General features: G+C 35.8%; 1 non-coding gene and 1 pseudogene across 1 annotated transcript; both read left to right on the forward strand.

The window, feature by feature from the left end:
* The first annotated feature begins 6,161 nt into the window (after positions 1-6,161).
* On the forward strand, positions 6,162-6,352 carry LOC111756376 (U2 spliceosomal RNA). The gene has a single exon (XR_002790864.2). It is a non-coding gene; the product is annotated as a U2 spliceosomal RNA (small nuclear RNA).
* A 2,959-nt stretch (positions 6,353-9,311) lies between these two features.
* On the forward strand, positions 9,312-48,811 carry LOC134478586 (prolactin-like; annotated as a pseudogene).
* Positions 48,812-72,089: the final 23,278 nt, after the last annotated feature.

The following is a 72,089-nucleotide window of genomic DNA, read 5'->3' on the forward strand; positions in this document are numbered from 1 at the left end:
TCTATGATTTTCAGACATCACAGGTTTGGGACAATTTTTTCCCTGGCTATTGGGTGCCGACCAGGGCCATGGCTCAGCTCAAGCAGGTCCCACCAGTCTGCTTTCCCAGGGGAGGCAGACTGATGCCACAGCTGTGCTGGACTCACGCCTATCCTGCCCAACTCTAATGAGCCTTCCAGCCAGCCACAGCTACCAGGGACCAATTTCCAGAACTCAATGGGAATTAATGCAGTTCTCCAACTTAGCTCCATTCCATGCTGCACCATGCCCTCCCAGCAAGGGCTCAGGACTCACCATTTCTTGTTATTGATGGCAGCAGCTTCATTGTGACCATCCAACTCCACGGTGTGCCCAGAACCATGCAGGACTGGTCTCAATGAGCGGGTCTGGCTCCAGCACTCCACCCGTGTTTTTCCTTCTTCTTCCCATTTTTCTTTTTCCTCAGTTACCTCCTAGATCTTGAGAATCTCTCTTCCATTGTTTGACCCTCTCCATGTTGTCAAATTCCAGTGTCTGAGCTGTTTTTCAAGGAGAAGCTCCACCCTGTTACATATCAAGTCTCCATGCTCACTATATATATCTTTTATTTTTTCTGCAAAATAATTAAAAGATAGCATTATTCTTTCAAATTTTTCTGTCAGACCTATGAGAAATTCCATGAATGTTCTCTTTTGATAGTGTCAAATGACATTGGAAAAACAAAATCACAGGGATTCTTGTTAGGCAGTGGGCACACATGGACTAAGCACTCCGAGTATTAACAGGGGATCATACACTCTTGATTAGGGGTAGATTCTTTATAAGGTATGTTCCTTGCAAGGTGCTTGGCCTGTCTGCTCATGTTTCTCCCAGGCAAAAAAAGAATGTGAAGGCTCCTCTGCCACCTGTGTGTGTTGAGGAAATGATCTGAGGCACTGAAATGTCTTCAGCAAATGCTTGAAGACGGCCCTCTGCCCAGGTTTGTGAGACCATTAGGCTGCCACCTCATGTGGGAAGAGCTTTGTATTGTGCATTCCTCACTGCAGGAGCCACTCTGAGAAGAGCAGTTGGAAGACAAATTTGATTCTGCATAGAGATGGGAAGGACAATCATGAAGGTGGTTAAGCATAACAGAGATTGTTGTGGACAATGAAAAATTCCTGGAAAAAATAAAGGAGACTTTAGTCAAAATAGGAAACATCCTTCCTTTGTTTTTCTCATCATTCAGAATTTCTCCTAGATGCTGTATGTTTTAGCTCAGTGTACCTATAGATAGAAGATGAATGTGATAATCGTTACAATTCTCTAACAATAGTAAAATACACTCAAACACACATACACACACACACACACACATAAGACAAAAGAAAAATCAGGAGACAGTCTAATACTTTAAGGTATCAAATAAAACATCAATCTGTGGGTCTCATTTCCCTCTAGTTTATTTTAGGGTATGATAACAGCATCTATTAAGAATTTCCTGACTTTTCTATCAGCACACAGTAAGAGAGCATTCATGCTCCTCCTCCTCAATGAGGCCCTTTTAAGCCCATTGGGTAGCACTCTTGATCCCTTTTATGTTCATCAAAAAACTTTTTAATTTTTTTTCTGGATGTGCTTCCAACAGGCAGTGATAGAGTATTGGGAATTTAAAAATGAAAAGGATATATCCATAATCAAAATAATTCAGATTTTAGGGGAGGGGTAATTATGCATAAAATGTATAAAATGCTGAAGCTATTGCTTCTAACAAAAGACAGATGACCCAAAGAAAAGTATGCACATTTATTTAATAATGACTCCTACATGCCACAAGGGGCCATATCCATAGTGAAGAACCAAAGAATCGGGGAAACATGATTTTATGCAAGTTTTGATCAAAAAGGGAACCCTCACAAGGCGTATGCTTGAGGTAGAGGTAAGATAGAAGATGGTGAGCTGGGGCAGAAATATCAAGACCTGTGTGTCAGATTCCTGTCCTGTGTCCTCAGAGATAAGGATGCTCCTGTCTGTCAGGTGAAAGGAAGCCCACTTGGAAGACGTTTAATGATTGCCTTCTGGGGAGATGGAAATAGTGGTCACTGTCCCATGTACTCCAGAAATGGAATTTTTATGATGCTTCTCATGGAGAATGGAAAATGGAGTGACTTCTTAAAGGATTTCATGAATGAGATTCTTAGCATCTTCCCTGGGGGCAATAAGTAATGAGAATGACTTTCTTAATCACAGTTGAACTAAAATTCTTATAATCCTTCTCAGATAAGATGTATTTACTTACTTTTTCAAGCACATCAGGAATGAGAATTCTATGATCCTCCATAGAACAGTAAGTTAAACTGTTTTACTTCTTAGGTTCTGCTGTTTTCTCAAATGACAGGTTACTTATTATTCCAGAACAATGTGCAGATCATAGCAGCACTATAGAAGAGAAAAAGATGGCAGTAAATTAATAGGATAAGGAGGTCTCAAACATGAGGATGCTTCCTTAGTAGCTTATAGAAGAATCAAATATGTGTTAGACTGTTTAGTTTTCAATATGAGTCATCATTTAAAGGGGAAAAATCTTGTGTTAGCAAACAGAGAAAAAGGACAAATAAAATTGAATTACATGCATACATATATTCTTTAGCATGCAACAAAACTACATTTGAACTGTAAAGTGCAAACTATCCCAAGTCCACTCACTAAGCTCAACCTGTGGTTAATACTATGGAGTGTTTGCACCCCAGGTTTCTTGGTTCTGACATACTGCCCCTACTCAAGCTCTGAGTCCTCTCTTAGCCTTCCCTTCACTCAGTTGCATACCATGATCATTGTGGATGTGGTGGAGGTGGGCCCCCTGCCTATGGCTTCTCCTATCCAGTGTCCTGCTCAGAGCTGTCTGGTTAAGGAAGAGCTGAATGCTGATGCTCACATTCACCTATCTTGGGTACAGAAGAATCTATGGTTGGTTTTCTTCCTTTGTTTCTATGGATCCACTTTAACTGATGACTCATATTGAAATGCATAAGGAATAAATAAATGGAAAAAGTAGATAAAATGTGTATTCATTTGTAATGAAATACTGTAATCAAGTACTGTACTGTCTTCAAGAGTTTAACTTGTGCATGTATCAGCCAATTTGTTAAATCTCATTGAATGTTTATAGAGTTAAACTTTGTTTTAGTATATCATGAGAGATGTAGTCAAGACTCTTGTCTTTGTCTGTGTGTTATCTATATTCACATAGAAAGTGTTTTGAAAGGCTTCCTTTTTTCTCAGTGCTGCATGAGTACTCAGGTGACTTGATGTGCCTGGGTTGCTTGGGTATCCTATTTTGTGTTCCATATTCCACATGTCTGATTTTGACATTGCTATGCTGCTTATTATAATAGTTTTGTAATCTAACTTGAAAGCCAGAACTATGATGCCTCCTTATTTACCTTGATTAACTGCTTTTGCCTTTAATAAGCTGGGTCTTCTCTTTCCATATGAATTTTACTAATGTTTTCTACACCTCTGTAAAAATGGCTTTGATATTTTGTAGGAAATTATATAATCAATTTGTTAGTTGGGATATGGAGCAACTAGTTTGAAAATACAGTATGGGTTCTGTCAGGAATAGTGGTGTCATTCAATTTTTTGATCTACTGTTGAATCCCCTTTTTCAGAATGCTATACAGTAATTTTGCATATAGATTTCTTTGTTATCCTGATTGAGGTTAAATCCTACAAATAAGAGATTTCTTGTTGAGTTATGCATTTATAATACATAGCAGTTTTCTTTGTCTCTTTTCTTCCATCCTGGAATGAAGTGTACTTTGCCTGAAAGTGGAAAAGCTGTTTCATGTTTTCATAGTTTTTGCATAAAATGTGACTGCAAGTCTTTAATTATTTTGAGACTTGGTTTTGCCTCTTCTTTTCATCTTACAGTAGGAAACTTTATTTTTTGAAGCCACTCTATCTGTGTCTTTAGATAGAAGCATTGAATTCATATACTTTAAGTGACGTTTCTGAACAATATTGACACATTTTTGACATTGCATTATTTATTATAGTGATGATTTCTTTATGTTATCTTTTTTTTTTTTGGCTCATCCAGGTAAATTTATTCATCTCATCAGAGTTTCATTCCTTAATTTTCTTTAAGTATGTCTTTGTAGGATAACTATTTAGACCACTTGTGGTGCTGGTGTGGTGCTCATTATCTCTTATGTTTTTTTCATCCTGATATATCCTTATTTCTCCATCAGTTTTGAAGGTGTTTCTACAAGCTACCTTTTCAAAGACTGTTTTCATTAAAAACTTTAAATGCTTTTCTCCAAGCTTCCCTGGTCTTTAGGATTTGCATTAATAAGTGTACTTTAATTCAACTGGAATTACTTTTAAACAATAAATGGTGTGTTGTTTTTATCTGACATATCTGACAAAGTTTCTGCTTCTGTGTTGGCTTTCAGAGTCAACCAGGATGTGTTTCATATATTGTTCTCTTGTGTGTATTTCAGGATCTGTGTGCCTCACTTAACTGTATGGAAAACTCATTACTCCTACTGACAAATCCTTTCACTGTAATTATAAAAATAAGAAGCAAAATAAAAAGAGATAAAAGCAAGTAGTGACAATTAAAAGTGTCTCCCCAGATTACAAATTTTCTTGTTTTAAAAATATTGCACTATATGCAAACTAAGTGGTTCCCTATATGTTAGTATAACTTATTTGTTGAAAAAGATTTATGTTAATTTTATTTCTTTTTATATAAATGATATTTGGATAAAAGACCTTGATTTTATATATGTGCTGTATAACACTTTAATTAAATAAAACCTGTCTTATTTTCACTTGGACAAATGTTGATTTCCTGTATAGTAACTATAAGCTCAAAAAGTACAAATTCTATGAAAAATGAAATTTTGGATTTCTACAAAAATTAAAGAAAGAAAAAATACACTGTGGAAACAATATGGAATTTTCACATGTGAGTTTGATTTATTTCATTTATGAGTGTGGTCTCAAAAGTTCCATCCATTTACTTATAAATGCCTCAAAGTGTTACTTCTTTATAGCTGAGTGAGAAACCAAAAGAGTAAATAAGATACAAAATCTTCAATAAATATTGTAAAAGAGTGTGAAACTTCTCAATGGTAAAAAATCTCAGATTGAAAAATGAAGAAAAGAACAAAGGGAAAAGAAAAAAAACTATAAATATGTATAGATACACTTAAGATAGCTAAGATGATGGTACTACTAGTTCTATTAGTTCTTGGAGCAAAACAGCTAACATTTATAGGACTATGTCAATTTTGCATTTTTATATCTGGTGATCTGATTATTTATTTTGAATATAAGTATGCAAAATAATAGTGTTAGATATGTTCCTGTCACCTTGTTTTGAAAGCCTATATTGTTCTTGTTTGAGGCTCTTTGTCATTGTTATTTATTTGTCTCTTTTGTTTCTTGTTTTTCTTGTATTGTTCCCTCTAATGTAATGATAGGTGTACATGTATAGGCTTATACATACCAAGAAGTTCTAAAGAGTTTATAAGAATTGCTTTTTATATGTGTGATGGTATGAACTGCTACAAGACATTATGATAGCTGTTGCTGATTTTCTATTCAATAATGCTTTTCTCCTTTGCTTTGATAGGTTTTAGCATCTTTTTTCTTATTTGATGTCAATGTGTAAAGATATGTTAGCTATTTTGAAGAGAACAAGAAACATTATAGTAGCCATTGTTGATTTTCCTATTGTCTGGTTTTGAATTCCTGTAGTGCTTTCATTCCTTTGTTTCAATCAGGTTTGTGCTACTTTGTTATGTTTGAATTCATATGGACAACTAATTTGAAGAAAGCAAGAGACATTATGATAGCTGCTCTTGATTTCCTGGTGTCTTGTTTTGGAACCCTGTGTTGCTTGCATTGTCTTCTTCTAATTGGCTTTTATCTGTTATATTTTATTCTCTTTAAAATAAAAAAAGAATCAAAGAAAGAAGAAATAATGGCAATGAGAGCAAGTAAGTACAGGACAGCACTAATAATTCACATTGAAACAAAAAATTGATTTTTCCTATATTTTCCTTGCTTTTCTGGTTATCTAGGGATTCAGATTCCTAATAGTTTTATAAGTTAAACTAATAGACAGTTTGTAGGAAAAGAATATTGAATAATGCTTCAGTAATTATTTTCAATTGAAATAATAATTACATATTGTTTCTCAGCCTTTTGGCAAAGATCAAGTGTAGTATATGTTCTTATCAGTTTAGTATCTGATATATCCTCTATTTGATGATAATATACTAAATGGATTTTTGGAGCTAGGTAATGGACTAGGAGCTTTCTCTTTCCACTCCAGAGATCAATCTAGTATTGATGTTATACTAGAAATAATGCAACAACAGCAGCAACAAAAGTAAAGAAATGTTTTGATCATCAAAATGTTTAAATACTAAGAATATTAATGATTTTGGAAATTATTTGAAAAGATGAAAAAATAACTTCATTCATGACACTTGATGTTAAAATTCTGATCAGATTATCTTAATAAATTGTCACAGTTAAACTTCATTTATATACAGAAAATTTTTCATTGTAATGGCTTCACATGCTACACTCATATTCTTAAATGATGTAATATAGTTTCCAACATTCTTGATGTGTCCTTAATAAGTATATTTTCTGTAAATCAAATGAAAAATATTTATATACCCTTTAGACCTTCTTTACATATGTAATTTAATGACTTTAATTATCTTTGTGCACAATTTCTCTGCTTTCAGCTGAAATTAAGATAAAGGTAAATTCTTATTCTGCTGCTATTACTCTAGCTAGTAATTGTAACTCATAATTCCATTATGCATTTCTGAAAAAAATGCTTTTTCTCCTACTTTCATGTGAAATTAAGATAAAGGTAAATTCTTAATCTGCTGCTAGTATACATTTCTCAAAAAATGCTCGTATCAGGAAGAAAATTTCTATTTTTTACCTATCAAATGAATTTATAAAATATTGAGTAAAATCGACTTACAGAAGGTAGAAAAAGCAGTGTTACATCATATATTATGGTAATAATATATACTCAAGTAGTTTAACGATAACAGGTTGCCATTTTTATTACTTGTAGTATTCTATAACTGGCCTATGACTCCTTCTCTGGGCTCAGAGGATCTGAGAATCATCTGTTCTGCCCCTGACTGAAGCTGAAGCCTGTCTGAGACCTATCCCAGTGCCTGCAGAATTGGAAAACTGAGTACTCTACCTATAGTCTCAGAGATGTTCATAACACATAGAAATAGACTCTACAACAGACTGACTTGACTAAAAATCAGAACAAAATCCAGGATATGACTCTTGCTTGTTTCCAGACTGAAATGATACCCACTCACAGATACTGGATGACAGTGCACCTTGGAAGATAAGCTTGGAGGAAGGTGATCTAAGTAGGGATATAATTGGAACTTCTTGGAATCCTGGACTTGTTTAGTAAAGTTCACACAGCCTGTATTATGTTGTGGAGGCCAAGATTCGTGGGGGTAATCACTAGAAGGAGCAAACCTAAAGAGAAGGCATTTAACCTAGTGATATGATTGAATATTGGCACTGCTGGCAATATCCAACAGAAATCAATGCTTTGGATTGTTACACAACCTTATGAGCAACTAATTGTTTTCACAGAATCAAAGTCCTTTTTATTTTAACAAAATATTGTCCATGCATGTTACCTAGGTTTTTGTCGATATTCATGTTCCTTTTAAGGTCAGTTTTGTCACTGAATTACTACTATAGACAATAGCATAGAACTGGAAGTTATTGTAATCTCATATACTGAGGACAGTTATCCAAGTACTGTAATCCATTTTTCAGCCATCTTCACAATACAAAAAGTTATATTTATAAACCCAGGGATGTTATTAGAATAACAGCAAGCAAATTCCAATTACCACCTCTTATGCAACCCATAGCAAGAGTAGACACCAAGACATATTCAAAGTTAAGGGCAGCCAAAGAGTCCTAAGTCCAATCTCCTTGAATATGTGCAGACAAAGGCCTTGATCCTAGACCTTTCTCAGAATTTATTATCTTGTGAAGAAGGGAGGGGTTCAAGAATGAGTGGCAGTGATGATGGCAGAAACTACATGAGTAACTTGAGCTGGCTGTTGAGGTAATGACAAAGTATGTCTGCAAAATACAGAGATAGCAATATGAAGAAGGATCAATTTGCATAATTTAATTAAGGTAGCAAATGAATTGTTGGAGTATATTGATTGCTTCGGTTTTGGAATTTTAAACATTTGTACCCTAGGAAGTCATAGTCTCTTTTCCTTGAGGTTCATACCCAGTTTACCTTCCTTGAACTGACTGGTTCTACTACTCTGATGTACCCATATCTTTTACAGAGAGCCTATGTGAAGAAACAGGAGACTGCCTGAATGCTTTAGAGATTACATACCACTATCTTGGCTAGCATTATATGAAATGCTTTGAACCAACTGAAGAAAGAAGATAATACCATAGTCCACTGTGTACACATTCAGTATAAGGAATTAAGTCTCAGTATAATCAAAGTGGCATCAATTGTTCTGCATTAAAAGGGAGGCACTCAAATAGTCTTCCCCAGGAAGGGAATTGATTTTTTTCTCTATGTCAGTACTTGCATTTTCTGGCAATTCAAAAATAGTACATGGCTTACTTTCAGTGGAAAGTTCAAATGGCAAAAGAATTTGTAAACACTGGTTTTCTGGGAAGATGGTAATACAGTAAGCAGCAGAGTAAAAAGCCTGTCTGAGAGATACAACCAAGATTCTGGAACATAGCATTGTAGGAAATACAATGAGAAAAAAGTTGAGTCCTCTAGACACAGGAAGAATCTAAAGTGATACCTGAAGCCCACAGAAAGAGTAAAAATAAAAATAAATTAAAGGAAGAAGGTGGTGGTATTTTGTGGTTCCTTTGCACAGAACAAGACCCACTGTGTGACAGGATCTGTTGGAACTTGGGGATGTATGGCCATGGTGATGGTACTGGCTCTGGAAAAATATGTGATGGTGGAGGAGCACTGCAGATGCAGAGGACTGCCCTGGCTGGAAGTGAGTGCAGAGGACTCGTTATTCCAATGAGAGACAGTCACTGGCCAGCAGCCATTTTGGAGTTGCCTGAAAAGCCTGAACCCAAAACTGCTGCCAGCTTCTTCCAGCAGCTCCTAGCTCGCTATAATCAGTGGAAATTGCTCACACTGAGTCTAACTCCAGTGTCTATTGCAGAGATTTCCCACCAAGGAAGCTCAGTGTAGAGGCACTGGCTGACTGCCACCATACACAGTCCTATGATCACCATGGGGACTTCTTGCCAGTGACCCGTCCATGGATGGTGGCCTGCCCCACCCCCATGCACACTCCACCAGGGAACCAGTGAAGGCTGGGAAAAAACAAAAGACATCTCTGTACCAGTACATCCAGTGGACACCATTAGGTATCTGTATCCAGCACTGCCTAGAAGAACCAAATAGTCTGTCTTCAGAGATATTGCAGTCAATATGAGAAGTGCCTAAAATCTTTCTGTTCACTCATCCGGAAAACCTATAAATTCATCATACACAGAAGCAAAAGGTAGACTCCGGCCTCCAACACAAGCTGAGCAATTTAAAGAGTTGTACACATGGAAGAGGATAGGATTGTACACCTAAAATTTCTGAAGTGATGACAATTGAAGTAAAGAAACAACATCATGAGACTGTAAATAATTAGAACATAAATACTCTCAGGTAAAAGAAGAAATGAGAAACATTAGAAAAGAATTGCTACATGTGGGAGACACTGCAGTGTCTCCCTTTGAATCCAAAACAACTGCTGTGACTTTGATTACTTGGAGACTCTTTTCCTTATACAAATATGTAAAAAGCGGTGTAGTGTATTACCTTCTCCCTTCAATTGGCTCTGAAAATTGCACATAAGGCTAGCTGAGGTGCTAACATGCAAAGTCTATAGCCTCAGACCTTCCTGTTTCCATGTGTGATGCTTTCCACAATACAGGATTGAGCTCATGAGATGTTAGAGCAAATAGCTCTGGAAATGTCAACTGTGTACCAGCCTGAAGATCAGAGGCTATTACCCCCCAAGGCACAATAGTTTGCATATCAGAAACTGAAGCAATAGCCCCCCCAAAAGATTTCCACTGTTACCTTAATTGGGTTATGTAAATTGATTCTTCTGCATATCTTTATCTACAAATTACAGAGTTGCCATTCTTGCACCTGGCCATCCATCTCATTACTCAGTAATCCCACCGGCATCTATACTATTCACAAGATCTTAAATGCTGGGAGAGACCTGGGATTGAGGCTTTTGCCCACATGTCCTCACAGGAATTGGACTTAGGACCCCTTTGCTGCCCTTAACTTGGAACATGTCTTCGTGTCTTTACTCTTGTCATGGGTTGAATTTCCATGAGTGATTGTAATTAAATTTCTAGGATTCCAATGATGTCTCAATGAGATTAAAAATATAACCTTTTGGATTGTGAGGAAAACTAGAAAGAGGATTACAATATTTGGGTGACTGAACTCAGTATTTGGGTTTACAATACTAAGCACTTCTACAGAAGACAGATAAAAAATGGAAGGTCATAGACATGAAAGAAACCCTGAATAAACAATATAAAAAAGATTCAAAATACATGCAACAAATTCAAATAGATATTCCAGAATTTAAATATGCCATTGAAAGCTGGCAAAACCAGAAAATGAAGATAGACTCTGAAAACGGGTTTGAAGCTTGTGATTGCAAAAGGAAAGAGCTCTTAATAATAGCAAGGAACCAGCAAGTAAAAATTCAATCGCTGCAATATAACCCAAAGAAAAATAACTTAAGAATAATAGGTATGAGAGAAAAAACAGGAGGCAACACAAATGCCATTAAAAATGTATTTACAGAAATAATACCAAGAAACTTCCAAAGTATGAGAAAAAGAAGCGACATTCAGGTAAGTAAGGCAGCTAGCCATAAACAAAATCGATCTATATGCAAACATATAATAATCAATTTCCCAGAAATTCAGTATAGGGAAATAATATTAAAAGCTGTTAGAGAAAGACATAGATCATTTATAAAGAAAAACTCAAGAGCATCATGACAGATTTCTTAATGCAATGCATCAAGTCAAGAAGAGCTTGGAGTGAAATATTTGAAGTCCTGAAAGAAAACAACTTTCAACACAGATTGATGTACTCTGCAAAACTAACTTTCATACTTCATGGAGAAAAATACTTCCATGACAAAGAATAATTGCAATAATTCATGACCACCAAACCAACTCTACAAAGAATAATGAGGGAAATTCTAGGGAGAGATAAAAAAAAAAATACCATGGTTTCAGGAACAGCAGCAGAGGGAGATCACCAGGTTAGGCATACACATAAATGGAGGGGAAAAGTTGGCAGCCAATGGCAAGAAAATAGCATGGCAGGGATGAGGCAGTACATGTGAGCCATAATCATTAATGTAGATGACCTTGATTCACCAATAAAAGCAAACACAGTCAGAGTGGATAAAGATATAGAATCTATCAATATGCTTTATTAGAGGAACACATTTAACTCAAAAGGGAGTTCATAGATAAAAAGTCAAGGAGAGAGAACAATTCTATATGTGACAGCAACCAGAAAGAAGTAGTTGTAGCTTATCCATCAGCTATAGATTGGACAAGAAAGACATGACATTTTAATACAATAAGAAGCTACTTATCTATAACCTCAATGCTCTTGTAGGTAAATTGATAAAACATGAGATCATGCTCATGGATGAAGTGGTCAGAGTCACATGAATGAATACTGTGTTATCTCTTTCATATGAAAAACTGAAGGAGTTAGTAGGATCCAAAGTGCACAATACATACTGTGAAAGTGAAAAAGGAGTATGTGCCTAAAACTTGAAGGCAATCACCATTGTTGAACTATTATTGTGATTTTAATCCTGTACTGTTTTCAACACTCTGTTTAGTTTGGTTTTCTTCTCTTTAAGTGTGTCTAAATTTATAATACTTGGTGACATGGACAGCCATTTGAAAGACGAACAATATATTATAGTACCCATTATTGATTTTCCTATTTTTTTTGGAGCTCTACATTTCTTTCATTGTTTTGTTTTGATTGATTTTATTCTACCTTGCTTTGTTTGATTGTATTATGTCTGATGGTTTAGGCAACTACTTTGAAGATAACAAAAGGCAAGATAGCCACTGTTATTTTATTATTGTTTTGAAGTACTGTATTGCTTCCAATATTTTGTTTTTATTTGTTTTATACATTTTAATATGCTTGATGGTACTGGAATTTATTTTGAAGATAACAAGAGACATTACTGCAGCCATTATAGATTTCCTTTGACCTCATTTTGAAGTCATGTGCTATGTTAATTGTTTCACTTTGATTGACTATATTCTGCTTTATTTCATTTGGTTTTATTCACTTCAAAATAAAAAATAGAGTCCAGGAACCTTTGCTCCCCAAGCTGGTGGGATCGTGCTCACCATTCAAGCATCAGGAGTGTTTGAGATCCTTTTTCTCATTGGTTAGGGACACAGGCAGCTTGCAGCCACTCTGGACCAGGCTTGGCAGGTTTTGGGCCTTTTTGAGCCATACCCAGTAACTTTCTTTCATTTTGGGGCTCTTTGTTGCCAGAGGAGGGAGCTGCATTGTCAGAGGAAGTTTTGGGTCTTCCTGAGCCATACCCAGTAACCTTCTTTCATTTTGGGGCTCTTTGATGCCAGAGGAGGGAGCTGCATTGTCAGAGGAAGTCTTGGGCCTGGCTGGGCCACATCCAGTAACATTCTTTCAAGCTGAGGAGCTTTGATGCCCATGGAGGTGACTTCCTTCAGATCATCTGAGCCATGGGAGAGTTTGAGACCCTTGTTCCCAAAGGTCTGGGGCCCAGCCAGCTTTCAGCCACTCCACACCAGGCTCTGCATGTTTCTGGCCTGCCTGGGCTGTGGCCAGTGACCTTTTTTCAATCCGGGGAGCTGTGCTGCCAGAGGAGTCCCAGAAGCCCAGCATATAGGAGACAATTTCCTGCATGACCAGGGAAAGATTTGGAACAACACTTGAAATAGGGAAATATAGGAAAGTGATGAAATGAAAGAAAAAAATGCAATCTCAAATATCCAGCCCATCCCAAGAAAGCCTAGGAGCCATGTACATAGCAGGAAATATATGCCATACACCTGAAATACCTTAAATAATAGTAACTGAAATAAAGAGGCAATTCTGGGAGGCTTTAAAGAAATTCAAACTAGAAATAATCTGCCAGGTAAAAGAAGAAATAGTAAAAGTAATGAAAGAGATGTTGAACACATATAAAGAAGACACAGTTAAAAAGTAGAGGAATAAAAAAAAGATAGAATCCCTGGATGAGCAATATAAGAAACAAGCAGAATACATAAAGCAGATTCAAAGTGATATACAGGAAATCAAAAATTCTACTGAAAGTTGTCAAATCGCCTCAGTGAAAATGTAGATAGAATTTCAGACCTCCGAGACGATTGCAGCTAGTGAACAAGAAAGTAATGATCTCTTAAAGATACAAAAGAATCAGGAAATAACAATTCAACAGCTGCAATATGATGCAAAGTAAAACAACATAAGATTGATAGGATAAATAAAAAGAATACAACACAAATGATATCAAGAGACTGCAGAAGTAATAGCTGAAAATTTCCCAAACATGAGCATGGAAATTGACAATAGGATTTGTGAAACATATAAAACTTTACATAGGCATAACCAAAATAAAACTACACCCAGACAAATAATAATCACCATCCCAGAAATTCAAAATAAGAATAGAATATTGAAAGCTGTTAAAGAGAAGAGACAGATCATTTATAAAGGAAAACCTATCCGAATCACAGTAGGCTTCTCAACACAGGCAATGAAATCAAGAAAAGGATTGAGTGAAGTATTACAGATCATAAGGAAAATGATTTCCAAACTAGACTGATGTACCCTGCAAAACTGTCCTTTAAAATCGATGGAAAAATAAGATACTTCCATGACAAAGCATAGCTAAAGAACTTTATTACCACCAAGACAACCCTGTAAAGAATTGAGAAAGACAGTTTAGATACACATAGGGAAAATTCACTAAGCAAAGCAGACAATTAAAAAGAATGGAAAGATAAATGTGCAACAGCAGAAAGATAACATATCAACAATAAACCAATATATAACATTTATAACCATTAATGTAAATGGCCTCAATTCACCAATTATAAGAAACACACTGGCAAAATGGATCAAGAAACAACATCCAACTATATGCTGTCCAAAAGAACCCACCTAAGCAAAACGGAAATTCACAGATGAAAGTCAAATGATAGAAAGCAATACTACATGCAACAGGAACCCTAAAAAAGTGCGGTAGCTATTCTGTTTGCAGAAAATGTGTACTTCAAACCAAGAATGATCCTAAGAGATAAAGAAGGTCACTATATACAGGTTAGGGGAAAATTCAAAAGGAAGAGATAACAAGCTTAAATATACATGCACCAAACTCAAGGGCACCCAGTTATACAAAGCAAGTATTAATAGAAATGAAAAATCAAATTAGCATTAACACAATTTTAACAAGAGACCTTAACACACCATTGACAACAAGGGACAGATCAACCAGACAGAAAATCAGCAAAGAAATAACAGAACTGAATCACACCTGTGGATAAATGGACTTGAAAGACATATATGGAATGTTCCATCTAACAACATCAGAATATACATTATTCTCAGCAGTAAATGGGACATTTTCTAAAACAGACCATATACTTGCTCAAAAAACATGCTTAAATAAATGCAAAAAAAGTTGAGATTATCCCTTGCATGTTATCAGATCATAGTGGCATGAAACTAGAAATTAATGATAAAAGAAACTTCAAAAGACCACACACACATGGAACCTATATAATACACTCTTGAGCAATCAAGGGGTCACAGGGGAAATTAAAGAAGGAATTAAATAATACCTATAAGCAAACAAAAATACAAATACAACTTATCAGAATCTGTGGGATGCGATGAAAGCAGTCCTAGGAGGATATTTTATTGCACTAAGTTCTCACATTAGGAAAACAAACCAAATACAAATAAACAACCTGATGCTTCTCCTCAAACATCTAGAAAAAGAAGAATAAGTCAAACTCACAGCTAAAAGAAGAGAGGAAATTATAAAAATTGGAGCATAAATTAACGCAATAGAAACTAAGAAAACAATCCAAACAACCAATGAATCAAAGAGTTGGTTCTTTGAAAGAATAAATAAAATTGATAAGCCCCTAGACAAGCTACATAAGAAAAGGAAAGAAAAATCTCAAATTCATGCAATAAGGAATGAAAAAGTTGAAATCACTTCAGTAGAAATATAGAAAATCATCAGCACCTGTTTCAAAAACTTCTACTCTCATAGGATCAATAACTCAGAAGAAATGGAGAGATTCCTAGAAACATGAAGTACCAAAGCTTGGTCAAGAATATGTAAAACTTCTGAATAACACAATTTCTATGAATGAAATTGAAAATTGTAATTAAGTCCTTACCTACAAAGAAGAGCCCTAGCCCAGACGGATTCACTGCAGAATTCTACAAGAAATACAAAGGAGACTTAATTCTGACACTCCTCAAACTCTTCAGTGAAATGAAGAGGGAAGCAATTTTTCCTAAGTCATTCCTGGAAGCAAATATTACTCTAGTACCAAACTCTGAGAAAGATCCAACTAAAAAAGAGAACTACAGGCCAATCTCCCTAATGAACACAGATGCAAAAATTCTCAATAAAATATTGACAAACAGGACGCAGAAAATCATCAAGAAGATTATACACCATGAATAATTGGGATTCATCCCAGGCATGCAGGGATGGTTCCACATATGTAAATCAATAAATGTAATCCATCATATCAATAAAGCCAAAAGTAAGAATCACACGATCATTTCTATAGATGCAGAAAAAGCTTTTGATAAGGTACAACACTTATTTTGATGAGAACATGACAGAAAATTGGAATAGATGTTCTTTACTTAAAAATGATAAAGGCCATCTACAACAAACAGACAGCCAGCATCATATTAAATGGCACACATCTGAAGACCTTCAACTTAAAATCAGGCACAAGACAATGATGTCCCTTATCACCACTCTTATTCAATATAGTTCTGGAAATACTAGTCAAAGCAATTAGACAAGAGAGAGAAATTATGAAGAAAGAGATATTATGGTAGTTACTGTTAATTATGTGTTGTCTTCTGGTGAAATACTGTGTTGCTTACATTGTTGTTGTTAAGCTTTGTTATGTCCTGTGTTGCTTTAATCTCTTTAAAATTAAAAAATATAATTTGAAAACATTAGCATGAATGTGGACAGAGAAAGAGAAGAAACATGGAAATGTATGACAATAAAATACCTTCAAAATCAAAATTCCCTAGTATCATTAAAGGGGGAAAATAAGGAGGATGTAACTGTAGGTTTGAAAGGATAGAAATGTTGGCAAAATAGTTCTATAAAGTGCTTGGTAAATTTATTTATCTGTATGTTGTTTTGATACTAGGTATCACTATGCAGTTTAGGTTATCCTTGAACTCACTTTGTAGTCCAGAATGGCCTTGAACTCACAGTGACACTCTTTTTTTTTTTTTTTTTTTTTTTTTTTGCACATCGATCCTCTGACCTCAGTCTTCTGTGTGCTGGCATTATGGATGTGTACCATCACCTTGGCAAATGTAGAGAAGGTATAACAAATCACAAAAGGCTATTTTGAAACACATAATCAGAGTGGTATAATGATTACTAACAAATAATTAAATGACCTAAAGTAAGAGGTACAAAACATGAATGTATAAATAGAATGGAAATCATTCAGTGGTTAAAAAAAAAAAACAACAACACACAGAAAACTATGTAAGTATATGGAAATTAAACAATTCTCTCTTAAATAAACCATGGACTACAGAAGAAATTAAGGAACAAATAAAATAGTTAATAGTATGATGTGATAATGCCAATATCACATTCAAGAACTTCTGAGACATAGTAAAGGCAATACTCTGAGGAAAGTTTGTAGCTGTGCATTTCCATATCAGAAAACAAAATGAGTCCCAATAAATAATCTTAAAATGCATTTCAAGGTTCCAGAAAAACAAGAATAATCCAAATTTATAGCTTTAAGTCAGGGGAATTGTAGATCAGAACAGAAATTAAAGACCTGGAGACTAAAACACTTGTGCACACAAAGAGTAGATTAATAGAAGAGTTAGTTCTTTAAATGAACAAATAGAACAGAGAAACAATCTTATCTTAAAGAAAAAAAGACACAACAATGTAATTAGCAAAGAAAAAGGTGAAATCACCAACATATCCAAACATATCCAGAAGGTGAAATCACAAATATATCCATGTTCACTGTAGGTGAATTTCCCTAAATAATATAGGCTCAACAGTCTTTATCATGATTTTGGCAAACAGATATTGCAAATCATCAAAATAATCAAAAGTAGTTCAGCGCAAATCAAGAAATGTAATTCATCACATGAACAGAAGTGAAGTGAGTGCATAAACAACATAGACATAAAAGCAGACAGATTGATAAATTTTGAATTTTATTATCTGAACTTAGCAACCTCCTATAGACCCCTCTTACAGAGTCAAAAAAAGTGGCACTGAACTGGAAAGTTACAGAGTTTTTAGAATAGAACATTGCAAAACAAGACATTCTGTTGGAAACAATTTAGGTAGACTCTTAGGTTAATTTTGTGTTACATGTGTATCCTGCTTCTTTGTTTAGCAGATTAAGTTTTCTCTCATGGGTGTAGCTTATTCTGCTTTTCTCATGTCTGAGTTTTTGGGTCAAATCCAGGGCACTAGTCAAATATAGGGCACAACATGGCATTAGTTAAGCCAAGTTTTATCATCCCCCACTGTTTTTAGTACATGAATCAAATCCTTGATTCCTGCTCATCTTTTTATCTAAAAATCATCTTCTGTATCTAAATTTTGCGAATCCTCATATTGGGAACATATAACCATTAATGGAATAGATTGGACTCAGCTTTGGATATAATGCATTAACAATTTATCATGTGGGGGCCAATATTGATGGCCAATAGGAGCAAAATAAAGGGTCCTTCTAGAGGTGAGAGTAAGGTGGTCAGCCATCAGGTGGCAGAGAACAAAATTTCATACCAGATCTTTTGATGAAATCTCATTTTTAGTTTCAGCTATGTGCTTTCAGAGCTGACTAAGACTATCCTTGGTAACTCCTGAATAGTTGGTGTAAAAACAGGATTCATCAAGGGCTAGGCATAGACCTCCCTGTTTTAGGAACAGGAGGTCTAAAATTCATTGGTCCTTGGGATAGTCAGTGGTTTTGCAGAGAGCAATGAAAATCAGGACACAAAATTTATAATATTTCTTATGATGGTCAAACTAGAGTTTAACACAAGAAAGTGTAAAAAATCTGTCCACAACACTAAAGACCCAGAATATTCAGCTAAGGGGCTGGACCATGCAGCAATGTCTTGCATGAGTCTACATGAAAACCTAGAGCCCAGGGCAATGCTACCCATGAATTCAACTGGAGGTCTACAGCCCACAAAGGACTCACACTAGTATGTTTTACAGGTCCATGCTGGAAAGGCCCAAAAGTCAGTAGTGGAAGCTAGAATGTTTATTCCATCAGGTTGAAGGAAATTTGCTGGTACATTAAGGTTTCCACACTGGAGCCAAGAAATTATGCTCAAAATAATAGCCAGGGATGCCCTGAAAAGTGCCACAACTATCCTCAGCAACTAGGAGGTCACAAGATGCTCTGACAATAGGAACAGTAGAAGTACTTTACAGAAAACCAGCATGATGAGTTCGTCCTAGAGATTAAATGCCACACATTCTTCCCACCAGAGCCAGAAAATGATGGTCAATGTAAGGAATAGAGGTTTCCCAAAGTGAACCACAGCCACTCTCACTAGCAAGGTCCCCAGCTCCTCTGATGACAATGGTCAAATTCACACTGGGGAATGCAGACATTATGAGCTCCTCCAGGAGAACCAATGGTTCAAGCAGCATCACATAGATAAATCCACAATGCCTCAGTTCTCCGTCTTCACATCTCTATTTATGCTACCAAATTTCTTCAGGTGAACATTTCCACACAACACCATGCTGATTTAATACAGCTGGCATTCAGTTGACCATCAGTGTTTAATCCATAACAGTAAAAAAAGGACCATCTCATCCAGGGAGTTTAGAGATTCCTCTAGGCAATGAGCATTTTGTTCAAGTGTACCCAAATCACTCTATTTCTTTTCTCAGTATCTGGTAATTTTATTCTCCCATTATGAGGATTGTTTTCCTAGTCCTTTGGAACTGTCTATTCCTTATCCCAAAAGTATGAGAATTAAGAGTGGGGCTTTACTTTTCTCTTTAGGTTGGGTAACCCCATATGTTGGCTACTTCTTTTTTCAACATACCAGTATGTTGGGGAAGAATATGAGTTAAGATACAGAGTCCAGAGTTAGGTCCAGTGAAAACAGCCAGTCGAGTGCAAGGCATGAGGCCTATTGTACAGGCAAGCGAAGTTCCTCAGCAAGGAGATCAAAGGATCTTTTGGGGGTAAAAGACATTTTCTGCATACACAACTGAATTAAAATTGCTTTAAATAGGGAGTGCTTCAAGTGGAAATTTACAGACTTAATGCAAAGTCCAGAGCTCTGAATGTTTCCCACAGTGAGGTATTTATGTCTCTATCTCTATCAACATGAAGAACCAGAATCAAGGTTTGACGTGTTTAAAATTAGAGCTCTATCGTTCATCCCAATAGTAATCCATGTATAAACTGCAGGGTGAGGAGGATTATTTTTATACATACAAACAGATTTAGGACCTCTGTCTTTGGAGCTTGACTTTTAAAGGGTCAGAAGACTTTTTAGTAGTTCAGTTAGCTGAATTTTTTTGGGCTTGAGGTGTGAGTGATGAATCCAATGGTTCTTGCTGGCAACCTCAAAGGGTGTACACAACTCAAGGTGACTGTATAGCATTCATCACAGTGCATGCCTAGAGGTATGGCCATTTCCTTTTAATGTAGATTTGATCACCAGATTGAGCTGCCAGGGGTCATCATATCTTTCAGGAACTGTCTAGTGGCCCCAGAATAAGTGATGTGTCAAGTGCAGAAAGTGGAGAGTCATTAAGTGTTAGGCTGTAAGTGTTCCTGTTAGTGACAGCAGCCAACTTATCTTCTTGAATGTGGGGGATTAAAGAGGGTGGTCGGCCATACATTGCATCAAATGGAGTAATGCCTTGGAGGTATAGAGTACACCATGCATGTTCAAGGTCAAAAGGAAGAAGACTTACCCAGTTTTCACCAGTCTCAAAAGCCAGTTTTGAAGTAGTTTCCTTTATTCTCCTGTTTATTTTCTCTACTTGGCTGGAACTTTGAGGCCAGTAGGCACAATGTAATTTCCAATTGAGTTTTAAAACTGAAGCTAAATTGTGAGTGATCTTGAGCTATGAAAGATGGGCCACTGTTGGACCCCAGGGAAGTGGGCAAACTGAATCGAGGCACTATCTCATTTAGGAGTTTCTTAACTACCAAGAGAATTGATTCAGTCTGTGTAGCAAATCCTTCATAACCAGTCAATGTGTCTACAAAAACTAAGATATTAATGTTTCCCATTTTGGCCCTATTTACCAGTGGTCTCCAGAGGTGAGATAACAAGGGCTTGTTGTCTCTTTTAAACATCAATGAGGGCCTGCTTAGGGTTCTCTGGAAGACACTGTGGGCATTTTCAGTTGATCCTTTTAGTCAGACAAGATAACTTGCCCAAGTTGGTTCCCCCTAAGAGAGTGATCTTATAGGTCTCCTGAATAAGCTGAGGACCCAATGATTCTGACATGAGAATTTCCCTATCTGGTAAGGTCTGCCAGACTTCTGGAGAAAGTTAGGCCTCTCAGCTTTTGACTGGTCTCAAGTCTGAATCTGAATAGGATGGCATAGGTAGCATAGGTTTGGGGTGATTTATGAGAAGCATAATAGGCCCCAATGGTTTCAGTGCCACCGTTTTGACTGTCTTATAAGTGAGGGCATTTCCATGAGCTATTGGGGTATTTTCTAATTGATGCCTCAAAGAGTGCATAGTGATAACCTTTCACGGCAACCAAATGACATCCAGGAAATCTAAGATCTTCAGCATATTCTTGATATTTGTTCCTGATCAGGTTAATAGTTCTCTTTCTTGACAAATGTGCCCATGATCATGTATGGTAGCAAAAGTATACTGACTATAGATTATATAGATTTATTTTGTCCCCATATTAGGGCTTGAATAAGGGCTATTAGTTCTGCCCACTGAGTTGAAGTTCCCAATCCTAAAGCTTGGGTCCATATTACCTCACTTTTGATGGTCACCATAGCTCCTTCCACAGGAGTATCTTGGTAGAAGTTATTGCTACTGTCCATGAAAAGGTTAGCTTCAGGCTGAAAAAGCAAGACATAAACCAGGTCAGCTCACAGGGTTGAGAATGAATCATATATATATTGGCATTGAAGCATCATTATTTGGTAAGAGTCACTGGATTGAGGGCAGAGGTAGACAGGAACTCAATGTGCTCAGAATCTGGTAGAAAGGCTTGGTACTGGACAATGTGAGCAATGGAAATCCATCAGTCAGGATGTGACTGCAATAGTATCTCCACAGCATGTAATCCCACTGCTTGGAGGCTTTGCCCAAAAGTCAATTTATTGGCTTCCTTGGTTGTTGTGGCTGCAGTTATCCATAAGCAGTTTGTATACTCTGTAGCTGTGAGGTCTACTTGCCAAAAGAGATAGGTGACAGGCTCTTTTAGGGTCCAGGGTACTGGGTTAAGACCCATTTTGTGATCCTATGTCACTCTGTTATATGTGATTGGAAAGGTGCAGGGAGAGCTCATTCCTCTGTCTGAGTCCATGTTAAAATTCTAGATGAACTCCATTTAGTTGAGAGGTAGAGTGTTTAAGCTAATTTCAGACTCCACACCCAGCAGTAGTTCAAAGCCCGTAGAATTTTTCTGAGTTGACACATAGTCTTTGAGGAAGGTATTTTTCAGATGTTTAAATCCCATGAATTTTTGTTGCTGAAGACCTTTTGGGCTACCACCACTAACTCTGAGTGTGTCTTTCTAATCTTTTTGTAATATATGGGGCTGAATGGGACACAATAATGATATTTACAGCACATTTGTCTTCAGATGTCTCTGGGTCAATAGGTATATAAATATGATATGGCTCTAAGAGGCACTCCAAGAATGCAGATGGGGCCTCATCAGGCCCCTAACTTACCTCTATGAGAGATTAGACAGATTGATTGGCTTCTGACTGGTCACCTTTTAGATACCCAGGAGAATCTGAGGATACCATACAAAAGCCTCTTTACCTTGGATTTCAATTAGGGTAAGAGGGGGGAAGCACTAGGTCCAAATAAGCTGGGTGCCATCTGAGTCGAACTTTGTTTCTACGACCAGATTTGTCCCAGGTTGCAGATACATTCTCATTCCTCAGAAGTGAAGAAAGCCTTGAGAAGCTGTCAGTGGGCTCTTCAGGGGGAGGGTGTCAGGAGTCATTCCCAGGGTAGACACTGAGATAAAGGGCATCTGCTATTGGTGTGCAAGAGCTTTAGGACGTGAATGGCCCCCATGGAACCCTAGAAGGACTCCACTCTTAGCTGCGGACACATTATGTGTCTGCAGTGAGAGTGCAGAGATGTCTGGGCCTCAGTTTTCTACCAGGGACACAGAGTCAAAGTGTGTCCTAGAGCTAGCCGTGATGGATTGCTTGATTTTTGCTGAGGCAGGAGTTATCTGGCACAAAATGGTTAAGGCATCGTGTTTGAGATGATTGCTAATCACATGGGGAGGAGGAATGGAGCCCCAAGCTTGTCTATGTAGTGAGGGGTGAGCACTTGGGCCTGCATTTAGGGGCAAGAACCCTCTATTATTGGGAGACTCCTGCTGTGTGGTGTGCCTGAGGTGACACTGTTGTTTTCCAGAATGCTGAGGTGAGTCTGCTCACAAAAGAGAGGTTAGGGACCTCAAAATTGAATGTAGTTTCCTGGTAAGCTGGTTTGCCATAGGAAGAGGCTGCAAGGTGAAATAAATGAAAATGGTTAAGAACACATTGCAACGGCAACAAAAAAGGAACGCAGACTGATCCAATCACATAAACAACAGACTAATAATAGATATTAAACCAGTGAGAAGCAAGATTACCACAAATTGAAACTTTCTCAGTGGTGAGGATCCAGAGGGCTTACTCTGAATTAGCATACAGTGTTTGGTTTCAGTGTCTCTTTGAAATGACAGGATTCTGCAAGGGTAGGGAATATCTCTCCTCAGTCCCCCTAAGGAAAAATTCACCTCAAAGTTAGGCTTGGATTATTTTAAATCCCTAAATAGGGATCTATCCCAGGCAACACCCAAATGAAGTGGGTGCATAAATAGTATAGGAATTCAACAGTCAAGTTGATAAATTTGGAATTCCTTTAGCTGAGCAAACCCCTATGGACACCTGTTTCAGAGTCAAAATGAGTGGCAGTTCTTGTAATCGACAAAGGAGCCCCAAACTAGAGTTCAAAAATGAGGCAAAAACATATTTTAAAAAAGCAGTGCTGATTTACTTTATCCTGGGCCTAGCAACACACTGCAGTTGGAGATTACACAATCTGTGTGTGTCCTGCCCCCTCATAATTACAGCATATATATATATATATATATATATATATATACATATATATATGTATATATATATGTATATATATATATATATAATCACTGTTTACAGAGTAAGGGCTTTGGGGCGTGGATCAGGAGGTAGGCTAATGGGGAAGATCCTGTTTTCCTCAGCAGAGAACAGAGGAGTCTAGCAGCAATTAACAATTTTTTGTTACCTTATTTTAGCACCACATCTGTTATTTGTAGTAGGCAGCAATGGTTAACATGTCAATTAGGTCACCCAGAGGGAGAAGGGAGAAGAAAAACATATAGAACAGTTAGGGTCACATTCCAGGTATTTTGGTATAAAACAAAAATAACAAAGCTCTTTTTTCTAGTGTACAACACCAGTGACGTGGAATGTTACAGAGTTTTTGAAACAGAAAACTGCAAACAAGACATCCTGTTGGAAGAATTTTAGCTAGAATCTTATGTTAATTTTGGGTGACAACTGTGTCTTGCTTGTTCGTTGAGCAGATTAATCTTTCTCTCTTGTGGGTGCAGCTTATTCTGCTTTTCTCATGGGATTTATACTCTGAGTAATTTTGCACCTTTCTGGGTCAAATACAGGGCAATAGTCAAATACAGGGCACAACATGGCATTAGTTATGCCAAGCGGCCACAGATACAAAGAAAAATTCACACAATGATCTCAATAAATGCATAAAAATCCTTTGATAAAATTCAACATCCATTAATGATGAAATTCCTGAGGTAAATCTGTTTAGGAAGTCCTTGTTTCAACATAATGAAATTGATTATGATCAAACTACTACCAACATTTTATTTATTTATTATTTATTTACTTATTTTGTACAGGGTATTGAACTCATGACCTCAGGTTTGGCAAGCAGGTACTTACACTGCTGAGCTAAAACTCCAGGCCCAATACCAACATTTTATTAAATATAGCAAAGCTGAAACCTTTAGAAATAAAAAATAAGAATGTCCATTATCATTACTCTGCACAACATATAAATCATGCTTGCCAGAACAATCAGGCAAGGGAAAGAAATAAAAGAGATATGTATATGAAAGAATGAATTCAAAGTATAATTACATTCAGAAGACTTAATCCCTTATTACAAGATGCAAAAAAATCATAAGGGACTCTTAAAATTGATAAAAATACAGCAGTGTAGCTGTACACAAAAATTTTTGGTTCATGTATTTAACTTTATTTTTATTGTTTAAATTAATTTATTGGTACAATTTAGATATACATCTCATTTATTATAGGTGATTATAGGTGATTTATTATAGGTGATTTTCTAATTATACATCATATATCCTGATTCTTCTTTTTTTATTCACTTCCCCTCCTTTGAATTCTCAATCTCTCATTATGCTCACATTTTTGATTCAATGTTATCCTTGTTTTCTCATTTTTCTGTAGCCTTCCTCCTTCCCCCTCATGCTCCCTACTTCTCATTTCCTTTTGAAAAATTTTTTTCTATTCCACATATTTATATACTTTTCTGTTTTCATTAAACTTTAATTAAACTTTCAATTTCTCACAACAGAGAGACAATGTGATACTTATATGTGTGTCTTGTATATTTTACTTCAGTGTATCATCTCAAATCCATCTATTTAGCTATTGTTATGGTTTCAGTATAGATGTTCCCCCAATCAAAGCTGGATGCACTTTCTCCCGGGTGTTTTGGAGATGTCTGAATTGAATTTGTGGTATATTCATAGTTCAATACTAATATTAAGGGTGATGGGATTAAGAATAAGTGATTGCTGGATTGGTACTGCCTTAATCTCCACAGTATGAGTCAGATAAAGGGTCAGAAAGACACTTGTTTCTGCCTGCTCCTTTTTTACTCTTGTTAATTTTGATAGTTTTTGTGCCTTTAATAACTGTTACACTACCATAGGCCACCTTGCCTTGCAGCCATTTGATTACAAACCGAATCTCCACAAACTGTGAGCCAAATAAAATGTTTCTACTTTAATTTTTGGTGATAGGAATATTGTCTTATCAACAAGAGAATATTGGTTGAGTTTTTGATAATAACTATTCTTTCTGAGTGAGACAGACTCTTAGTGTTGTTAAATTTTCATTTCTTGAGTGTCCAAGATTGTTGAACACTGTTTTATACCTTTATTTGCCACATATACCTTACATCTGAGAGCGTTTATTTCTCTCAAATGCCCATTTTTAGATTGGGTCTTAAGATTGGAAAACGCTGGTCTTTTCATTTTTTATATATGTTCTAAATACTAGTTTTTATCTGAAGAATAGCTGGTATCAGTTTTTTTTCCCCATCTTATGGAAAGTGTTTTTACTTGGTTGGTCATTTCCTTGGTTTTTCTTTTTTTTTTTTTTTTTTTTTTTTTTTTTTTTTTTTACAAGATGAGACACTTGTTGCTGATTCTTTGTAGTATTTTCCATGCAATTGGGGATTTGTTCATGAAGTGTTTGCTTATACCTAGTTCTTAAAGAGTTCTACATATTATCCCTTACAGAAGATAATGTTTCTGTTTTAACATTTATATATTTGACCCATTTTGATTATAGTTTGGTGAATGTTGACATGAGTTTATTTTAAGATTCTAGCATGTGGAAAGTCCGTGTTCCCAGAACTGTTTATTAAAGAGACAAGGGAAAATATGATAAAGCAAACTGGAATTCAACCAGCAGAATTTGTAAAAGATAGAAAAGTTAAAATTATGAAGAAGAAAGCCAAATAAATGAATGTATAGATAAAGTATCCTCACAGGTAAATAAAGAAATTCTGAATAAAAGAAGGACTTGCTCAGTGAATCTAGAGCAGACATTGATATAAAAAGAGAAGAGTTTAGCAAAATGTTAGAAACAATGTATATCCATCACAGAAAGAAATGATATCCATGTAACACATTGAAACAGTTACCCAGGCCATTATCCTTTTCACTGAAACTATATGTATCCATCTGAACAATAATTTAGAGAGAATATCAGATTGAGAAGACAGTATAGCCCCCATGAAAGTAATGTACCTTTAAAATAGCAAGTGTCCATGAAAAAAATTCTCTGAATAGCTGCTGAATGATGCAAAGGGCAACATAAATGTAATCATAGTCAGTGACAGAGAGGGTGAGCATACCATAAAAATCTGTTCACAGAAGTAAAGGCAAACATGGAAAAAGAATTTTCCATACAAATAGTTGAGGTCTATAGAATTACAATGAGCTACAATACAAAGGCTAATACATAAAATCATTACCAGCTTGTATAGTATTAAAAAAGACACTGCAAAAGAAATTAGTAAAACTGTACAGTTCATAATAACATAAAAATACTTAGATAATCACCTAGCTAAGGAAGTAAAAGATTTCTATATCAAAAATTACATCAGACTGTAAAAGCTAATTATGAGGGCATCAGTAAATAGAAAGATATCCCAGTGTTCCTTGTTTGGTAGGATCTAAATAATGAAAATGTCTAAACTTCGACAACTGATACACAGATTTAACGCACTCCCATTGAAAATAGAAATGCTGTTTTTAAAGAAGGTACAGAAAACAATACTAAACTTTATATGGAATCAGAACAGACCCAGACTAATCAAAAACTGTCACAGGCAACAAAATCAAAGCAGATGACATTACAATCACAGACTTCAATTTATAAAGCTACAGTGATAAAACAGTGGAGTAGTTATGGACTTTCACTGTACTGGACCGGTTGGGTAACATTACAGATAATAAGATAAATTATGTCACCTGCAAGTAACCCTTTTCCTTACAGTCCCTGACTACAACAATGTGATATTGCTAATATTCTATTTGATTATAAGATTAATTTTTAACTTAATTTTTAATTTTCTTCTTATAGAAGAAAAATATTAATTCTAAACTGGATTCCACTGATGACATGGAAAAGTAAAATTTCAATGCACATTTTAGGACACCTTAAAGTTTCATGCTAACAAATACATTTGTAGCAGCCAAAAAGGTGGACAAAGTGTATCAATTTCAAGGAGTGAAAAAATAATAATTCTACAATTTTATTTACATAATTTAGAAGCAGACTAATAAATACAGTCTTTTATCACATAGTTTAAAATCACACTGAGATACTGTTTCACAATGGACATGTTTTCTTCTAGATCACGGATGGTGGAAAACATTTCATTTCTTTCTATCTCTGAGAGAAAACAATCATTTTTGCATTTCTTTGATGAAGTGATACGGTTTTCCAACAGTGTCTTAAACACCATATCTTTTTATGCTCACTCAGTCTCACCTCCTTCCCCAAATGGAGCACAGGCATGGTAAAAAGGCAAGACAGGAACTACAGGGTGATAGAGCTCCCAGGGATCTAGTTCCTGTTCCTCATGTGATTGAACTGATTAACTTCATTTTCTTTGTAAAATATTGCATTTGCTGAATTGCCATCTGCTTCATGTGGAAGTTGACAGAAAGCTCTCTTTCAGGATGATTAATGTTTTTGGTGAATCAAAAGAATGCAGTGGAATTGGGCATCTGCAGGAAAACAGAAATGAAGCAATCAGGAAAATCCAGGTCCAGATAACCTATGATGAGGGAGAAAGAAAATCTCAAGGAGGCAGTATGATTGCTACATACCTGGTTGGTGAGAATGAAATGGTGAAGATAAAAGGAAAGGAAACAAACAATCCTGAGGGCACAGGTTTGCTAAAAACATGAACCAGTAGAGTTAGATAAGAAAATTATTCGTGATTTCTGCTCATAATTCAGCACTGTCTTACTGGAAAATGTGTGAATTCTCTTGTGTTCTGATGGCATATAAGAAGAGAATGTAAGGAGAGAGAGAGATGGTGAAGATGGTCTTCATGGGCATGACAAGTCCAGTTATGAACTTGAATAAGTTAAACAATGTGCACAGCAGAGGACTATTGCAAAAAATAAAAATAAAAAAACAAAGACAAGTGCATTGGGAATTCATGGTATTCAGTATAAAGCAATCACCAGTGATTACTGAGATAAAATGATAGAAAAACAAACTGAGATACTATGTTTTATTGTTCGATATGTTCTATTTTTAAGAAAACTATTGAATTTCACTATTGTGAAATTTAGTGTCATTTATCATGGATGTTTCATACATACTTGAAATATAAATACACGTGTTTTCCCTGCTCTGTGACATGCACACAGGTGGTTTACAAGTATGACACCAGCTGAAACAGTTTGTGTCAAAAAGAGATTTGGGTTTAAAATTGGATTGGGATACAGCTCTTTGAGAAGGACCTTGCTTTGATCCTCATTAATGGTACAAAAAAAGAAAAAAATGGAAGAATGTGGGGGAAGAAGGAAGTGTAAGTTCAAGTAGAAAATGAAGAGAAGTAAAAGTTGAAGTAGAACAATAAGAGTAGAAGGGGAACAAGTTTTCAAAGGACAAAGATGAGGACTTGAAGAGGAAATAAGGTGGGGAAGGAGAAAGAAAATGAAATATCTGAATCAGTAGATGTTACTAAATTCTTCAAACTTTTATTTCCTTAAAGTAATGTTACCTTTGCCTAATGATATATACACATCCCTGCCCATTCCTTATTATGCCTCGGTATAGAAACACACAATATTTTTGCTTCTTTGAGGATAATTTGAACTTTATCATGTCACAAATAATTATATTAAATAAGTTTGTATGATGTTTACTTGGTTACCTGTTTTTTACAAAATATATGAAACAAAATAAAACAGAGCCAATCAATACAAAACAGTGAACATGATACCTTTATCAAAATAAGATAGCACCAAACACTAAATTAAGTTAGGTAAATTAAAAATAGATGCTCATACCATCAGACATAATAAAATCAAACAAAAAAAACCCCAATGAAACAAGATAGGGCTGCCAAGGAAAAGAGCAGAAAATCAACAATGACTACCATAGTACATCTTTTTTTCCTCTATTTTGTTGTAGAAATCTCAAATGTAAACTAAAATGATAAAGGAAAGAAATCTTATCTTCATTATTATATATGCCACTTCACATTGACATGTATCTGTGCTTGACATTTTTTAAACAGAATCTGTCTTTTCTTTTCTTGTTAACTTGTATACTTAACACTTACTTAAATCCATCATTTATATTTGTTATCATCTGTAATGTCTTATACAGCATCAAAAATATGATTGAAACCTGCCTTTTGAATTATTTGCTGGCAGGCAACTTTCATATTTGTTTCCTGAAAATAATATTAGTGTGCTTTATCTTTCAATTTCTTTTAATTTTTACATCAATTTGAACATAGACATTTTGCAAACAGTATAGAAACTTTTTGTATTTATCTGTTCTCTAATATTCTCATTTTTTGTAGCCTTGGTAATTCCACTTTACCAACAAGATAACACTAATTCTAATGTGATACTTTTAAGGCTACTACTAGTGATTTTTTAATTTGGCCAACTGTTTTAGTATTTTGATCTTTCTCCATGATTAGATCTAGGACACCGAACTGAAATTCATAGGTATTTCCTCTTAATTTCCTCTTCTTTCTTTCTTTTTTATTTCTTTCTTCCTTTATTTGTTTCTTTCCTTCTTCCTTCCTTCCTTCCTTTGCCTGTCCTTCCTCTCTCTCTCTCTCTTTCTCTCTCTCTCTCTCTCTCTCTCTCTCTCTCTCTGTCTGTCTCTCTCTCTCTCTCTCTCTCTCTCTCTCTCTCTCTCTCTCTCTTTCTCTCTCTCTCCTTTCTTTCTCTTGGAGATGCTTATGGTTTCTGAGCCTGTATGTATTCTGAAGTCTGTAGCTCATAAATTTTACTGAATGTTTCTGAATGTTGCCTTTTATGATATCACTTTATTTTCAAATTGAAGTTTCAGTTTTTCCAAAAATGATGTGCCCTTCTCCTGCAACATTTATAAAACTTTCTTCACAGATAATAAAATCGTCTCACCTGCAGTGTCTTGTCACTCATCCTCTTCTGGCACCTTCAAGTTTACCAACCATTGAGGTATTCTTTATTGTATAGTTTTTCCTCTTCATTATGTCATGGAAATGAATGGCACAATATATCATTGCTTATTTGATTTATTCACTCAGGAAAGTACATGTATTTTGTAATATGTCTACTCTTAATGAACTGAATTAGTTATAGTTTTCTCATTATATATTTCATGTTTTATTACATTGAATATCAAATATCAGTATTTGTTTTCTATTTACACATTAAGATGACACTATCAATTTGACATTTTTCTAATGATTATCATGAGTGAATTAGGCCAAGTACACAGCAGTAGTGAATCACCCTTCTGATTATGTTTGCAGTGTGCTTACAAAGAGGTTTCCCATGTAGGAGAGTGCACTAAGTAGGAAAAGACCCTTCTAATTTTGGGTGGTTTCATGCAAGAGGCCTATAGTATGGATGCAATGAGAGAGGAAAAAGGAGAAACTTAGATGGCATTTTTGAAACTTTGCTCTGCTTGAATTGTTTCTGGGCCTATCATTGTGACCTGTGGATACTGCAGTCCTGTTTCTTCAGGTTTCCAAGGCAAACTCACATCAGAGATTCTCCTTGGATCCTGAGGTTGACAGTGTTGAACTGGTGCTGCTTCCTTAGGTCTGCCTTTCTCTGACTCCATCTTCTGGCCCTGAGCTACTGTAACATCTCGCTCTTTGGTATGGAGGTGGCATTGTATATTCTGCTGCCTCTGATCCTGTAAACTCCCCATGGAATACACATATTCTCTAAAATATCTGGGCATCTGCTGAGCCTCAGCACAAAATGAGCTCTTGGTCATGAGACACCAAGTTCTCAGGCAATGTGTGATGCCTATCACGAGCTGGGTGTTATCTAACTGACCTTGCAATACAAACAAGTTGCTTAAACATGGTTAGTTAAAATGGTACATAGGGGATCAGATTTGAAAGTGTCCCTAAAGCACAAGCAAGGTGCTAAAGATGAGTCACACATGCCATGGTTTTTACTTCTGTGGAACAATTTTATGTCTCTCAACAAGCACTGAAAGATTCATGATGTTTATACTATTACTTATAGACACAAAATGTGAATATGAGGACCATGCTTGTAGGTTTACTTTGCATTATAAGCAAACTTCCTGCCTATGGACAACCATTGCACTACAGCTCTTTTCCAAGACATCACTAAAGGATATTGATGACGGGAAGCTTTAGAGGGAGAAGAATTCTGGGCAGTGAAGCTGATCATATAGTTCACTTGAAAATGGAAAGATGAGATAGAGCATTTGATGAACCAGAGCTGATGGGCTGGCAAGAACAAAAGGGCTTTTGGATAGAATAATGATATGAAAATTGGTGACAAACATTTTGGAATAACTATGTCGGTTGAGTGTTCCCTTTGAGTGATGGATGTTAAGATAATTGTGTGCTACATAAACACTCAGGATATCACTACCTCAGAAGGAGACGACTTCAGTAACCAGGTGCACAGGAAGATACCCATGCTGAAAATTGCATAAGGTTCTTAGCTCAGTCACTTCTATCACTGCCCAGTTGTCTTGTGGGCAAAGGTATCTGAAGGCAGAGGTAGAGGCCATAAATGTCCTCAGTCAAGTTACTTTCATCCATCATGACTGACAGAGTGAGAGCTCAAACAGCTATTAGGAAAGGCCATCAGCTGGGGCTGCCTATGGTGGTACTCTCTATGGGGATAATCTTGTGTCCACATGTAACGTTGATATTTGTCAGCTTTCACCATAGAATAAGCAGTACTTTTCTTTATTGCAATAGATGCATATTTCTGATGTGAATTTACCTTCCCTCCCTGCAATGTATCTTCAGAAATGCACATGTATCTAACTAAAGACAGCTTCCCCCACCATCAAGTCTTCCACTCATCATTTCTTCTGAGGGATGTACTTCATGGCCAAGGAGTTTGGCTGATGCTGTTGGCTCATGGAATTCCCTGGTCCTAACATGTTTACTTCCATCCACTTCCAGCAGGATAGACAGAAAGATGAGAGTGACTATGAAGATGCAATTACAATTATAGGGGAAATGGAGCAATACATAGGGCCTGTAGCTAGTTCTTCAGAAATGTTCCATATTATACTAACTTACTATTCTCTCAGTCAATAACCCATATATGGTGCTGTTATTTCCATAGCTTGACTGACAGATACTCTAGAAACCAATGTGGACAACTGGAAAGATAGCATAGCTTTTCCACTAAGGATCCCTTGGGAAAATGTTTGCTTACTACTCCCATTATAGTTTGCTCTGCTAACAGCTGTAGAAGGCTAAAATGGCAAACAGAAAAACAATGACTGTGTTCAATTGTAATCTGAGATTTCCTTCCAATCATTTTGAGCTCATCATGCTTCTGATGATACACAGGGAGTTTGGCTGCTCACGAATGATTGATTCAATCAAACTCAGAGATCTGAGACTAATATTCCACCACGGAGATAACACAGTGTAGGCTTGGAGCTCTGCAGTTTGTTTAGGGATTTCCCCGTATTGGAAATCCTTGTTAGTAAGGTCAATGGAAAACTACCACAATTCCACCCAGACAGAATAAGAGTCTGCCCAGAACCCCAAGGAGTCATGGATTATCCCTCTAGCTGAAGTAGCAAGACACCTGCTAGGAAGCTTGCTGAATCTATATATTCATACAGGTAATCCTTGTATTTTTTTACTGCCTGCAAGATAACATTTTTGAAACATTGTCAACAGTCTAATATTAAATCTATATTATTAAAAATGTCATGAGGACTCAAACATCACCCAAAATAATTTTGAATCATATTCTAAAAAAAACACTTTGTTTCTCATTTCTATGCAAGTTAGTTGTATTGTGTTAGGTGTAATTATGAACTTGCTACTGCCTTTATTTGCAAGTTTAGTTTGGTTTAACTAGATGTATCTTGTCATGAAGTTCATAGAGATGAACAGTGACCATTAATCATGGTAGGCAAATTAGAAGTCCATTTTTGCTTATGCCTGTGAGATATCTGCAGATATGATTGGAATGTTCTCCACCCCACTGGGCAGGTAAGACCACCCAGATTGATGTTGCGGCATCCAACGGACTCGCAGTCTGTGTAGCATAAAAAGGGTAGAAAGACCTGTTCTCCTGCACTCAACAGGAGCTCATCTTCCTCAATCGTCCATCTCTGCCTCTTTGCAGCAGCTCTACTGTAAGATTTAGGGTTTTGATCTGGGTCATACAGTTGTTTCTTTCCCCATTGTGTTCTGCAACTTACAGCTTGTTTTCTTGATCAGGTCCTGGAAAATCTGCCTCTCTACAGCTCTTCAGACAGCTTTGTGAACTCCCCTGCTGCCACAATGTAAGTGTAAATAATGTAGCTCCTTGCATAACATTATATTTCTCTGTGCTTAATATACATTGTATTGTTTCTGTCTTTCTAGACAAGCCCTAAGCAATCAGTGTAATAACATTTTTCTCAATATTGATTAGTTCAGTGATGGCAAACATGAAAAATATGCAATGCTAGTTCTTACTTCCCAGTTTTATCATAGGTATGAATTTATTAAATTTACTCATAAATTTTTCTTTGTGTTCCCTTTTCTATAATCAGGCTGAGCTAAAATTCTATCAGCAATTTTCCCTAAGAAGTTATCACCATGAAATGTTTATTTTTCTCTCCAATCCAACATTATATAGTTTATTTATTTACTTAATAGATTATTTCATGACATGATTAATTCATGTGTATTTATTGTGTATGTTCTTCCATATTAACTGCAACGATTAGTATTCTATTTATCAGTGTAATTAATTTAAAAATACACATTATGCTATTAAGTTATGTTACATTTAATATAAAAGGCTAAAGAATAAATGGTTTTGTGGTAGCAATTTTGACAGATTTGAATAAAGAAATTTTCAAATCCATTTTCTTTCAAAGAGAAAAAGTGAAACAAAATTTCAAATAAAGAAATATTTTGGACTGTGAAGCATACTTATGCTAAAGTTGCAGGTCGCATTCCATCTGATAATCTTCTCTTGCTTGGTCACTGTTTTTGCAAAGTATTCCACACATTAGCAGTGTGTAGGGAAGGACTAGGAGTGTGTCAGAAAATGACCAATTTTATGAACTGATATCAGAATATTTCAATTGGGATTGATACAGATTCTTACCATTTCTTCAGTGACCCTTACTTCCCCACTGTTACAACTCCTCAAACTTCATGCCAGCTGTTGGTGTCACTTGTTGACAGATTTTCTTACTCCTATGATTCTGAGAGAGGAAAGAAATGCAATACAGCTTATATTTCTCTGTAACCCAGCTCCTTTTTTTTATATTAATTCCAACTTTCTTGATCCAAAGGAGAAAAGCAACTGTCCAGTACCATTTTAAACTCCTATCCCTGCATTTAGAACTGATGAATCATTATATGTATTGTTTAGATTCAAAATCTAGCACTGCTTAAGCTAATTAGAAGACCCTGTTTCAAAGATGCTAGTGTTGCTTAAGATTTTACTCAGATATTTGATAAAATGATTTGTGATATTAAAAATATGGCAAAGAAATACCATAGAAAGAGATTATTGTTACATTCCCTCATTTGTTCATATAATTTCAGTGAGACTTCCAACTTCTCATGTTGCTTTAGATGCATGGATATAAAATTTAGTGAGAGTGACCACAAATTTAAATCAATATACTTAACATCATGTAAAAAAATCTCCAAGTGGTGAATGGATATTTTGAACCATTTTCAGAGTAACATATGTCACAGAATGCTACTTGATTAAGAGTTAATTACAGCATTTTAACCTCTGTCCTTGAAAATGAAGAAACAGTGGGCTAGCCTTTAGGCTTACTGCATGATGTCAAATGTTTGAGTGAATATATGTGACCTGGCACATCTTTCTGGTCTCAGAAAATGCTGTGCTTTTAGCCTTCTCAAAACTTCCTGCTGTGAATTTTGATAAATTACAAATTTAGACATGGCTACACACCAATGTGCTTTAAATTAAATATTTGTTAAATTATTCAAATTATTTGCTTGTTAAATCTACCTTTTTTCAAATTCATCTCTGTTCAAAGAGAAGTAATCAATTGTTTGCACTACAAAGTAGGTGAACAATTTCTATATCTTTATATTCACATCCTCCATGCCTGTTTATTATTCTATAAATGGTGATAATAATTTAAATTTAAATATATGCTGAACTATGCAGAAATATATGCTAAACTATACATAGAGAGACAGAGAGAGAGAGAGAGATGCAGCATTCACATATATCATATGAAGTAGACAAAATAGAGCATGTAAAATTAAGGAAAATGAAAGGAGTCTTTTCAGTGGACATGTGGAGACTGAAAACAATTTTACAGTACTTTTTCTATATCTCATCATCTTTGTATATATATTTTGAAATTTTGGCATTACTATCAATCTTGAATGAAAAACTTTTTAATTTTTGTTTGTTTAATTTTAAAACTAAATTGAATACAAATGATGATACAGAATTTAAAACAAAACAATTGGATAGTACCAATGGTTAATATATTGCATATTATCTTCAAAGTAGGTATTTAGAATATCAGAATATTAGACACAGGCATGAAAGCAATGATCAAACAGTAGAACTATGAAAAAGCAAACTACATTTTGATGAACTAAAAGAGATAAGTAGTATAATTATATTATGTATATATATTAATATACATGCTATTTTACCTTCTTTCTCTTGTCTTTTCCAAAATCCCAGTTATTATTTTCTTCTGAGTAACTTCATTCAGTTTCACTTTCACAATATCTATTGTATATGTTGCACCTTCTTTAAATACTTTTATTTTCTTTTAAAGAGTGTAAGATTAAACACAACAAAACATAATGAAACAGAACATAAAAAACCAATTTAAGAGACATAAATTTCAAAGCAAGACAATCAGAGATCTTCACTATCTGTCATATTATCTCTTGTTTTATTCCGAATAGTTGCCCATATCTTCACATACAGATAATTCACATGAAATAACATAATATAGAAGTGGTCTGAACAAGATGAAGGAGGTGTTTTAGATCTTCAAGACCCAGACAATAGGGAAATCAATGATGGTTGTCATAGCATTTCTCATTCTCTTCAAAATAGTTGTCAATATCTTTGTGGATTTCAAAATTATGCAAAAAAAACAGGCTAAAATCACACTGAACAAAGAATAATAGTATTGGTGGAGTTCACATCATAATGCTACAGAATCAGCACTGAGGACTGCAGTGTCTCTTTTTCTTCAAAGTAGTTGTTCATTTCATCATGAATTATATAATCATTTCTCATAAACTGTTTATAAGGTTCCATGCATGCATAGGTCTCTACATGTATTTCTATCTTTTCTGCATTAGAGGAAAAAACAAAGCATAACAAGACAAAACAAAACAAAAACCTATAAAAACACGAAATGAAAAAGTCATATAAAACCACAATACAAGGTGATCTGCAATGATTACTGTGTTGTCTCTTGTTATCTTCAAGAATTGTCTATATAATCATGCATAGAATAATTGAATATAGCAGTGCATAACAATACTAATAAAAGAAAAGCATTGTAGACAGTGTAAAACTTCAAAAGCAGGTAATAATCAAACCAGAATGGGTATCCTAGTGAACCTTGTCATCTTTAGTGCAGTTGCATATACCCTCAGATTTGACACTATCAATCATAACAGATTTCAGTAAAATAAGTCAAAACAAAATAACAATTTAACAAATCAGATTGAAATAAGATCAGTCATGATAAAACAGTTATACAGGTCATCAGATTAAATTAATAGGAAATTCAGTATGATTACAAGACTATATCCTGTTATTTTCCGGATAGTTCTCTGTGCCTTCAACTGTAGTACAAGTAGATCAAATGGAACAGAATATAATCCATCTAAGCAGAGCAGTGTGAGCAATGTGAGTTTTAAATCTTGATACACTATTAACAATATCCGCTGCCTTTTTTTAAAGACTATTCCTTTCCCTTTCCCTCCCACAGGGTGCTGCACATTTTGTGTACCACAAACTCCCTCAGTTTTTATATTGGAGGGCAACCTTCTATTTACCTAAGTGGTTCTAAATCTTTTCACTCCAGGACTTGATCTCAAGCTGTTTTCCTTTACCTAGAAAAACCTCAAGCTTTTCCTTCATTATAGCTGAGTAGTTCTCACTGCATGTATTTTTTTTCAACCTATCTGCAGGTGCTGGCTGAGTTGCCCCTATTTCTTTCTGGTTCCCTGTCATATAGAGCATTGTTTTCTCATTTTGACTTATACAGGTTAATTATATTTCATTACAGTGCATCTCGGTGGACCCACTTCCTGATGTATTCTGTCTGTGCTGTTTTATTTTTAGTGTATCAAGGCCATTTATGTTAGAGACAGCCAACCTTCTCAGCCTCATTTCTGCTATGCTATTTTTCTGTCATTGGTTATCTACTTTTCTCCTTCATTCCACTGTCTGCCCCATTCATTGAGGCCTCTCTGCCACCATTCCTGAAATCGTTCCTTTTTTTTTCTCCCTTTCTAGAGTATCCTTCATTATTCTCTGTAGAGTTGGACTGGTAGTCACAAATTCCTCCAGTTCCTCTTTGCAATGGAAACATCTTGTTTTTGCATTAATTTCTAGAGACATTTTCAGGGTACATCAATCTGAAATGGAGGCTATTTTCTTTCAGGGCTTGAAATACTTCACTCAAGCTCTTCGTGATTTGATGATGTGTGTCGATAAGACTGCCATAATTATTAGGGGCTTTCTTTTATAAGTAAACTATTTCTTTTCTTGTGGCTTTTAATATTCTGTTCTTATACTGAATTTCTGGGATCTTGATTATATTATTATAGCTCTGTTTTGGTTGTTGGTGGCTGGAGTTCTGTATGCCTCATACATAGGAATATCATTTCCTTTTGGGAAGGAATATCATTTCCTGTGCTTGGGAAGTTTTCCTTAAATATTTCTGAGAATAACCTTTGTATTTCCTTTGTTTTTACTCCTGATTCTTCATTCATGTTTTTTATTCTTAAGTTATAATTCCTCTTGTTGTCTTCTAGCCTATGTATTGTTATTGCCTGTTTCATTGTTATTTTAAAGAAATCTTTCCTTTCATGATTACACATTGCAAACATGTCTTCAAGTTTTGACAGTCTATTCTTAGTTTCTTCTGAGCAGTTTTCCCAACATTCAATGGAGTTTTTAATTTTCTGGTAATCTCTTTGAGTCTGCTTCATGCATTCTAGGTTTTCTTTATATTTTTCACCAAACATTTCTCTCCTTTTTTTGTATTTCTCCATTCTTCTGTCTGTGTGTTCTTGAGAGGTGCTTAGCATTTGTTTCATTAATCTATTTATATCTTTCTGTAATTGAATTAATATTTCAGATTTGAGCTCATCTCTGAGGTCCTGAAGGTCTCTTTTTATGTCTGCTGATGCTGTGTCTCATATTGCAAGGTTGCTGCCCTCAATCCCTTTTGTATTTACCTCTCCTAGATCAATATTCTCAGGGTTTTTAATTTGGGCCTGAGGGTTTTTTCTTATTTTTTTTTATCTTGTCATATTTTTGGTTTCTTCCATACAGGTGTATAGTGGAAGTCCCATCCCCTTTCCTTGTTGGTTACGGTTATTCTGAAGTGCAGTTGCTAGGGTTTTCAGCCCTCTTCAGTTTGATGTTTGTCATTGAGGTGTGAGCAGGGATAGCATATGCTGGCCCCTCCTCTCTGGCCAGCCCACTTTTTGGGGACTTCACCATGTTAGTTGGTGCTGTGTGTACCGAATTGCTTTGGGATGACTTATTGGGTCCTGGCCAGAAATGTGACCCAGGCTGAGCAAATACCACCAAGCTGCTCTGGGAAGGGAGTAACTGAATGAAGTCATTGCTGTTCCTAGTTCAGGGCCATCCTGCCTGATTCTAACATGTGATCCAGTTGGTTGTCCCTTTCCCATGGGAGGGTCTTATTCTCAGCACACACTGCCCATTAATGCAGGTCCCTCACTGGTTCTGTTCTCCCATGGGCCTGCCAACCTCCAAATTCACCATGACTATAGCTCTGGCAAGTTGAGGTGGTGAGAGTTCAGGCCACTTCACTGAGAGCACCCTGGCTGCTAATCTTGGCTGCTCCAATTGTAGCCCCAGCACTGCATGTTTGAGCAGCTCTTTTCCCTTTAGTTTATTTCTGGGTCAAGAGGATTCATCTCTCTCTGTCTTGACCTCACCAGGATGTTTATTACAGCATCTGAGTTGTCTCTCTCAGGGAGGCTCTGTATCCTATTGCTTATTGATCTTCCATCTTTAGCTACTCGCCCTCTAGATTCTTACATTAGGTAGACAGAATGATATTTACATATGCAAGTCATTTATTTCACTTATGAGTATGGCCTCAAATAACATCTAATTACCTTAAAAAATCTCATTTATCCTTCATTGTAGTTGAATGATATTCCACTATATAAGAATATCACATCTCTTTTTAATCCCATTTGGTGGTCTATAGGCATTTGGGTTCTTTCAAAGATATTTCTGCTTCAAATTGCAAATATATCACTGTAGTGTGATAGTTTCAATATTGGAAGATTATTCAGAAGTAAAATAGCTGGGACAAACAGAAATTCTAATAGATTTTTTTTTCTTTTTGAGAAATTTCTAAAGCAATTACTCCAGTGGTTGCACCAGTCTAAACACGCCCAAGGGTAGAGAAATGTTCCTTTCCCACCAACGCCCCACCCGCATTTTTATTGGTTGATTAGCTGATGATACCCATTCTTTCTGGAGTGGGATGTTGTTTAAATTTGCATTTCTCCAATGCCCAGTGATGTTGAACATTTTGTCATATATTTATTTGCCCTTGTATTTCTTTATGTGAGAAGTGCACATTCATCTGGATGACCTTTTTGATTGAAGTCTTTGAATTTGGGTGGCCTGATTTTTTTTTGAATTTTATATATATTCTGAATTTCAATCTTTTGAGGGGCAGTTGACAAAATTTTACCCATTCTGTAAGTTTTGTTTTCATAAGATTTTGCACTTCTTTTAAATAAGTTGAGTATCTTGTTGATACTTTAATTTCTAATTTATATTAAATAAAGCTAACACTCTGAAATTAAATATATTATGACACTGGGAGATAAAATGTTCATACAATAGACTTCAATTTTCCTAGATTCTCTTGCCAGAAATGATCTCAAGATTACTTTTGAATCATTTCTATCATTTTCATGTAATGTAATTATTCAAAATCCATTCCTTATTCACATATGTAATGGAAAATGAAAGAGAAATAAAATAATTCTAGATGTTTGAAAGTATGGAGTCATCTCAGTAAAGGACACAGAAGACTGGGAATAGTGAGAAGAATGTCTGATCAAATATATCTGTGAATGCTTCAAAAGTAAAGGACCAACATTGGTACTTCGACCGGGGACAACCAGGCCTACTCCCCTCAAGGTGTGTTTCTTGTCCTGATCACCAAAATGGATGCCAATGGGTGAGGTCCATGCACCAAACAATAAGTACTGGTTTTACCACCATCCTTGGTGGGTTACTGTGAAAATGTTGCTAATGGCAAGTTTCCAGATTTATGTGGTTAAGTACCATCTCAATGTCATCCTGGAAAAAAACCTACCCAGTACAAAGGAGAATATTTCTGAGGTCCTCCAGGGGTAGAATGCTGCTAGCTTTGGACATTTGGCTATTTTTGGAGACTTTTGCATTAATTCAGGAGCAGGTAGAGCAGTGAGGGAGATTCTGGTGTCTATGAAGTAGAAGATAGGGGACTGCCAATCAATTCAAAGTACAGAATGGATCTTACAACAAGAAACTATCTAGCTCAAAAGCCATTAATGGTAAGATTGGTGAACTCTGGACTAGAATAGGACCACAAGTCATTGAGTCCAACCTTCACAACACCAAAAGTTAGAAGCTAAAGTTTCTGGTTCTCATGTTCATTATGTGAATTGTATGAGATTGGTCAACCTAATATACTTTCAATTCTAAAGCCACAATCAGACAGTGATTGGGGTGGTGCATCTTATTTGGTTTTGTCAGTTTGCACAATGTTCTTTGAAAAGGAAAAAGCAGCACAATGTTAAGTAATTTTCTTTACTGAGTAAGTGACATTTGTCAGAAAAATAAATTAGAATTAATCATAAAATACTTTTGATATGAAGAAGAAAACTATTATTCTGCTTATTGCATACTTTTAAAAACTCTCTGATGACAAATATGTATGCTAATTGGTAGGTACATCTATTCAGTGATGAACTTCATACAGTTCCATCTCAGTTTCTTCAACTCTAAGGCATTTTTTCATTACAAAACTATGTAAAAATTTGCATCTGTCTCCACTATATTAGCATAAGAAATATAATAAATTTAAATTTTTGAACCATTGCAATAAGTAATACTCTATACTAAAACAATATAGTATGGAAAACTAAAACTATATAATATGCATGAATGCATGTTGTTTTAACTTTACAACTCAATTGTTACTTAGTTCAATTTTAAGACAAATATATTTATATTTCTTTAAGAATTTAATTTAGGAATTATTCACATATGATTATTTAATATTTGCTTAGATTTATTGTATAGAATTTCATCTTAATTTGGCAAAGTTTATGCAGAATTCAGTCTCCTAATGTAATATTTTAACATAAGAAATATCTTGGAATAGCATTACTGAAGGTAAAAGTTATATTTAATTTAGTAGCTACCTGTTGTCTCTTTCCCTTTGGGGGTGAAAATTATTGATATGCCAGTGTTCTACATTTTTCCATCTACTGAAAAAACAAAATGACCAGTTTTGTCTTAATCTCTTTAAAAAAGAAAACACATTGACAGACCTGCCTCTGGTCTCTGGTAAAGATTCTGATATGAGAGTTATATAGAGCAGAAGAAGCAGATACAACTAAACTTCATAGGGCCCCTGCCACTCAACACCCTAGAAAAGAGGTGTTTGTCACAAGAGATGGTAACAAACACGGCACTCACCTCCATGATCTCTGAAATGGCCCCTTTGGCACCGGTGCAGGCTAAGATCACACAGGTGTGGATACTGTGACAAGATGAAGCAAGAAATACAGCACAGGTGTGCTGCTTCCCCTGCACACCACTGAGAGGACTTGGAAAACTCATTCAAGTTCACTAGGCCTTATTGTTAGTGGGTTAAATTCGATGCTAAGTATGAAGGTTCAGTCTCTTCAAAGGGTTTATGAAGCAGATATTTAGTAAAACATCCAAAAGTCTGGCAAAATGTGAAGCAACTGCTTAAAATTATCATGGTGAATTAGCAGTTACAGGCCTATGGTATCATTCTATGACAGAATTCTATTTGCGCTCAGTACTCTCAAGCATGTACATTTTCGTAAATACATGAAGATAAAGCAAATAGATATGCTGTGTCACAATTGTCAGCCAGTGTCCAAAAAGCAGATATGAGAGAGTGAGTTCAAGTATTACAGAACGCTGCAGTGTCTGACATCTGAATATGTACAGAAATTCCCATTAATTAAAATCATTTTAAAGGGCTGGGGATTTAGCTCAGTGGCTCAAGCACTTGCATGAGGAATGCACTATTGTGAGTTCAATCTCTGGTACCAAAACAATAAAAAATAAAATAAGATAAAATAAAACAATTTAAAGAATTGGCTTAAAATTGCTCATCAGAATTTACATAAATTCCCAGAGTTTGCAAAGCAAGAGACACACCTGGGAGAAATATAAAAAACAGGAGGTGTCTCTTTTCAAATTCTGTTTCTGTTCAAATGTCCACATAAATGTCACAGTGTAAGGTGCCCCTTAGAGTCTTCATCCTCCCAGAAGTACAGCATCAGGACAGAGATCAGAAGAGGCAAAGATTCCCAAGTGAGGACTGTTTGACAAACATGGAAAATTAATTATTGCAGTGGCAATTTTCTTGGTTTAACCAGGGTCACTTCTGATGCTGCTGCTGATGTCAAGCCTGCTTCTGCAGAAGAAAGTGGCCACTCCATCTAAATGTATTAGCAGAACAGGCCATCGGACTACCCTGCCACATCTGCTTCAGCACGCAGTCACTGTGTCTCATTATATCCACGTCCTCACTCTAAAACTGTACCAGGATTTTGTAAGTACCACACTTTTTATGTCTTCTCAAAGGAAGTTGTACTGAAAATTCTGGATAAAGAGTACAATTTGAAAATGAAAACTATATCACTTGATGTTAAATATTGATTGATGTGTTTAATGAAATCATGAAGCAAATAAAATGTGAAATACTGAGGAAAGAAGGTTCATAATATCTGTGATTGTCAAAAAATGTGGAGATTTTAAAAGACCCTTATTTCAGTTGGTTTTTAAAAGTGAATATTCCTGATATTAGCCACTGTTATTTGGGCCTGAGGAAGCATGCTGGTTTCTTCCTCAAGTCTGCATAGACACTCCATGTGAATTTCTCCGAGTGTACCACAGATGTCCAAAATATTGGAACAGCTCAGAGGAGAACTGGGAAGATCAAACAGAATTGAACCAAAATGATTTCTTTTTAAATGGAAAGAATTCTAAAATTTTTGGGACCACAAAACACACAAAAGCAATGAGCCAAGATTTCCACTGTAGGTGATAACAGAAGATTTGGTTTAGTAATGGGCCTGGTTCTTGTTTCTAGGTAAGTCAGTTTTAGCAGTCTGCATTACCCACCCCCACACACACACACACAAGGTCAGTGTTGCAGTAGACAGCAATTTAGAGTAAGGACGCAAAGATACTGCACAGAGAACTGGCCCATGTTTGTGATATATTCACATAACACAGTTCTGTTATGCCTCCCTGTCTTCACTTTTGGCAGTTTTGAATTGTCCTGAGTATTACTCAAAATTTTCCTAAAATTCTTTCTCAACTTTCACAAAACTTACTCATTACTAGCCCCTGTAATCTATTGGTATTTAATCTCAGTGTGTTCCTTAGAATTTCATCAAGGGTTTTGTCTCTTTTGTGATTTAGTATTTTTACAATAAAAACATAGTGTTAATTGATGATGAATTTGTCAGTTGGATGTAGGTAAAATAAGATCTTACTGAAAGAAAAGTATGATTTTTATGTCTGGTTAAGGAAAGTATATCAGTTTGGACACTGGAGAAACAAGAGTGCAAATAGATAAAAACAGACACGTACGCATCATGATCTTTGATGAAATGCTAGAGATAAGTGTTTCTTGACACAGGTACCTCTGCAGCTTTGCTGTTTTTCTTGTCTGTGTTCCACAATTTAAGTTATATGAAGGATGTGAAAATAAAATCATAGCAAAGTAAGAGGGTGGGAGAACAAAAAGCTAGCTTGGGAACCAATTATATTCTAGAACAAATGGGAAAGCTAGATTAAAAAGGTAATTTCCTAACTGTATTTTCAGACTTTTTGAAGCCTTCTTTTGAACCAATTACACATGCATTAGATGTAACCACATAAAGTGGATTGATGACTATTTTTATTCCCAAGCCCAATGCTCTGAATATTTCATTGGTTCTAGATAACACTGTACTCTCTGGACCAAGACTTCTATTTAAAGAATATGAAAAGTTGTCATACAACCTCTATCACCATACCCCTTGACAAGAAGCAGATCCTGAAGATGAAGGTTAGTTCCTGCCCAGTACAAACAGCATATAGAAGCCAGTGTCTGGCTTTGCAGGCTGTAGGCTCTAAGGAGAGCTGTGGTCTGTGGTGAGAGGCTACACTTCAGAGCAGAGCAGCAGGACAGGGAGCAGTGAGAGCAATCACACTGTACCTGGAAATCCCAGGGAAAACCCAGTGCTGAATAAAGTTCTGTAAGCTGGAAATGCAGATGATCTTAACCAACATCCCACACCTAGGATTTTGTGTGAGAAATGTGCGTGCTGTTTATCCAGTTCAGGTTAATGGGGCTCCTGAGTGGGTCGTGGTTCCAATCCTGACCCTGCTATTCCATGGCTCAGGCATTTCTTCCCTTCTGCTAGTGCTACTGCAGTGCCCACTATTTCACTCCACACTTCTATCCTTGGCCTGATTCTACTGAAAGTAATCCCAGTGTGACTGTACCCTTTGATATCATGAAACCTGCTCAAAGGTGTGACTTTGGCCTCCACTCTGATAACAAAGAAAACTTATCACCCCCAATATCAATTACCAATGATCAAATGTCAATATCAATTATCAATGATCTATCCTTGCCTGTTATAATACTGCTCTACTGATTTTCTGCCATAAACACGGTGTTAACAGGATTTTAATGAAACCTTGGAATTCTAGAAGATAAATAACATTGAGAAATTGTTATTAATTAGAAAATTAGAAATCAATTAGAAATCTAATTGTTATCAATTAGAAATTCTATCCAAAAGTATTTCTTCTGATCAGCTAGTTACATGTGATTTTTTTGTCTATATTCTTGTGGTAATAACATAATTTTAAATAACATCTATGACCTACAGAAAATGTTTGCACGTACATAGGACCCTCCAATAAGTTTTTTCAGTGTGTCTCTGAGCAAAAGTCACTTTTAACTAACCTATCTGTGTCTCACTCCTGTTATGGTACGCTGCAACTTGTTGCTCAGGAGAAGGACATAATCATCCTGGTAATCTACTTGATTCACTCCTGGGATGATCCCTTGAGCCATCTCAAAACCCAATCAGCTCGCCTCCCAAAAATTCCCCAGAATTTCATGATGAAAGCTGAGTTGATCCAGGAGAAAATGTACTATCTTCTAGAAGGCCTGGAGATCATGGCCAAGTAGCTCCTGATGGTTTCTTGGTTTTCAGTTTTCAGGGTTCCCTCTGCATTGGGAAGTAGAATGACATCCCTTGCTTTGCAGGAATAACATTTAGCCTGAATATTGCATCTTCCAATCTACTACTCCACAGAGCCAGAGGCATAGGCAGCAGTGCAGATTTCAATGACATGGGATCTCAGGACCTTTACTGCCCAGAGAGCTGCCTCCCCTGCATAGAACAGAAAACCCCTGGACTATCCCTCCATGGGTGGTAGTTACATATCTTCTCTGAGAAGAAATTCACATAATAATGCCTGCAAGAAGTGTATCTCTCAACGTATTTTAGGACTCCCATGCTTAAGTTTTGGACAGATTCCAACTTTTTTAGCCTTATCAGTTGTTTAGGATCACGAAAGTGAAAGAAAAGACATTACATGATCTCATTCTCCATCCGTCTATGCTACCAAGAGGAGACTGAAATTTCCATAGCACCTATACTTAGAATCACTAGATTATATAGCACTATAAAACACAAAGTGACCTCTTGAGGAATGCTTCTTTTTCTATAACATGTAGAACATTATACCTCGTTGTTTGGTATTTGCAATTTAAAACTTGCTCCATTTTATTAAATTTCCTCAGACAATTTATCATACCTTCACTGAATCACTCTTTTATTGTGCTTCTCCAGTGTAGTAGTGTTATTTAAACAAAAAAGCAATAAAATGCTTTCTGAATTTCTCAAAAATAATACAACATCAAAATAAAGATTTCAGATTACATAAATAATAACACAAGAAATAATAGATTGCGCTTTTCAGGTACTAGGTATTGTTAAATTGTATTTTTTTTGTGATTGATAGTCATTTAAGACATTTATCTCAAACTCATAACACATTGCATTGCAAAGTATAAATTAACTCTTAATTTTCAAAATTTTCTTCATTGCTAAGTATCAAATCCTAGAGCTCATTAGTTTGTTGTGTATTGTTTCAATTCCTTTTCTAATTTTCCTACAATTTTTCAATTGTTCCTGTTCATACCACATTATATGTTTATACATATTTCAAAACAACATATATTCATATATATATATATATATATATATATATATATATATATTCTTATATGTTTTAAGGATTAAACACTAAAAGTAACTTAAAACAAACATGCAGAGATTAAGATCTCCCAATGCACTTAAATTCGAATAAAATTCTAACAGATCAATGTGTAAACTCATCCAACTCTGTGTCCTTCACTTCTGGAATCAGCTGACATCTTTGGTGTCAGAATGGTTCCTGGAATCTGAAATCCCTGGTACCTCCAGCTATTATGGGACTTTTGAGCTCACAGTGGCCCACTGTCTTCTCTTATATTGTGCAGGACAGTGTGAGGCACCGTCCCACGCTAACCATGGCATGGGTCGCAACACAGCACTTGTTCCCAGTGCCCAATTTATAGGTGGTACTTCCAGCAGTTGCAACCCCACGGAACTGAAATGAAGCAGATGCTCCTCATGGAGAACAGGGAGGAATCCTGGGTGGAGTGAGAGATTCCTCACTATCACAGTCATTCCTGTGCAAGACCTAGTGCCTTTTTCATCACATATGAGGGTTTTTATTTTACAGGAACCCTATGAAGAATAGATTCAATTCAAAACAATGCAATATGAACAATGAATTACTTCACTGTAATATTAATATGAGTAATGAAGTCAGTGTGTAATATTTTCTTTTCTTCATTAAATTGAAATCTCCACCATATACATCACTAAAATTGAGAAATTTATATTGATTGACACCGCTTCCGGTCAAAATTATCTGTCAGACCTCCCAACCTTGGACCCTGGAAGTCAAGCACAGATAAAAAAAAAATGCAAAGGGTTCACCCAGGAAAAGATGATGTAAATTTCCCTTAAGTGACATACTACAAGTTAGATGCTCCACTCTTCCTGATGACATCCATATCTATCTTGCACTAGCAACTTTCTGAATGTCCATTTCTCTACTCCTACAAAAGCACACTTCACCAGTGATTGGTCACATTCAAGGAGGGAAAATAACAGGTGGGCTCTGCTTCTCAATGTTATCTATTTTCTGATTAATAGATTCATAATCCCTTGTGTGAGATACATCAAAACAGAACATTGGAAAAATTTTACATTTCCATCTTTTTCTCTAATCTTAATTGACTAACTGATTAGAAAAAATATGAAAATTAATATTAATATGAGTAATACATTGCTTATCTCTTTGGTGATTAGGTTGGCCCTCAAGTCACAGATTATATGGACTATGCTGTCTGGACTGAACTCCCATCCCTGCAGTCAGCTGAGGGAAAATATTTTATTGATACTTTTCATCACCTGTGCCACTGCCTCCTTAGGGATATGTATAATGTGGACAGTTTTCTGAAGGTCTTAAAAGCCCAAGTAACCCATGATAGGCACAGCTAGCCCATAGCCCTTTTTGCTGTTTTGAGATGGATATTAATGACCCGTGACATGGACAGATTCTTTAATTTTACATAATTTCATTCATTTAATATTATGAAGTATCTCCTCAAAAAATTAAAAACTGAATGTTTTGCACTATCAAAACTTTGGAAGTCAGTGTGTAATATTTTCTTTCCTTCATTAAATTGAAATCTCCACCAAATACATCACTAAAATTGAGAAATTTATATTGATTGACACCGCTTCCGGTCAAAATTATCTGTCAGACCTCCCAACCTTGGACCCTGGAAGTCAAGCACAGATAACAGGCTGCATCTGTGCCCACCCTCTCAAACTTCAGACCCTGAACCTACACCTAGGAAGGCAGACTGCTTCCATGCCTGCCCTCCCAACCCTCAGGCCCCAGACTTTCACCTCAGAGGGCAAGTCTCTTCCATTATTTCCCTCCCCAGCCTTGGACCCCAGACTTCCACCTTGGAAAGAAGGCCATTCTGCCCTTGCTCTCCTCCCCTAAGGTATCCCACTACCTCCTGTCGCTGATATTGCAATTGGTCTTTGGCCACTTATCCCCTCCAAGATCCTTGGAGTTCAATGGATTAACCTGGCTGGATTGATGGGAGACTCATTAACCTCTCAACCACACAGAGGATCTCATCAGGCTTTCATCAATGTGGTGAATTTTCCTTAAAATAGGCATCTTCAGTTGATATACAGGAGCAGTGTTCAAGTGCCCTCCAACTGTAGGAGTTTTCCAAGTTTGGCAAGAGTGTGGGTGAGTCCTTCCTCCATACAGAGAACAACAAGGGGGTTGAGGATTGTGCCAATAAGCCCTCCAACGACCTGGAGAAAATTAAAAGGGCTTATGAGACACCAAGTGATACTATAGAGTCCTTGCTGAGAAAAATGCTGTAGACAGGGAGATCTAGTGGCCTAGAACAACCAGAAGACATAGTAACAGTGGGAACCAAGTGTTGACATACATAAATACTCTTAAGCTAGTCAACCTAGGAACACTGTAGGGCTCACCCAACAGGCTCTGATGAGGAGTTCAAGTGACTGCCCCTCCTATTCTTATCCAGCAATTGGATAAATGTCAACCACACTGTAAGATTCTAAGATATATACTACCGACAGTTAAGACTAGTGGGATTGAAAGAATAAATACTGGCCCAAAAGGTGAAAATGAGAAAACAAAAAAGCAAAATGCAATCTCAAACATCACTCCATCGAAAGCAAATACAGGAGATACTGAAATAGAAGACTTTAGAAGTCATACAACTGAAATCTTTGAAAAGATATCAAGAGAAATAAAGAAACAAATCAACAAGGTTATAGGGGAAATTAAATTAGAAATAATTTCTCATGTAAAGACAGAAATGACAACTTTAATGAAAGAATTCCTTAGCATAGGTAGAGAAGACATGGATAAAAAGTAAAGGAGCATGAGATGATAGAAATCTTGAATGAATGATACAGAAAAGAAGTAGAATGCAAGAAACAAATTCAAAAATATATCCAAGGACAAAAAAATCTATTGAACCCTGGCAATATTGTTTAAATGAAGCCAAAGATAGAATTTCAGACCTTGAGGATAGGATTGTAACTGGCAATCATGAAAGGGTAGAACTTTTAAAAATAATAAAGCAGCATGAAATGACAATTCAACAGATTCAAGATGATGCCAAGAGAAACAATATAATACAAATAGGCATCAATGAAGATTCAGGAGTTAACACAAATGACGTCAGTTAACTATTCACAAAAGTAATAGCAGGAAATTTCCCACACATAAGGATAGAATCGGATGTACATGTAAGTGAGGTATGTAGGACACCAAACATCCTCAATCAACATATATCTACACTGAGACAAATAATAATTAAGATCCCAGACATACAACATAAAAACAGAATACTAAAAGCTGTCAGAGAAAAGAGACAATGCACCTATCAAGGAATGCTCATTAAAATCACATCAGAACTTTCAGTGCAAACCCTCAAAATGAGATTGTAATGAAGAATTTCCAGCCCTGAAACAAAACAACTTTCAACCAAGATTGATGTTTCTTGCAAAGCTTTCTTTCAAATGCAATGGAGAAACTTGATACTTCTATTAGAAACAATAAATGAAAAAATTCATGTCCACCAAACCAACCCTAAAAAGTGTACTGTGAGATATTCTCGATTAAAAAAAAACATAATTTCCATACAAACAACCGAAGGAAACCATCAAAAAACAGGGCAACAATTAAACAAGGGGAAAAGCAGAAAAACAACAGCAAGAACACCACATGACAAAGTTGAGCCAGTATATATGAGTGATATTCATCAAAGTAAAAGGCCTCAAGTCAATTATTAAAAGAAACGAATTGACAGAGTGAATCAAGAAACAGGACATAACAATATTCTGTATATAAGCAATCATTTGACTAAAAGGAAAATCATAGATTAAAAGTCACATGATTGAAAACAGTATTCCATGCAATAAGAATCCAGATAAAAGCAAAAGTAGCTTGTCTGCAGACAATGTGGACTTCAAACCTAAAACTTCAAACCTAAAAGAGATAAAGAAGGTCACCACATACATGCTAGTGGAAAAATTTAGAAGGAAGAACTAATAATTAAAAATATATATTCACCAAATAGAGGAGCACCCAATTATATAAGTTAAATATGAATAGACATGAAAATCCAAATACACAAGAACACGTTTGTAGTAGGTGACCTTAATACCACATTATCACAAAGAGATAGATCAACTAGACAAAAAGTCAGCAAAAAATTATAGAACTGAATCATATCTGTGGGCAAATGGACTTGTAGATGTTTAAAGTATGTTGCAACCGGCACACCGTATTACACATTCTTTTCAGCTGAGCATGAAACATTCTCCTAAATAGACCATAGATTAGCCCATAAAATATTCTTAAGTAAATGGAAGTGATTGAAATTATCCTATGTATATTATGTGACCGTAGTGCACTGAAATTGAAAATTAATGGCAAAATAAATTGCAAAACCTGAATAAATACATGTAAATTAAATAACAGCCTCCTTAGGGGCTGGGGATTTAGCTCAGCGGCATAAGTGCCTTCCTTGCAAGCAGGCAGTCGTGAGTTCGATCCCTGGTACCAGTAAAAACGAAAAAGACAAAAAAAAAAAAAAAAAATAACAGCCTCCTGAACAATCAATGTGTTACAGATGAAATTAAAGAAGAAATTAAACAATATCTACATTTCAATGAAAGTGAAGATAAAACATATTGAAACCAGTGGTACCCAATGAAAGCAGTCCTAAAAGGGAAATATATATAAACAAGTTGACACAGGAAGAAAACCGAATGAGCACAAATAAACAATCTAATGCTCCATCTCAAGCTTCTAGTAATGAAACCGCAAATCAACCCAAATCATAGATGAGAGTAAATTGTAAAGATTACAGCAGAAATAAAGGCAATTGAGACTAAACAAACACTACAAAGGATTAACGAGTCAAAAGGTATTTTTTTGAGAAAATAGACAAAATTGATAAACCTTTAGCCAATCTTATCAAGGAAAAGAAAGAAAAAACTCAAACTCATGCAATAAGAACTCAAAAGAGAAATTACTACAGATCCCATGGAATTTCAAAATATCATGAAGACCTACTTTGAACATCTCTACTCTCATAGGATGGAAAAGAGAGAGGACACAGACAGATTTCTCAACTACCAAAGCTCAATCAAGAATATATAACAATTTTCCATGGTGCATTATTAGCTATAGAAATTGAAAATATCATTAAAATCTTGGCAACAAAGAAAAGCTCAAGTCCTGTTGGATTCACAGCTGAATTCTACAAGACTTTTAGAGAAGATTTAATGCCAATGCCCATAAATTATTCAATAAAATTTAAAGAGAAGCAATGCTCCATAAATCATTTAAGGAGACAAATATTTCTCTGATAACAAAATCAAAAAAAGACCCAACCATAAAGGAGAACTATAAGCAAATCTCATAATGAACATTGATGCCAAGATTTTCATTATAACTCTTTCAAAGAGAATGAAGCAAGCCATCAGGAAGATTATACATGATGCCCAAGTGGGTTTTATTCCAGGAATGCAGAAATGATTTAACATATTAAAACTTTGTAAATGTAATACTCCACATCAACAGAGCCAAAAACAAAACCACATGATCATGTCAGTAGACACACAAAAAGCTTTTGATACAGTTTAACACTTGTTTCAAAACTTGGAATAGATGACTGTACCTCAACCTGATAAAGGCCATCTATGACAAACCAACAGCCAACATTATACTACCTGGAAAAAAACTGAAAATTTTCACTCCAAAATCAGAAACAAAACAAAGATGTCCACTATCACCATTCCTATTCAATATAGTTCTGGTAATATTAGTCAAAGCAATTAGACAAGAGAGAGAAATAAAAGGAATAAACATAGGAAAGGAAAAAGTTAAATTATCATCATTTGCAGATGACATGGTACTCTACATAGAAGACCCACAAAACTCCACTGAAAGACTACTAGAGGTAAGAAACAAGTTCAGTAGCATAGCTAGATATGAAGTCAACACTCAAACATCAATAACATTTCTGTAAAGAAACAAAAACCACTGAAAGAGAAATTATGGAAATACTGACTTTCCCTACAGCATCTAAAAAAAAAAGAAATAGGAATGAACCTTACCACGAATGTAAAAGTCCTATATGCTGAAAATTATATTATTCTAAAGAAGGAAATTCAAGAGGATATTAGAAAATTGAAGGATATTCTTTGCTCCTGGTTATTAAGAACCAACTCTGTGAAAAGGGCCATACTCTGAAAAGTGTTCTACAGGTTAAATGCAATTCCAATCATACCTTACATATCTAAAAGAAAACATTCAAAAAAAAATCTTTTGTAAACAGAAGAAACCTAGAATAGTAAAGGTGAACCTGGGCAATAAAGGCAAGGCAGGAATTATCTCAATTCCTGACTTAAATTATACTACAAAGCTTCAGTCATAAAATGTGCATGGTACTTGGAAAGAAAGACCTGAAGATCAGTGGAACAGATTATAAGATACAAACACAACTACAAAGACGATGAGCTCCATTATATTTAATGAAGTGATGCAACATGTTCACTAGAAGAAGGATAACCTATTTAATAAACAATGTTGGAAAAATTGGCTTTCCACATGTTGAAGACTGAAAATAGAGTCATCTCTAGCACTAAACTGAAGCCAAAATGGATCAATGATCTAACTATTAAAATAGAAACACTTAATTTACTAAGAGACAATGTAGATAGAAGTCATGGAGACACGCATTAGACAGGGAATACATGAACAAAATTCAAACCATACAGGAAATACTTCAAATAATCAACAACTGGGATATCATATTGTTGAAAAGTTTTTGCACTTCAAAATAAATCACCAGCACAGTGTAAAGAAATCCCATGGAATTGAAAAGCATTTTAGCTACCAATCCCTCAGAGCATCAGTTTATGTCCAGGATATATAAAGAATTGAAAAGCATCAAGCCCCTCAAGCTCAAAGACCCTCTTCAGAAATGGATGTCTGAAATTAACACACATTTCTGAGATGTGATGTACAAATGGCAAATAAATACAAGAAGAAATGTTCACCATCACTGTTCCTTCAAAAATGCAAAGTGAAACAGCACTAAGACTTCATCTTACTCTGGAAAGAAAATCTGCCATCATGAAATAAACTAGTAAGAAATGTTGGCAAAGTTGTGAGTTAAAAGGAACACTTCTCCAGTATTGGTTGGAAAGTAGAATGGTGCATCCACTGTGGAAAGCAGTGTGGATATTCCTCAATAAACTAGGATTGAAAGTCCCATTCAATCCAGCTATCCTTGGATATTTTCCCAGAAAAACTGAAAAGGTCATGTTACAGTGGTTGTGTTCACCCTTTTATAGGAGTACAATTTGTAATAGCTAAATCTAGGAAACAACCAAAAGGCCCATCCAGCGCAGAGTGGATGAAAAAGATGTGATACTTTTATACAATGGGATATTACTCAGCTATAAAAAAATGATATTGAGGCCTTTATAGGTAAGTGTAGGCAACTTGATATTATTCTCAAAAATGGAATAAATAAGACTCACAATTGTAATATCTCATTGTCTCTCTAGTGTAAAAAATAATACAAACTGAAAGAGTAATAAGATCCAAAATGTATAATACATATGGTAAAAGAGAAAGGGAAGGAAAGTGCTCTAAAAAATATTATTGTATTATTGTTAAGTGGGAAAGACAGATAACCATACTACCAAGTGTTTGTTAATTTATCAAACTGAATGCTCTGTACTGTCATTGTTTGATAGTCTGTCACCTTCAAATGTTTTGATTTTATAAGTTGAAAAACTATTTTTTTTTTCTTGGCACAAGGGACTGAAGTACAACCTGGGGCTTGCCAGGGAGGCACTTATGTAGCTGAGCTAAATTTCTGGCCTGTAAAAGTACTTGTAAGATACCAATAATAATTTATCAACTAGTAATTTCTTAGTGTTATTTTTAAAATTCTGTATTATTTTGACCTTATTGTGTTTTTCATTTTTCTCTAACAGGAAAAAAAAAACCATAAACTAATAACCTGTATACCTATTTCCAATTATGTAGTTTGCAAGGATGGAGAAAAAGAATAAACAATGAAAAAAGGAATTCAGTGTGCTACAATTCAGTCACAAAATACACACAAGGAGGGGACTGGTGATTTAGCCAAGTGGAATAAGCACCTGCCTTGCAAGCAGGTGGTCGTGAGTTCGATCCCTGGTACCGATATAAAAAAATACACACAAGGAATATAAACATTATGTACTGCTCACATATACTAAGAAACTAAAATTAAAGGCCAATTCTAAGTAACAGAAACTAAACTTGCAAATAAGACAACAAACATTTGCAGTGAATTAATATGGCAGCATTGATTGGATCTCTGATCATTGAAGCATGAATTTTATATGATTCATTCCACTTTTATCATAAAGTCCAGTAAACTCTCAAAACATTTGCGAAAATGAGTCACAATTTATCTGTGCACATTCATAATAGTTTGAGTCACAGATCAAGTTCTATTGTCAAAGCCCATAAATAGCGTAAGACTTGATGAACAGAATAAAAATTTGCATGTCACAAGTGTAACATGGCTTCAGAGTTCAGTAACACGTGCTTTCAACTGTGTTCCACTGCACTCCTAGTTCTTCCTCTTCAGCATGGATCCACTCCATGTGCTCTATTCACTCTGGGCCTACCGAGGCAATTCAGTCTAGTTCTAACTACAGCTTACACTTGGTTATTGACTTCCTTGCCCTACCTATGTGGTGGCTTAGAGATACAGAAGAGAAAGCAAATGTAGATAATTTCTGTAAGAATTTTCACTCCTTCTCAAACTCTACTTCTCTGACTGGAGTGCAATGTGACAGGTAGGAGAAATGAAATATTTGACACCACAAACACAGGTGGGGCTTTCATACCCTTCCTGTTGCTGCTAAGGATGCACTTTGATCTCTGTCTTGTAGCAAACGTGTCCCTTTAATTTCTCAATAGTGGGGGCAAATCTGGTACAGGGTTTCCATCAGAGAATATTTCTTATTTTATCACCTTTCCATCCAACAACTCTACCAACTGTGATATTATTTCCACTATCTATCACAGTTCCCAAACCCTCAAGGTACCAGTATGAAGACAAATGTTGTGAGATTTGCCAGCTATCACTGCACTCCCAAAAAAAAACCATTCAGTGTCTCCACTGCAAGTTGCAGAATGGACTGCTATTGCCACAGGAGTGTCCCTTCAAGGTTTTCCTCACATTCTGTTCTTTTCCTGTTCGTGTGAACATTCAGGGTGTAGAAGTCCATTTCAATGGCTCTCCTTGAATGCAGAACATTTATCTTCAATTTAGTTAAATGTGCTCTATCTTCATATACCGAAATGGAGAGTTGGCTAAGCTATTTCCTTCTCCTTTTAATTGGCTCTGAGCAATGTAAACAGGGATAGCTGAGGTAATGATGTGTAATATTTGAAGCCAGGTGGCAGGTCCATGTTTCTTCACTTTGTGTTTGCCTGCAAATAGTTCGGCCCACCAGGATACTAGAGCCACATAACTCTAGCCTTGAGTGTCAACCGGATTTGATCCTCAAGATCAAAGGCTATGATTTCCCAGATCATAAAGTTTACATATCAGAAGAAGGATCATTTAATTGCTACCCAAAATGAGTTACACAGATTAATTTTTCTACATACCTTTCTCTCTGCATATGGCATAGGTTTCTGCTGACCTTGGTAGGTTTATCTCGCAGTCTCATATAGTTCCTGTCATTCTCACTGTCACTCATCCTTCACTCCCTCTCTTCTTTCCTATATCGAGGAACATGTCTTAGTGTATTTTATGTCCCTATGGTTGCCCTGGTGGTGGTTGATTTCAATAATGTTTCAGTGAAATTACAAACATAAACTTCCTGGACTGGGAGCAGGACATAAAAAGGGATTACAATATTTGTTGTTATGTTGTTGAAATGCAGGATTTTCACAATACAAAGACTGCTCTCCAGTTGCTGACAATCTACTAGGCCTTGTTGAGACAAGCTGTAATGTCTGCTGCACAGTTTCTTAGTTATATTACTTGGATACAAGTAGTAAATAGGAATGTATTTGTCAAGGGCAACAATGGTCCAAATGTATTGACTACCTGCTTGGGTAACAGATTTCAGCCTACTGATTATTAAGCTATTAAATGATACAGACCTAAATGTGCTACTCAAGCAAGATTTTAGACTGTTCCATCAGATAGATACATACTATCCTTCTTTCCCCAAATCTGTCACCCTTACTATTACATCTTGGGACACTATATGTAAAAGCTTGAATCCCCAAAAAAAGAAATTCACTCTAAAATTTTAGTCACTTTTCTTCAAGGTGGCTCTTATGCCTTTACAACACGATAAGGCAGGCCAGTCCCAGTGTTCTGTTACTAAACACTGAAACTCTGCTGGCAAATTGATGATGAGTACAGCTACTGAAACTGAAATAAGCCCAGAGGTAAATGTAACATAAGAAGCAGATCACCAAGACAATGTGTATCTCAATGGGCTGCTGAGACAAATGAAGCTTCTTTAAAAATCATAGATTATCAAATGGATTCACTCTTTCAAGGTATTTGTAAAGACATAAAAAATGTTTCCAATGTATTCACAAACTCAGAAGATAATGCTTCTGCTGCTGCTGTGCTTCCCTCTCCCATAGGACTAAGTCAGGTCAATAATACCACTAGCTCCCTCTGCCCCTAGAAATTTAAAATGCCATGTTATGGTAAGTGTCCAGACAAAATGCTTTCCAGTTATTGTGCACAGCTCTTAATTTTTTACTCTTAAAAGAACTCAGACAGAGCACCCTGGAAAAGAATTCCAAACTCCCCTTTTTTGGGAGTGCAGTGATAGCTGGCAAATCTCACAACATTTGTCTTCCTACTGGTACCTTGAGGGTTTGGGAACTGTGATAGATAGTGGAAATAATATCACAGTTGGTAGAGTTGTTGGATGGAAAGGTGATAAAATAATATACTGAGGTGCTTAGATAAATTAATTCAAGATCTTCAAATCTACTAGGTGATGTAACTCACCTCACCAATATGTGTCTCTCATCAGGGCAATTTCTACATTTTGAACCACATTTAAACTCATTCATTTTAGAAAAAGCTCAAAGTAATCAAGATAGCTAAGTTGAAAATTTAAAAGCTATTAATCAGGAAATCATGTCTGGCTTGTGCACTGATGCTAATTTTAAACTTCAAGCCTGATCCTAGCACTTTATTTCATACAGTGTGAACAACTTCTCAGCTGGCCATGCATTCATTTCTATTCCAGAGGAAAGAGCATCTAATAAACATTTCATTTAGGTCCTCCCGAGTTCCACAGAAACTTACACCTGACTTATAGGATGATTAAAGAAGCTATTAACAGACAAGTCTGTCAGAAATTTGCAGGTAAAATGATCACTTGCTGGTTAATATTTAAAAAAATACCAATGTTTTAAAGAAGCGTTAACCTGCATAGCTCACACTGAAGATCTATCCCTCTACTTTCATGCTTTAGAAAATTTTCTATCCATTGCTTATTCCTCTAGCACATAGCACAGGGTATATCTCAAATCCTTGGCAATAAATTTGATCTGATGAAATGCCTTAATTGTGGCAAATGAGATCATTCTTACTAGGCAACATTGCACAGTGACTCTAAGGACATCAGTCTTTTTAGTACATAAGCTCTGCCCAATCTGTGTCCTCACTGCATGAAACATGGGAAGAAACATGGTAAACCTAGGTTTCATAAAAACTGCACATTTCTGTAGGAAAAAAATAACGTGCCTGAACAAAAGACCTCAGTAAAAACAAGAGATCCCAGTCCTTATTTCAGTGATTTGGAACTAGTTAAGCCAGTAGTACCCAATTACAATCAGACAATCAATAATTTCTCTGCATCCCTTATTTCTCTGTTCCTTCAGAGGAACTAGAGTGCAGAGTTAAATTTTCATATGACTGCATACATTCATTCATTGGAAGGAAACAAGCCAATCGTAATTCCCACTGAAAGTATCACTCCTGTCCTTTAACCTGTATGTGGATCTGTTAGAAACGAGCCATTAAGCAATGAACTTTATTTTTCACAGGGTATATCATATCACAAACCAACAACTTAAACAGAAAAAACTCTTCCCAGATTGGAGGATATGAAAACTGATGTTTCTGTAGCAAACAAGCAATCATGGATATTTACTTTTAGACTGGACTCCCAGCTTTGATAGGCTTAGGCTCCACTATTCAATGCCACTCCTCTGTGTTATCCATGATAGACACACAGGCATTGTAACATGGCTTATTGCACGCTCAGTTAAACTAATTAAAACTGAAGTTGAATCCGTGATAAAGGACATTGATACTTGAATGCAATAAAAGTGAAAGATTTTTTACTATAGAGAAAAGAACAACTGCAATTTGCTCCCCTCAAGCCCACCCTAATAGAAGTAATCTTAAATCCTATAAGAGCTGTGTTCAATAAAACTGCCCCATTGTTTACTGATCATATTATAACCTATTCTAATCTCCCAGGTTCATTGTCCTTAAGCAATTATAATGTAGATGCTCTAATTTCAATATTTAATAGACTGACACAAGCCTATATATTTTCACCATAACTATAAATCTCTGAAAATAAGAATTTAAATTTACTGTAGCACAAGCTAGAGAAATCATGTTATCATGTCTTACCTTTCAGTTCGTTCCTAGCCTTTTACTCAACAAAGGTGCTATCTCAAGGGCATTGAAACTAATCAATTATGCCAAATAAATATTAAGCACATAATCTTTTTCAACAAACAATAACGATTACATGCCTTTATAGATACCTTCTCTGCTGTCATTCAGGTAAACAAATTAAACATGTTACACAGCATTGTGTACCAGATTTTACTAAGTTAGAGGTGTCACAAACATTAACACCTGTTATTGATTCTTCTCATATTAATAAAGTGTTTCAGAGATTTCATGATCACTGAATATGAAACATCATACAAGGATATGCTATAATAGCAAAGATTAAGCAATAACTGAGCACAGTCATCTTAAACTAAAAAATCAACTAGCCAAACAACTAGTCACTGATTGTGATTTGCTGCCAGTCATCAGAACAAGCATCTGATGATTGTGGGAAATCCCTGCTCTGTGTAACTTGCTTGACCTCCAAACAGGTGTTTGCAACAATCCAGCATCACTTGTAAATCAGGGAAGATAACATGCTTAAGTTTCTACAGAATTGGCAGATATTATGACCATAAGAGCACGTATTTGCCCAGAATCTAGCAGAGCAACATGTCAAATCCTCTTCCAGAACTACAAGCAATGACCCTGACAGCACACCGTCCATTATCCTGAGAAGGCAGACAGCAGACTGTTCCTGGGACTTGCAATCTATTTCACAGCCAGACTTTCATCCAAACAACTGAAGGTTTTTCCTTGAAGTGCCTGTTATTCTAGCAGCTACAGTGTGTACTCCTATGGTTCATGGACAGGAGCACTGGGCTTACATTCATAATCCACCTATGCTCAGTCCTGTCACTTGGATGGATAGGCCTCCAGAAATTTTCCTTCTGTAGAGAGCAGTAATCCTACATACTCTGCTGCCTGACCTTCATATTTTTATGCATTTACAGGAACACATTTAGTTTAATATTCCTCCTCACTTTGTATAATCTCCTTTCTAAGTAGCTCATCTATAGCAAGATTCTAGCCCATGCATACCAACTGTATATCAGACTTGAAAAGAACAACTTTCTAAAGGACAATTAGCCTTACAGACTTTAATTTCTATTCCCTCATATGTAAAATTGTAAGAAATTTTAAATCTAACATTTCCATCTGTGTTCCACAAGTTCATGCCCCTCATTTTGAACAAGGTGATTTGGGAACTTGGTAGTCTTACAGGAACCCATACCATTGACAGGTCACATGTAAATTTAAGTATTACTTTGCAGATTGGTGCCCCAGAGGATTCCTCATAGGAAAAAAAAAATCAAGATTGGTATAAGATTTCCTTTCTAGGCTTTCCTGGCAATCCTGGAACCTCAGAAGCTTTGTCTAATGTTAATGCTAATAGGAGTACTTACAGGCAGGTGCCTCAGTCCTCCTATTCCCAGATTCATTATTAGTGATGATGCCAGAAACTTCTATGTAAGGGAAATTAACACTGCCTTTTCATGCTGGACACCTACAGCCTAGGTAATTTCAGCTGGAAAAAGGAAAAAACTAAGTTGTTTTACAAGGTCATAGGTATCTCTTAGTCAACATAGGTGTTTATGATGCTCACATACTGCTGATAGGAAAGATAGAAGGCCAGAAAAATATGTTCTCAGGTCCTACTTGTTCTCTAAACCATTGTATCATACGTTCATTTCTTTCTCTAGATTCCATAATAATAATCATGAGCAGGATGCCCAGTTTTATATCCAGTTGATCTCATAGAGCCTTGTTGTGGTTCACCCACTTTCCTCTTGGTATAGGCCTTATATAAACAATTTACCAATCAGATACAGTGGATATTTTGTTTTACTACTGCAAGAATTACTTCCGTGGAACTTTTGATAGCCTAAACAGCTACTGTCTCCACAACTTTAGTTCACTCAATAGAAACTGCTCACTTTGCAGACAATCGAACAAGAATTGAAGATGAGAGCTACAAAATTCAGCAAGAAATTGCTATCAAATTGCAAACCCAAGTTAGTATTCTAAAAACTTCTGTCCTGCAGTTGGGAGAACAGATTAAAAGTTTACAGTTATAGCAGTGGTTAAAGTGTCACTCTATTATGATTTGATTTTGTCTGACCACATCATCATATAATAAAAGCATACATTCTTGGGGAATAATCAAAAAACATATACATGGAGCAACCAATTAGAATATTCCCATGCACATCAATTCTCTAGAGAGACTACTGCTCTCTGTGTGACCACAGCTACATTTGATATTCAAATTCAAGATTGGGTAATTATGTTGCTGCTACAAAACAATTGAATTCATTTGCATATTTCAAGACTCATTTTTTCTTTCATTTTGGATTTAGTACACTCATTATCCTTTTTGATATTCTTCTCATTCTGTCATACAGTATTCACAACCTGGAGATGACTAGAGGTCATGAAATCAGAACTGACCTTGCTCCAGTTTCTTCAGAAAGACAAGGAAGGGAAAGATAGAGGCCTGTGTGAACATTGTTCCACGAATACAGAAATACCTCCACATAGGAGCTCTATCTCCTGACATATGCAAAGCTGGCTAAGCTGTTCCCTTCTCCCTTCAACTGGCTCTAAGCAATGTAAATATGGCTACACATTAGGTACTGATGTGTAATCTGTGAAGTCAGAACACAGTTTTGTGTTTCCTTGCCTCACATCTCCCTCTAAATGGTTGAACTCAGTGGGATGGCTGAGCAGCATTGCTCTAAAAATGTCAACTGGTTTAGGACTCAAGAGGCTATATCTTCTCAGGGCACAAATATTTATGTATCAGTAACTGAACTAACAACTTCCTAAACATTTAAGTGCTACCCAAGTTGAGTTACGCAGATTGGTCTTTCTGCATAATTTTTCTCTGCATGTTGCAGAGAAATTTTCTGGCATCTAACTAAGTCTAGCTCACAAATTTCATGTAGTTCTTGCCTTTCTCGATGTATTTCTCCTCATGCCACTCCTTTCTTCACTCAAGAGTTAATAAATTTCTAGTGAGGTCCTGGGTGTGGGCTAATGTCCTGTGAATCTTAACCAGGATCAGATTTAGTACAACTTGGCTTCTTGTACCTACAAATGTGTCTTGTTTGTTTATTCTCATTGTGGCTTTCACCAGAGGTGTTAGATTAGAATTAACTCACTGAGATTCCATAATGTTTCATTCAGATTACAAACATAAATATCTCAGACTGGGTTTTGTGCTGAGAGCCTGGAGCTGAACACACCTCTAGTTTCTGTGACTTCTTACTGAGTGCTGCAAAGGATCCTTGGAAACCCTGAAGCATCACAATGGAGACAGTGACCTTTGAGAATGTAGCTGTGATGTTCACCCCAGAAGAGTGGGATTCGCTGACTCCATCCCAAAAGAAGCTCTATAGAGGTGTGATGTGGGAAAGGTACATGGATATTAATGCTACAGGAAGAATATGGAATAACCAGCAAATTAAGGAAGAGGACAAAAACTGCTCAAGAAGTCTCAGATACAATGAAGATAATTATTTGAGAATTGGAGAGCAGCGATATAAATGTAATGAAGATGTAGAGAATTCCAGAGATTTGCAGTCATTTCAGAAGCATGAAATGAGGAAGATTGGAGAGAGACTCTGTCAACAAGGGCAATGTGGGGAGGACAGCCGTGATCTTAGTGTATAAACTCACCTTTGGCAGAAAGCACTTGTAGGTAAGAAAAATGAGAAAGCTTACTCAACACCTAACAATTTTCTAATCCACAGAAGAAATCACAGTTCAGGGAGCTTATATGTACACAGACACTATGAGAATAGATCTATTTCTTTATACCATATTGAAAATAATGTTAGAAAATATGGTGGAGAGAAATACCATATAACTGCGATATGTGCAAAAACATTATTTTATTGTAATTTCTTTAAAAAAACAAAGAACTTCACACTGGAACGCAACTATATTTAAGCAAGTTATATGAGAAACATTAAGTACAGACACTAAGTAGCTGTCAGGACATAAAAGTGTTCACACTGGAAAGAAACCTTATGTATGCAACAAATGTGGAAAATCATTCATTAATTACTCAGATTGTAAAATACATGATACAACTCACACTGGGGAAAAACAATTTATATGTAAGTAATATGGAAAATCTTTCAGTCAATGTGATAAACTTATTACACATGAAAGAATTCACACAGGGAAGAAACACTATGTGTGCAACAAATGTGGGAAAGCATCCATGACAACCTCAGATTATAAATTAGATGATACAATTCACACTGGGGAGAAATACTATGTATGCACCAAATGTGGGAAAACATTCATGAAAGCATCAGATTGTAAAAGACATGTTAGAGTTCACACTGGGGAAAACCCTATGTGTGCAAAAAATGTGGGAAAGCATTCAGTAGGAACTTTGGAAAGCACATGCTCGAATTCACACTGGGGTGAAGCCTTATGTGTGCAACAGATGTGAGAAAGAATTCAGTAGGAACTTTGGTTGTAAAGCACATGCACGAATTCACACTGGGGAGAAACCTTATGTATGCAACAAATGTGGGAAAGCATTCATGAGAGCCTCAGATTTTAAAATGCATGGTAGAATTCACACTGGACAAAAACCCTATGTGTGCAACAAATGTGAGAAAGCATTCAGTACAGCCTCTGGTCATAAAGCACATGATAGAATTCACACAGAGTAGAAAACCTATGTATACAAGACATGCGGGAAAACATTCATTTGAAGTGATAAACTTATTACACATGAAAGAATTCACACAGGGGAGAAACTCTATGTATACAACAAATGTGGGAAATCATTCAGTACAGCCTTTGATTGTAAAGCACGTAATAAAGTTTGCACTGGGGAGAAATGATATATATGTAAGCAATATGGAAAATATTTCAGTCAAAATGGTACTCTTATTATATATGAAAGAATCACATTGGATAGAACTTCTATGGATACAAAAAATATGGCAAAGCATACAATATGCAGAAGTGATGAAAATAAGCATACATCTATCTGTTTAGCTATAGTAGCATCTTTTGTGTATATAAAAGAATTCACTCCACAGAAAAACCCTACCTAAATGAGAAGCAAGAAAATGGATTTGTTGATAAATCTCACTTTATAAACAGAAAAGATCCCACACTGGGAAGAAATCTTATGAACATAAGGAATATAGGAAAACTTTCCATAACCAGGGAGATTGTCACTACATGAAAGAATTTCCTCTGTAGTAATTTTATTCATTTGAACAATGGTGGATACCGTTTAGTGCACAAAAATGTTATCAAATAGAGGAATACTACACACAACAAAGAAAGTGTGTAGGTTGTGTGGAAAAGATCTGCTGCAGGGTATCCCTTTTGCCAGCATAAGATTCCTCTCATGCTGGGGAGTAATTGCACGTGAGAAGTATTTGTTAAAACTTCAGCTGAAAAGCGCTATAATCCGGTTCTGGAATTGGCTGGTGACTCAACCAAGTGTGTCCCAGGAGTCAATCAACTGCCGATCTGAGTCACAGCACTAAATGATAAGATTATTTCCAAAAGATGAGAAGTATAAAACAAAAGAAGCCTTTATTTTGAGAATGTATGTAGACCTGTTTTGTTCTCCTGGAAAAATTTTCACTATAATGTGTGTAAATACATTTATTTATTCCATGAATTTTATTCTTTGAGTTTATCTTTGATTCAGCTCAGTCTTCTTTGTGATGTTAGTGGCTCTCAGTGTTGTTTTAATGCAAGCTTCTTCAGTGCGCAGAGATGTTGAACACTTTTTCTGTACTTATAAGTGATTTATTTGCCTTTTTCTAAGATACATCTCTTCATTTCAAGTTTATATTTTTTATTTGATTGGACTTTTATTTTGTGGTGGTCTAATTTATTGTGATCCTTATGTACTTACATATGAGTATTTTCTCCAGGAAAGAGTTGGCGAGGTTTTTTGTTATCTAGTTGTTTTTATTCACTCTGATGATTATTTCCTTTTCTTTGCAGAAGATAGTTTGATACAACTCACTTGTTTAATGTGATTGATTCTTAATACTTGATTATTCTTCAGTTTGTTTTTTGTGGTATTGACATTCTGTTCAGAAAGTCCTTGTCTTTGCCTAATTTGAAAAAAAAAAAAAACATCCTATTTGTATCTTCCAGCAGCTTAATTTTTTTTCAAAATATTTATTCATTTGATTCTTTTAAATTTTACTTTGCACCTATTTCCAAATCTTTGATCTCTATTTTTTCTTTTCTTTTTTTTTTCTTTCTCTCTTTTTCATTTTTATCGGTACTGGGGATCAAACTCACAGTTCTTATGCTGCTGAGCTAAATCCCCAGCCCGTGATCTCTTTTCTAAGAACCTAGGGGAAAAGAAGACTTAACCTGACAGATTTGTGTGACAAGTTAGAAAGGCTGTGCTTCAATGTGTCATCATTATGCAAATTCCCCGGGTTCTTCCACATCTCTGAAACTTAAAGAAATGTGCTTAGCAAATGAAGTACCTAATGACTTGAAGATTGTCACAAATCTTAAAAATGCCAGCATGCAAAAGTAAGAGATAAAGTCCACAATGATTCAGTACAGTCAAAAGTAAAAATACATCACTAGATAACAATGTGATTTTCTCAGACTTATTTAAATAATATTTCTTTATTAATTCAATGTTTTCACTTTCTACCATATTACAAATTTATTGAACACTAAAATGTTTAGTTTAGTATGTACTGTAAAATAGAAGAAATAGATTATTTTTGTGATCTGATTATACACATATTTTCTGTCTAATATATATAACAGCAATAGGTATATATATATATATATATATATATATATATATATATAGAGAGAGAGAGAGAGAGAGAGAGAGAGAAAGAAATGACCATATATTTATATTTAATTTTTATATGATAACCAATACTTTTTGCCATTAAATATATATATATATATATGCAAACGGGCCAAATATGATATCTCTCAGTCAAATGCGGCCCTTGTTCACATTTTAAAATAAATTCATTACACACAAAACGTTTTATCCTAACAATGATATCTTTTTCCAGTGTCCTCTTAATAATGCATCTTTGCCAATTTTAATCATTTTATTTCAGTTAATTAAAGAAATATTTGAACATGAGGCTATGGGAAAAAAAAAAAGGATCCCAAAGTAAACACTAACAATTTTATGGTTACAATGGTATATCAGTAAAATTAAATAAAAATATTACTTCTATTAAACACTTATCAGAAAACTATTTCTTTAATTACACACTTGGCATTTATACAAGTGGTTCAATTTCTAGGACATGGAGTAAAATCTCAAAGTCTCCAAGACTCTCAAATGGAAATGGACAATGCCAGTTACATTTTTCACCAGGAAAACACTGAAATCAAATTGTTATATACAGGGGTTCTGGGTGATATGAGAGTTTCCCTCACTGATGCAAGCAAGGGCTCAAAAAGGTTCAGTGCTGATCTCTTAAAACTAAAAAATATATATAATGTGAAGGAGAACCTTTATCTGTACAGTAAGAAATAAGCAACTAATCCAGTATTGACTTAACACTGAAAATAGCTTAACACTGAAAATAGCGTTACTTTGAAAACCGTGCTCCTGACTGAAAATATGGCTAGAACACACGATGGTGAAAATTATACGGGTTGCTCCATGTAGCTAGCATGTTGTTTGAAAAATGCCTTCTACTCAGTTAGGCTGTCATACAAATTTCATCATCATAAATGTCTCCTGAGTTTAGTGCTCAAATGAAACTTTAACAATTTGGACAATACATGTGAAAAGCTCAAATAATATCTACAAATTAAGAAACACAGTCAGATGAAAGTCTCTCTTCTTTTTAAGGAATGTAATTCAGTTTCCTTAATCAGGCAATGGGAAAATGTTTTATGTTCTTATACTCAGGTGGCCAAATAAGAGAGTTGTCTAAAACTCAAAAAGAGAACACATGATAAAACCAACTTGTTGTCCTTAGCTTTGTTTGCTTGAGTCATTTTTTTGGTGGAATCACTAATGGTCAACTTGTACTACTCATCTGGCGTGAAACACCATCTTGCTAGGTGTAAAAGGCCCTGAGGATTGTTGCCAACAGCAACAGAAAAGAAAACTGAATGAGAAAATGGTGTGCTATTGATTCTCCTGGAGAAGCTCTTACTGCTGCCTTTCCTGATATGAAAACAGCATTTCTCATCATCAGCAGAGCTCAGGAGCTTGCTGTTGCAGAAGATGACTACAGTTACTTTGAGCATAGCTTCCTGGGCTCTAGTGCAGACCCTATTGGTTGGTGGCCCAGATTCTTCCTCACACTGTCACAGACTTTTTATCTTAAACCACAGACCTTATGATATAAAAAATACTTAAAAAGTGTTTCATCCTTATATAACAAGTGATATGAAACTTTGATCTCACAAAAGCATGTAGAACATCTTATTCAGTAAATATAAGAAAAATTTTTATCCCCTAAATTCTACATAACAAATCTGATTCCTAAAAGTAAAACTCTAGTCTTGCTTTGTGAGTTGCCTGCAAATTAAAAAGCTAACATAAAGGATGAGGAAGGTACAGTGATATATTTGCCCATAAAATTTTACAATGTGTATGACATAGAATAGTATTAAATGGAATAGTGTGGAATAACCTTGAATATACTGCAATCTCTAGAGAAAATACTAAAAAAATAGAATAAATCTAGTATATTTCCTATGTATTTTAAAACCACTGACTAAGATCAAAAATTGTTATAAAATAATAATTCTGTATCTTTAATTGTACTAATGACACAGAAGGGAAAATTGAAAAAGTTGAATGCAAATTCTAGGACATCTTTAAGATTCATGCTAATAAAAATATTTGTAACCCTCTTATGACTGCTAAAGTGGCTTAGTTTGAGGAAGAAATGTGTCATTTCTCAATTTTATTTGTATAATTAAGAAAGTGTAATAAATACAGTCTTTTATAACATAAATTAAAATAACACTGAGATACTCTTTCACAATGGACATGTTTTATTCCAGATGATGAATGGTGGAAAGCATTCCATTCTATCTACTTTTAGTGAAAACAACGATTTTTGCATTTCTTTGTCGAAGTGATAAGATATTCCAATCTTAAGCACCTCATTTTTATCTGCTCACTCAGACTCACCTCCTTCCCCAGTCAGGGCACAGGGTTAGAAAAAAAGACAAGACAAGAAATACAGAACAAGAGAGGTCCCAGGGATCCAGTTCCTGTTCCTCAGGTGATTAAATTTATTAACTTCACTTATTTGTCTGTAAAATAATGTATTTCCTGACTTGCCAACTGTTTCAGGTAGAAGTCTACTGAAAAGCTCTCTTTCAGCATGATTAAATTTTTTTGTGAACCAACAGATTGCAGTAGCATTGGTCTTCTGCAGGAAAACACTTGAAGCAATCAGAAAAATCCAGGTCCAGATAACCTATGGTGAGGGAAAAAGGGAATTTCATGGAGGCAGAATGATTTCTACATACCTGCTTGGTGAGAGTGAAATGATGAAGATAAAAGGAAAGGAAACAAACAACCCTGAGAGCACAGGTTTACCAAAAACAGGAACCAGTAGAGGTAGAAAAGAAAATGATTTATGATTTCTGCTCATATTTCAGCATTGTCTTACTGGAAATGATAGTTTGAAATGTCTTGTGTTGTGCTGGCATTTGAGAACAGAAAATGCAGAAAGGCAAAGATTCTTGGGATGGTTTTCATGGGCGTGACAGTTCCCGTTACGACCTTCAGTAGGTTAGACTATGTGCACAGCAGAGGATTATGCCAAAAGCCAATGACCAGTGAATGGGGAGTTCATGGGATTTAGTATAAAATAATCACCAATGGCCTTTGAGAAGAAATGATTCAAAACAAAACAAACTTGAAAGGTTTTGGCCCAGGCAGGACACTGTAGCCAGGAAAGCCACAACCGGAAGCAGGAAGCCCCATCTTGCCCTGCCCCTAGGAAGTTACCTGTGACGCCATCTTCCCGCCCCTGGGAATTTACATATGGCGCCAAACCTAGGACCAATGGGCTACCTGTGTATCCCTAATGCCCGCCTTAGGTTCCACCCCAAACCGAGGCTATTTACAGGCCCCCACGCCACGTGTCCGCTGCCGGAGAGATCGCCGGATGCCAGCGGTGGGGTGCCGGTCATCTCTCTCCGTGTTCTCAGAATAAAGGCCGCTTTTTATTTTATATTTCTCATCTTTTGTTAATATTTTTCATCTTTTGGAAATAACTCTATCAAAACTGAAGCATGTTTCCTTGTTCTGTGAATTCTATTGTTTTATATAAAGGTTTTCTTTTTTTTTTTTTTTTTTTTTTTTTTTTATTGGTACCAGGGATCGAACTTCCTGCTTGCAAGGCAAGCACTTATGCAGCGAGCTAAATCCCAAGCCCAATACTATTGCTTTTAGAAAACTGTTCAATTTCACTACTGTGAAATACACTGTTGTTTATCATGGATGTTTCATAAACACTTCAAATGCAAACACACATGTTTTCTCCTTCCTCACTGTTTAGTCAATTATCCATGGAATATTCATCTACACTCTATGCTCTGTATTCTAGTATTATTGGTAGCTTAATCTCCCCTGATAATTAGGGAAACTTTTAACAGTGATATACTCTATCAATCCTGCCTAAATGGCAAATTTTGAGTACATTTTGAATGATTTGCTTAGTGTGTTTTCTATATTTCAACCTTTCTTAGATGTTTCACTTTTGACCACATTTCTCAGCAGCAGCATCACTGATATTTGAATGGCACACTGCTATGCTTTGAGAACTACATCATGTGTCAAAATTTTGTTCAGCAGGTAATCTTGCCTGTATCCAGTAGATCCATTGGAACCTCTCATTTCAATTATGGTAAGGAAAATGTCTTTTGTCATTGCTAACAATTTCCAAGAAGAGAACATCATCTTCTAACCATTCTTTAAAGAACAGTGTTTTCAGTTGATGGTGACTAGGACTTGCTGCCTGAAGATATGCCACCTTATTGTTTGAGAAAATTCAATAAATGATGAACTTTCTTCAAACAGCTCTCAGTCATCTATACTGAAGATAACAAGTCATAAAAATATCACACTACAGTTAAACCAGGTCATGAGAGCCTCCATTCCAGGAACGCCCTCCCCACACACAATAGAAATGGCACCCTTCCCCATGACACAAAACCAGCAAGGCAAATTGGAGTGAAGTATGTAATGTTCGCTTATAATCTCAGTGTTCTGTGCAATGGACACAGGTGGTTTACCAGTATGACAATAGCTGAAACAGTTCATGTCACAAAGAGACTTTGTCTTTAAAAAATGGATTGGGATGCAGCTCACTGAGAAGGACCTGGTTTTGATCCTCATTACTGGCAGGAAAGATAAGAGATAAAAATGGAAGAATGGGGGGAGTGAAGGAAGTGGAGGTGTAAGTAGAAAAAAAAAGAGGAGTAAAGGAAGAAGTAGAAGGAGAAGAGGCAGAAGTACAACAATTGTTTTGAAATGGAGAAAGGGGAGCATTTAGAAGAGGAAATGCAGATGGGGAAGAAGAATGAAAAAGAAATATGTGAATGAATAGACTTGGCTAAATTCTCCAAACTTTTTTTTCCTTTAAGGTAAGATTACTTTTGCCCTATGATGTGTCTAAATCTCTGTCCATTCTTCATTATGCCTAAGCATAGAAATACACAATATCCTTTGTTTCTCTGAGTATATTTTGAATTTTTTCGTCACAAAATTTATGTTAAGTAAATTTGCTATGATGTCCACTTGTTTACCTATCTTTTTTTTTGAAAGAGAATATAAAACAAAATGAAACAGAATAGAGCCAATCAATACAAAATGCTGAACGTGATAGAGGGCTTCAAAACAGGATAATAGGATATCCACAAAGAGTACCTTAATGTCTCTTGTTAAATTAAAAATAGTTGCTCATATCATCAAGCATAATAAAATTAAACAAAAAAATTAAAGTAATATGGGCTTCAAAATAAGACAACAGAATATC

This window comes from Cavia porcellus, unplaced genomic scaffold (genome assembly GCF_034190915.1).
Source record: "Cavia porcellus strain 051 isolate PalLab524CR breed Dunkin Hartley unplaced genomic scaffold, mCavPor4.1 scaffold_13, whole genome shotgun sequence".
Taxonomy (NCBI): domain Eukaryota; kingdom Metazoa; phylum Chordata; class Mammalia; order Rodentia; family Caviidae; genus Cavia; species Cavia porcellus.